The following is a 72,089-nucleotide window of genomic DNA, read 5'->3' as shown; positions in this document are numbered from 1 at the left end:
TCACCGAAATGTGAGTAAAACTTGTTTTTTTAGCCACTTTTTGAGGTTTGCAAAGGATTCTGGGTAACAGAACCTGGTCAGATCCCCACAAGTCACCCCATCTTCGATTCCCCTAGGTCTCTAGTTTTTACAAATGCACAGGTTTGGTAGGTTTCCCTATGTGCCGGCTGAGCTAGAGGCCAAAATCTACAGGTAGGCACTTGGCAAAAAACAGCTCTGTATTTTGTCAAAAAATGGGATGTGTCCACGTTGTGTTTTGGGGCATTTCCTGTCGCGGGCGCTAGGCCTACCCACACAAGTGAGGTATCATTTTTATTGGGAGACTTGGGGGAACGCTGGGCGGAAGGAAATTTGTGGCTCCTCTCAGATTCCAGAACTTTCTGTCACCGAAATGTGAGGATTTTTTTTTTTTGCCACTTTTTGAGGTTTGCAAAGGATTCTGGGTAACAGAACCTGGTCAGAGCCCCACAAGTCACCCCATCTTGGATTCCCCTAGGTCTCTAGTTTTCAAAAATGCACAGGTTTAGTAGGGTTCCCTCTGTGCCGGCTGAGCTAGAGGCCAAAATCTACAGGTAGGCACTTTGCAAAAAACAGCTCTGTATTTTGTCAAAAAATGGGATGTGTCCACATTGTGTTTTGGGGCATTTCCTGTCGCGGGCGCTAGGCCTACCCACACAAGTGAGGTATCATTTTTATCGGGAGACTTGGGGAACGCTGGGTGGAAGGAAATTTGTGGCTCCTCTCAGATTCCAGAACTTTCTGTCACCGAAATGTGAGGAAAACTTGTTTTTTTAGCCACTTTTTGAGGTTTGCAAAGGATTCTGGGTAACAGAACCTGGTCAGATCCCCACAAGTCACCCCATCTTGGATTCCCCTAGGTCTCTAGTTTTCAGAAATGCACAGGTTTGGTAGGTTTCCCTATGTGCCGGCTGAGCTAGAGGCCAAAATCTAAAGGTAGGCATTTTGCAAAAAACAGCTCTGTATTTTGTCAAAAAATGTGATGTGTCCACGTTGTGTTTTGGGGCATTTCCTGTCGCGGGCGCTAGGCCTACCCACACAAGTGAGGTATCATTTTTATCGGGAGACTTGGGGAAATGCTGGGTGGAAGGAAATTTGTGTCTCCTCTCAGATTCCAGAACTTTCTGTCACCGATATGTGAGTAAAACTTGTTTTTTTAGCCACTTTTTGAGGTTTGCAAAGGATTCTGGGTAACAGAACCTGGTCTGATCCCCACTAGTCACCCCATCTTGGATTCCCCTAGGTCTCTAGTTTTCAAAAATGCACAGGTTTGGTAGGTTTCCCTATGTGCCGGCTGAGCTAGAGGCCAAAATCTACAGGTAGGCACTTTGCAAAAAACAGCTCTGTATTTTGTCAAAAAATGGGATGTGTCCACGTTGTGTTTTGGGGCATTTCCTGTCGCGGGCGCTAGGCCTACCCACACAAGTGAGGTATCATTTTTATCGGGAGACTTGGGGGAACGCTGGGTGGAAGGAAATTTGTGGCTCCTATAAGATTCCAGAACTTTCTGTCACCGAAATGTGAGGAAAACTTTTTTTTTTAGCCACTTTTTGAGGTTTGCTAAGGATTCTGGGTAACATAACCTGGTCAGAGCCCCACAAGTCACCCCATCTTGGATTCCCCTACATCTCTAGTTGTCAAAAATGCACATGTTTGGTAGGTTTCACTATGTGCCGGCTGAGCTAGAGGCCAAAATCTACAGGTAGGCACTTTGGAAAAAACAGCTGTGTTTTCTATAAAAAAATGGGATGTGTCCACGTTGTGTTTTGGGGCATTTCCTGTCGCGGGCACTAGGCCTACCCACACAAGTGAGGTATCATTTTTATCGGGAGACTTGGGGGAACATAGAATAGCAAAACAAGTGTTATTGCCCCTTATCTTTCTCTACATTTTTTCCTTCCAAATATAAGAGAGTGTGTAAAAAAGACGTCTATTTGAGAAATGCCCTGCAATTCACATGCTAGTATGGGCACCTCGGAATTCAGAGATGTGCAAATAACCACTGCTCCTCAAAACCTTATCTTGATCCCATTTTGGAAGTGCAAAGGTTTTCTTGATACCTCTTTTTCACTCTTCATATTTCAGCAAATGAATTGCTGTATACCCAGTATAGAATGAAAACCAACTGCAGGGTGCAGCTCATTTATTGGCTCTGGGTACCTAGGGTTCTTGATGAACCTACAAGCCCTTTATATCCCCGCAACCAGAAGAGTCCAGCAGACAAAACGGTATATTGCTATCAGAAATCTGACATTGCAGGAAAAAGTTACAGAGTAAAACATAAAGAAAAATGGCTGTTGTTTTCAGCTCAATTTCAATATCTTTTTATTTCAGCTGTTATTTTCTGTAGGAAAACCTTGTAGGATCTACACAAATGACCCCTTGCTGAATTCAGAATGTTGTCTAGTTTTCAGAAATGTTTAGCTTTCCGGGATCCAGCATTGGTTTCACACCCATTCCTGTCACTAACTGGAAGGAGGCTGAAAGCACCAAAAATAGTAAAAATGAGGTATGTCCCAGTAAAATTCCAAATTTGTGTTGAAAAATGTGGTTTTCTGATTCAAGTCTGCCCGTTCCTGAAAGGTGGGAAGATAGTGATTTCAGCACCAGAAACCCTTTGTTGATGGCATTTTCAGGGAAAAAACCACAAGCCTGCTTTGGCAGGCCTTTTTTCCCATATTTTTGGAAAAAACTAAATTTTCACTGTATTTTGGCTATTTTCTTGGTCTCCTCCAGGGGAAACTACAAACTCAGGGTACCATTAGAATCCCTAGGATGTTGGAAAAAAAGGACGCGAATTTGCCGTGGATAGCTTATGTGGACAAAAAGGTATGAAGGCCTAAGCGCGAACTACCCCAAATAGCCAAAAAAGGGCTCAGCACTGGGGGGGGAAAAGGCCCAGCAGCTAAGAGGTTAAGGCCCGTATTTATACTCCGTTTGCGCCGAATTAGCGTCGTTTTTTTCGACGCAAATTCGGCGCAAAACTAACGCCATATTTATACTTTGGCGTTAGACGCGTCTAGCGCCAAAGTATGGGCAAAGAGCGTCATTTTTTAGCGTGAACGCCTTCCTTGCGTTAATGAGATGCAAGGAAGGCGTTCCCGTCTAAAAAAATGACGGCGACGCAAATGCGTCGTATTTATACTCCCGGGCAAAAATCACGCCCGGGAGGTGGCGGGTCAAAAAACCCCGCATTTGCGCCACTTTTTAACGCCTGGGTCAGGGTAGGCGTTAAGGGGCCTGTGGGCTCAAAATGAGCCCACAGGTGCCCTCCCCTGCCCCCAGGGACCCCCCCTGCCACCCCTGCCCACCCCAGGAGGACACCCAAGGATGGAGGGACCCACCCCAGGGACATTCAGGTAAGTTCACGTAAGTATAATTTTTTATATTTTTCAATTTTTTTTGGGTGGCATAGGGGGGCCTTATTTGTGCCCCCCTACATGCCACTATGCCCAATGACCATGCCCAGGGGACATAAGTCCCCTGGGCATGGCCATTGGGCAAGGGGGCATGACTCCTGTCTTTACTAAGACAGGAGTCATTTAAATGGCGTCTGGGCGTCGAAAAAATGGCGCAAATCGGGTTAAGACGATTTTTTAGCGTCAACCCGACTTGCGCCATTTTAAGACGCCCTAGCGCCATTTTCCCCCTACGCCGGCGCTGCCTGGTCTACGTGGTTTTTTTCCACGCACACCAGGCAGCGCCGGTCTGCTTGCGCCGGCTAACGCCATTCCATAAATACGGCGCCCGCATGGCGCTTCGGAATGGCGTTAGACGGCGCTAAATTTTTTGACGCTAAACTGCGTTAGCGCAGTTTACCGTCAAAAAGTATAAATATGGGCCTAAGATTCATACAGAAAGGCGATCTCACTCATTTTTATTGACAAACACTTTTCTTTTCAATTTGTCCTAAAAAATCTCATTCTACTTATAACATTCATCAAAGCCTAAAAACCTCTCTCCCGCTGTCCCTCTCTCTCAAGTTCTCTCTGTCAATCTTTTTCTCTTAATTTCTCTTTCTGTCTCTCTCCCTCTCTCCCATCCCATGATTGGATGGAAGAGAGAGCAAGAGATAGTCATTGCAATGGTCTCTCCATTCAATGACTTCACAGAACACTGACTCACCTGTGGCATGATGGTTGAGGTCACAGTCCCTCACACTGAAAGTTGAGGGTCATAGTCCAGGTGTGTCTTTGGTCATTATCCCACTTTAATTTGTTTTCAACGTTGAAAAGTTTAAGATTCCTAATGAAAGATGATCTCATTTTTTTAAATTGAGAAATATATTTTTGTTTTCAGTTTGTCAAGAAATATCCCATTCTAACTATATTATTTACCAAAGCCTAAACATTCTCTCTCTCTCTCTCTTTCTCTCTCTCTCTCTCTCTCTGTCTCTCTCTCACTCTCTTTCTCTCTCTCAATTTCTTTTTCAATCTCTTTCACCAACTTACACACCCACTAACACCCTTACTCACCCACTCACATACCACTCAGAAACTCAAGCATCCACTCACAGACCCACTCAGACCCTCATGCATACACTCACAGCCCCACTCAGACCTTGTCACACCCACTCACAGACCCACTCAAACTCTCACACACCCACTCACAGACCCACTGAAACCCTCATGCACTCACTCACAGACCCATACAGAAACTAATGCACCCACTAAGACACTGATGCACCTACTCTCACAACCAGAAAGACACTCTTACAGCCCCTCTCACCCCCCAAAAGGCACCCTCTCACACCCAGAGAAACAGACCACGACCACATCCCACAGTGCACAGCCAAAGGGCTGTGTGCAGTGTGGAGTTTGTTGGTTAGGGGGTTGGCTGTAGTGTCTGGCTGCAGGCCAGCCCTGGTGGTGGCTGGATTAAGGTATAGTCATGAAAATTACTTTATGTTAAAAAAAACCTTTGAAATTCAGTTGAAATAACCAAAGGTTACAGGCATGTTATATTTGGGAAATAGATTAAAAACCCCATAGAAATTCAACTAAAAAAACAAAGGTTACAGGTATTTTATAGTTAGGTTAACATTATAAATGTACCAAACCACAGAAATTCACCGGATATAGAGTTATCTCAAGTAACTTTAACTCATGCCCTAAGGTAACTATAACTCCCACCCTTCCATGCACTGCTTATTTCCACACAAATTATAGCACTCATGACATCTCTGATAACTTCATTGACAATGTCACTTTAACATCTTCAGTAGAATTACTGATGAGATTACTGTGCATGGGGGGCCACGAGTTATAGTCGCCTTTGTATTTTTAAGTAAATATATAAATATGGGGGGCATGGCCAAGCAAGATGGCTGGCGGGACACGCTCTCGATGAGCTCCCGCTCACCGGCCTAATCCTGCATAATATCCTGGGGTACCTGTGATTGTAAGTTTCCCTCGGCTCCTGGATTGAGGGCTTGGGTCTGCGGCTCTCGGACCGAGTGGATCAGCCAGAAATAACCGGGCCGCGCGACAACGAGGTGTGTGTGCACGAAGGCCCCGTTGGGTGTACTGCACTTGGAGTGGCATAGGAGGGGGGGTGATCGCCTCCCGCACCAGTGAAGAACTCCCGGGTCGGCTGTCCTGGTGGGAGGAAGTGCCGGGGCCAGGCCTTGGAGCAGGACTGTGCGTTTGGGTGCCTGTGGAGGGCCCTGCCTGGGCCTACGTGTTCATCCTGGTGCACAGTGAGGAGCCGGGACCTGGCGACAAACTCTGGATTGGATGAGTGGGGGCAGTGAAGGAGCAGCTTGTAGCTCCTGGACACTTGATGGTGCTACCTGTATGGTTGAGCTGTGGACTCTAGAGTGGTGACTTCGCTGGCCAGTGTAGCACTCGTAGCACAGTTGTGGGCCTGCCTGGAACAGTTGGGTGGAATTTTCTACTTCTGAGGAAGAACAAACATACTGACCCTGTGGCAGCTTGTTGACAGCGACATGTGGCTGGCGTGGTGCACAGCCTAGTGACTGCTACTGCTGCTTCGAGTTACTTGTAGTGCGGATTCTGCGTGGTCCCTTGCCGGCTGTGGTATGGGACTGCACCGACAGTCGACAACATCGCAGGGGAATACCATTGAACAATATACCACGCCAGTGCCGCTGCCACAATGCCAGACACAGCCGGGGGGGCCCGAGGTTGTTCTGGGTGTGCCCGGGACCACTGGTGAGCTTTTTTGCGGGTGGAACTTCTTGCAGCTATGCAGGTGCTCCAGGGTGGCCCATGAGGGGAAAATAGAAACGGTGGCAGTGAAGGTCAATCTCCTGCAGGCAGATCTCAGGAAGTTCTCTGAGAAGATCAAGGTGGCAGAGGGTTCCATAGTAGAACTGCAGACCGAGGTGGGCTCTTTGCACAAACAGATGTTGCAGGTCAATTCCACGGTTGGAATTGCCAGATTGAAGGATGCAGAGTGCAGGTCACATCGGAATAATATCCGTTTGCTGGGGTTCCTGGAACGTGCGGAGGGAGCTAAGGTGGAAGGCTTAGTGGAAAGTTGGATAAAGGATGTGCTGCAACCAGTTGGACTGTCCAGGGTGTTTGTGGTGGAACGAGCTCACAAAGCCCTGGTGGCGCCACCTCGTCCCGATGCGCCCCTGAGAGCTATCATTGCCCGACTTCTGAAATATAAGGATAGGGACTGTATCCTGAGGGCAGCTCGCGAGTCTGAGAGAGCGTTTTTTGAGAACTGTAAAATCTCCATTTATCCTGACTATACGAACAAGGTTCAGACATCCAGGAAGGGGTTTATGGAGGTGAAAGCCAAACTCCATGCCATGAATGCCTGAAGGTGATATCTGGGGGGAAATCCCACTTTTTTGATCGACCGGAGGAGCTTTGGAGGTGGCTGGAGATGTGGGACAAAGCTGCTCCTAGTAGGATTGAGAGGACTGGCCTGACTGTTCATTGCCATTCAGGCCCGGATTGGAGATCTCACAGAGAGAGACAGCTGGAGGGCACTGCAGACCAGATAGTGGACATTGTTGCTCCCACCTGAGTCGAGCTTCAACAAGATGGGACAATGGCTGTGGTAACTCCTGGTTCGACAGATGGATCGATGGTATAAACTTGAACTGTTATCTGACTTTGAAATGCCAATGTCATGCTCTCTTAATTGAGGGTCTGGATCTTCGTGGACGGAACCTGAAATGTTGCTGGGGGGTCTGCTACACTGGAGGGGTACTGTTAAATGTTAAATTTGCACATAAGTTGTATGATGGGGGTGAGCAAGCTGTTTTTTACATTCTATGCATAGGTACTCAACTACATAACTGTTGTGGTCGGGGTGGGGGTGGTCACTCCACAGTCGTGGTAGGACTTTCTAGCTGGGGAGTTGGGGATTAATCTGTTGTCCTGGCAGCAATCATATGTATGGATCTACAGTATGGTTTGATGTATTTGAATTACTGTTCATCCGGGGTGGAAACTGGGGAGTTGGGTTGTGTGGATGGTTGCAGGTTACAATAGCATTGCATGTGTGTGTGCAGGAGATGGAATAGACTTTCACTCTATTTAACTCCCTGGTAGGGAGGAAAGGGATGAGAGGCAGGTGGGACTGGAGGGGAAAACCTATTTGGTATGGGATGGCAGATTAATATACTGATGTGGAACTTCAGGGGGCTGAAGAATTACACCACACGGTATAGGGTGCATTCCTTTTTGAAACGTCATAAGGTCCATATAGCCTGTCTTGAGGAAATGCATATGACTGAGGAGGAAACTCAAAAGTTGGCGAAGAAGTGGCTGCCAGATGTTCTCCTCATCTTTCTCCTCTTATGCGGGAGGGGTGACGATATGGATCGCCCCTGGGGTTTCCTTTACCCAGGTATACAGTGAGGTGGATGTCGAGTGGAGGTATGTGCTTGCGCAAGGCATGTTAGACGGGGAGACCCTCACCATTCTGAATATTAATGCACCTAATGTGGATGATTCCTCCTTTTATGATAGTATCCCTGAGATTATAGGGGATGGGATGGATGCGCCTCTTATTAGGGCGGATGATTATAACTGTATCCTGGATGGCAAAAAGTATTGCCTCCTGCCCAGATCGGGGTCCAAACCACTTATAACAAGATCCCTTGCGGAGGTAATGCACAATTTAGGGCTATGGGATGCATGTAGGGTACTATACTCGGAGGGCAGGGAGTATACATGTCATCTGATTCATAACACACATAGTAGGCTTCATCAGTTTCTCCTGGGTGGCCTGAACTCATCACAGATTTTGGATATTGGTCATCTGGGCAGGTTTTCATCTGATCATGCACCTGTGTTGATGGGTGGGGGCCCAATAATACTGAGCTAACACGTAGTTTGAGGATGCCTGTGGGCTTTCTGGGAGCTGCTGGATGTTGTGATAAGGTGGCGGTGACTATCAAGGTCAATTTGGACCTAAATTGGTCAACTACGGATTCTAGAGGTACGGAATGGGAGGCGCTGAAGGCGGTTGTGAGGAGGGTGTGCATTGTTACTGCTTGTGGGGTGCGTAAACAAATGGAGCAAGAACTTACTGAATGGGAGGACAAGTTGGCGGCTTTGCAGGGTCAGACACCACTTACGCGGGAGGCTGAGAGGGAATAGCTTTGGCAGTACAAAATGGTGAACAACTGCTGGGATACATTAAGCAAGGTTACACTTTGAGCATATAGACAGCACTTGCATAGGGAGGGGGATAAGTCAGGCAAATTATTGGCATGGATTCTAAAAAGAGAAGTGGAGAATCCCCCCATATTGTATATTTGGAATGTCAAAGATGAGAGGATTACCAAGCGCAAGGATATACTCAAGGTATTGGTGGAGCATCTGCAGAGAGTATCGCGGGCGGGTGTGGTAGTCCCAGATGAGGAGTTGGCAGGGTTTCTACAGCTCATGCAGATGCTGCGTTTGGAGCCGGAATGTAGGGAGGCTCTTGAAACAGCCATAACAATAGAGGAAGTGAGCGAGGCGATGGAGGCTATGTCAAAATCTAAGTCGCCGGAGGGTGACGGTTTTCTGATTGAGCTATATCAAGTGTTTCCCCTACTTTTGCAGTAGAAACTGTTGGCGGTGTTTGAAGAGGTGTGACAGCGTGGCGTCCTGCCGAAAACCATGCACCAGGGCATTGTTTGTTTGATGCTTAAACCTGGGGGTGATCCGGGTGATCCCTCCTCCTATCGCCCGCTTACTATGTTGAATAGTGATGTGAAGGTCCTTTGCAAAATATTGGCCACTAGGCTTCGAGGAGTAATTCGGAGTTTGGTGCATGAAGACCAATGTGGTTTCATTCTGGGTCGCAGCACAGCCCATAATTTACGTCGCTTGGCGCATGTGCTGCATGAGACTGTGGGTGGGAAGGATGAGGTGGCACTAGTGTCATTGGACGTGGAGAAAGCCTTCAACACAGTGAAATGGGGCTACCTCCTAGCAGTGCTGCAGGATGTGGGGTTCGGCCCACAATTTTTTGCTTGGGTGCAACTGTTATAAACTGCACCCATCATGTGTGTTAGAGTAGGGGAAGAGCTATCAGAAGCATGGGAGACTGGCAGGGGAACTAGGCAGGGCTGTCCGCTTTCTCTGCTTCTATTTGCTTTAGCTGTGGAGCCACAGGTGATCTGGATCCGAGGGGAGCTGGAGCCCTAGGGTATCCTTGTGGAGCAGGATACACATACTCTCTTTTTATATGCGGATGATGCACTGGTGTATCTTTGTGAACCCAGTGTTTCGGTACTGTTGCAGCTGTTGGAAGCTTTTGGAGCTGTGTCCGTTCTTCAAAGTGAACAGGAAGAAGTCACTCCTGTACCCATTGGGTTCTCTCTGTGGTGCCCCACTGGAGGAGTTACCGAGGGTGGGGCTCCGATGGGAGATTGAAAGCTTTAGATAGCTGGGGATTTGGTTGACTCAAACCGTGGCAGCCCATGAAAAACACGATGTGGAATGAGTGGTGTCAGGTCTTCAGCTGTCGGTGCTATTCTGGAATAAACTACCTCTATCGATTATGGGGAGAGCGGCTGTAGCCAAGGTGGTATTTTTGCCAAGGTGTCTTTATCTGGTTCAGAACTCACTGTTACAGCTGCCTGCTCGATGTTTTAATTGACTGGATAACTTGCTAATCTCGTTGGGATGGGCTGGGCGGCATAGCAGGGTGGCATTGTCAATGTTGCAGGGGGAGTTGGAGGAGGGAGGACTGGCAATCCCTAATATTAGAAATTACTACTATGCAGCGCACCTACAGCATGCTGCAAAGTGGATGACGGACTTGGACAACTGGGAGAAGAGATTGTTTGTAGGATTGTTGGGCATGAAGACGCTGGCGCATTTACTAATGTTGGGTGGCCGGTCTGAGTCTGATGTACCATATCTAGTTAGAACTACTGCTTAGATATGGGAGCAGGTGGTCAAGAAGGTTCTCAAACATGCCCAGTTAGGGATATGAATGCCTTAATGTTAATGGAAGCCTGGAGATTGGGAGGATGTGCAGTGGTGGGAGATTTATATCCCAACTGAGAATTTATTTCATTCTTAGATGCTCTGGATACATTCGGTCTGGGCCCATGGCAGTTCTTGCAATATGCCCAAATGGAGAGTGTGGCCAAGGAGATCTGGTGTGAATTTCCATTGGCACCTAAACCATTGTTGAATGGACTTTTGAATTGGGGTGATGACGCCAATGTGATTACTCAGTTTTACAAGGCCCTTCGGGAAGACCAATCTGGTCCTACGAGCGTAGCATGCAGGGTATGGAAGCGTGACTTTGGAGAGCTTTTGAAGGATGTGGATTGGGCAGTGGCATTATCACTAGCACGTTCTGTGTCATGTAACCACAGGTTCAAACTATTACACTTTAACTTTGTGCACAGAACATACATCAAACCTGATCGGACCAATAAGATCGACCCAGCAAGGGGGGCGAGTTGTCCTAAATGTGGCCCGTTGGATGCTTCTTTTCTTCATTTGGCATGGTCCTGTCAGATGGTGTATCAATTCTGGCAGGAGGTGGTGTGTAAAGTGGAGGAGGTAACAGGACTAGGGCTCGAGGTGTCTCCCCAGGGTAGGAATATCCCATACAAACTCACACAACTGGCCTTAGTGTTGGCCAAATGTAGGGTGGCCATTGGTTGGATGAGCTCCCTGTGCCCAGCCATCTCCTGCTGGATTCAAGACTTGATGGAATGGGGTGGTGCCAAAGAACAACATCTGCACATGACACGAAGAGGGCAAGGGGCACTCACGGATGTGATTGCATGGGGGACATTACTGGAACGCTTCTCCTGTGTAGAGCAGTCAAGTCTAGAAGGGAACACGGATGAGGATGACTGATGGAATGATATATGTCATGCTTAAAGGAACGACGACCAACTGTGTTTAGATCGTGTTTACGTAATTCTTAAGATATGTACGATTTGGTCTCGGGTGGATCCTTCCTGGAGGTGCAGGAGAAATGTAATGCTCATTGTAGTGGGTATCATAGATTCTTATACCTGAATGCATGTCTGCCTTATCTTACAGGAACCTGACAAATAGGAACAAAAAAAAAAAGAGTATGTCATCCTTGTATTGATGCACACTGCACTGTACTGCTTTTGATGGTTCTGTTTATTAAAATCAATAAAAACAGAGTTATAAAAAAAGGTAAATCTATATCTATATCTATTTATCTATATCTATATATATATATATATATATATATATATATATATATATATATTTATTACTGGCAGTTATAGTTAGAATGTTTCAATGGAAAAAGCATTTTTTGACTTGCCTATATCTTTGGCACCGTTTGATGAATCTTCACAAAATTTTCCAAAACAAAGTGGGCCGGTGATTTTTGTTGTGCACAGGAAGTTTTGGGGTGATTTGTCAAGCGGGGCTGAGAAAAAGGGTCTAAAAAAGTTGCATTTCCCATGTCAGTTCCTACAGGACTTGTCAACACGTCTACAGCCCGAGCCAATACGCATAATGTTGCTTTTTGTTATTTGGTGTATTTCCTTTCTGTAGTTCTGTAGTTTAGGAGATATAAGGGCAAATAAATTTGTACATCTCTAGCCGCTATTGATTGAGAAATTTGTGTATTTTCACAAATACACGTGCGAAAAGAAACGTTGCAATTAGCTGACCTCAACCTGACTAGAACTTTGCAACCGCCATTTTATTTCATGGAACACTGTTCCCGGAGGGTGAAAATTGAAATTGTAGTTGCAGAAGGAGTCAGGGTGAAGGTACCCTGACCCCAGGGGTGTGATCTAGGTGTGTTTTTATGTTATAGGTTTAATTATTATAGGTATGATTATAGGTTTAATACAATTTTGCTTCATGACACACAATATTCTTGAAAATTCATGAATTTTTGTGAATGTCTGCAATTTATTTGCAACATGTTTGTGATTAGGGGAACATTTTAAATAAAAACCACAGACTCATTCATACACTAATTCATTCACTCATACATGCACTCAGAGGCTCATGCGCCCACTCACACACCGACTCAGACACTAATGCACTCAGTCAGACCCACTCATAGACTTACACACCCACTTTCGCACCCACTCAGACACTCACGTACCCACTCACACATCCACTGACAGAGACAGGCCCTGTGGCCAACCTGCGCTGCGGCATGGGTGGTTATAGGGGCCTTGCGACCAACCCGCACCGCACACGGCCAAAGGCCAATGCGCTGGGGGCTTTGGAATAACGTATAGTAATTGAAAAAAAAAAGTTTATAAAAACATAGAAATTCACTGAAAAAAAGAAAGGTTACAGGGACTTGAATTAAAGAACTTTTCACACCCTGTCATCTCTTTGGTGTTTCGAAGCAATAAATGTGTGTGGGGCACCTAACACGGATCAAGCACCCACACACTTGAATTAAAGAACTTATCACACTCTGTGAGTGCCGGTCATCTCTTTGGTGTTTCGAAGCAATAAATGTGTGTGGGGTACCGAACACGGATCATGCACCCACAGTGAGTTTGGAGGCAGCTGGTGCCAGGATATTGTAAAGAAGAAAATATATATATAAACAAATCTTCCCTTATGTTATAAAAGAAATTTGCTTAAAAGAAACAAAGGTTAAAGTAATGGTATAGTTAGGTATGGTAAAAAGATCTTCCCTTAAATTGAAAAAAACTGAAATTGACTGAAAAAAAAGAGACTAAAGTGGCATTAAAGTTAAGTATGGTTTAATTATAATAGAAAGGTTAAAAGATTTCCCCTGAAATGACCCACCATACTTCCAGAAAAAAGGAGGGAGGGTTTGGAGTTTTAGATAGATATGGGTGTATGAATAAAGAAAAGCTAATAAAGAGAACTGTTTTCAAGATTAATTGCAATTGCACCTTAAAAAGAATCATGCAAAATTCAATTGTACAAAATAAGGCATTCCATGGATTTGTTTCTACGAAATGGTAAATGCTATTCACCTTGCAAATTTCCTCTAAACAGTAAAGGTGAAATGACTTCTTAGTAATGGTATCATAATAATTTGTATTTCTATAAAATTACATAGAATCGTTGCAATAACATTTCACATATTATCTCTGTCACTTGCAAAAGTAGCAGTGGGTTTTTTGTGGTTGAGAAGTGTGTGACAGAAGACAGTTTGAGTATGAAGAGCTCTACAAGAAAGGAAACTTTGATGGTCAATAAAAATTCAGCAAATCACAATTTTAACCATCCTTTTTGTACACCATAAAATATGTTTTAAGACGTTGAGCAGAAATGTTCAAGTTTGATCCTGAAAGATTTGTTAATATCTGATGAAATACTATATATATCCCTTGTGATTTTTCTATTAACATCTGTCCTAATGTATCTAGTTAGGGTGAGAAAGACTTCTTCTCATGTATCAAAATTCACAAGGGCGTTGGCTCTTTGAATTATTTAAAATAACAACTAAAGTGACATAGGAGATAATAAAATATATGACAATCTAATCTTGCATTAAACATATGTTAGAATAATTTCTCAGATTTTCAAGCATTTGGGATTGTAGTTGAAACCCTGGAGAGAACCTTGATGCATCTTTTGCCACAAGATCAGTTTCAATAACCCTCCATTTTAATTATGGAGTCATTCAGAAATAACATATCCAAGGGAGAAGTTTGACTTTAGAAGTGTAAAGGATATATTCTCTTCTTGTTGAGTGCTTCACCCTCCAGTCGTGACTACCAGACAGCGCAGCTGTTTGGTTTTCTAAAGACATCTCTGGGACATTCGGAAAAATCCCCTGGGAATGCATTCCGCCTATTGCTCACCAGTGGCTTTGTGGTTTGTAACTCACATGTGCTTGCTTTCTATATCCTGGCTTTATTTGTTTTAGACTGTCCATCTTGAGTTTGTCCTTTCCATGGAGCATAGCCTGTTTACTAGGCCCCCTTCTATTCTTCCACCAGTGCTCCGTTCTGTAAATAGGCTTTTAAATATTGCTGTTATCTTGTCACATTTGTTGTGCATTTAGAGACATAGGTTAAATGTCAGGCTCTGCCTTAGGAGGGCACTTGGTGTTCACTGTTCTTTCTCTGACTTCAAATTGAGAGGATTTATGTGACAATCATGCTGGGTACTGGGGCTGTGCTGGAGGTGGGCCATTATATGTTATTTTTTTCTAGCACAGAACAAAATTGTAATGTTTGTAAATGAAATGTGCAGCTATTTCAGAATGAATCAGCAAAGCATAAACTAAGCACGTTTTTTGATAATTCTAAAGTGCAGTAGCAAAAATATTTTAATACAAATAAAAAAATATTTAATACATTAGCTGATGACATTTCCACATATTATTGTTTGTGCCCTGCATAGTTTGATCAGTAAAACTGTATGTCTTTGCACATGTAATGGTAACTTCAATTGAACATATGCTGTTTCTAATGGAAGTGTGCTACTACACCATGCATAGTCCACTTTACACCACTCTACTCTTCACCACTCCACCACACTCTACTTTGCACCACTCCACTTCTATGCTACTCTGCTCTGCATCACTGCAATCTACTCCGTACCACCGAACTCTACGCCTTTGGACTCTACACTGCTCTACTATATGCCAATGCAGTCTATGCTACTCTACTCTACTATGAACCACTGCACTCTAGTCTAGGCCAATTCACTCTACTCTGCACCACTCTACTCTGCACGACTAAATTATATACCATGCTAATCTGTAACACTGTATTTTATGCCACTACACTCTATGCCATTGCACTCTACTTTGTACCACTGCACTCTATGCCAATGCATTCTACGCCAAATCCCTCTATACCACTCTAATCTACTTGGCACCACTGCACTTTTTGCCACTGCACTCTGCACCACTCTACTCTGTGCCACTGCACTCTATGCCACTGTATGCCACTGCATTCTACCATGCACCACTCCAATCTACCCTGCACCACTTCATTCTATGCCACTTCATTCTACCCTGAGGCTAACTATTCTACTCCACTGCACTGTACACTACTGGACTGTATGACTGCTCCACTCCACACTATGCCACTCTACAACACTGCAATCTATGGTGCACCACTCCACTCTATGCCACTCTACTCTACTCTGCACCACTCTGCACTCTATGCCACTTTACTGTAACCGCTGCACTCCACATCACTGCACTGAATGCCAATGCATTCTACACCACTTTAATCTAATTCAGTGCACTGTTTGCCACTGCACACTGCGCCAAGCTACCCTGCACCACTGCACTCTGCACCACTATATTTTACTTGGAAACAATCTATCCTACACCAGTGCACTCTTTATCAATCTACTCTACTGTACATCATTGCACTCTGTCACTGCACTCTCCATCACTGTATTCTACTCCACACCACTGTACTCAACGCCACTGCTTTCTATGCTACTCAACTCTACTCTGCACCACTCTACTCTACACCACTATACACCAATGCACTGCACGCTGCCACAATTTATGCCACTCTACACTGCATCACTCCACTCAAAGCCATTGCACTCCACACCATTCCCCTCTAGACCAATCCATTGTAAGCCACTGTAATCTACTCTGCACCACTGCATCATATGACACTGCACTCCAAGTCACTCTACTCTGCTGCTTCACTTTAAGCCACTCTACACCACTGCACTTTGCAACACTCTGCTATACTTCACTGCCCTCTTTACACTATTCTACTCTACACCATTGCACTCTGTTACTGCACTCTACGCCACTCTGTTATACTTTGCAGTACTTTACGCCACTGCTCTATTTGCCATCCTACTGTATATGACTCTTCTCTGCACCACTGTACTCTGCAACACTCTATTCTACACCACTGCACTCTATAGCACTCTACTCTGCAAAACTGTACTCTCCGTCACTAGAGCACTAGAGTCTACACCACTCAATGCCACTCTACTCTGCACCATTGCACTCTAGGCCATAGCACTCTATTCTAAGCAACTCTCTTGCACTCTATTCCAATGCACTCTATGCTTTTGCACTCTATGCCACTCTACTCTGCATCACTCCATTCTGGGCCACTGCACTCTACACCACTCTAATCTACTCTGCACTCTAAGCCTCTCCACTCTACTCTACCACACTCTATTCTTTGCCACTGCACTTTACCCTGCACCAATCCACTCTGTGCTGCTTCACTCTACTCTGAAACAAATTCAACGTCACTGCAGTTTATGCCACTGCTCTCTATGCACTGTGCACCACTCCACTCTGGGCCACTCCACTCTATGCTACTACAATCTATGTTGTCCCATTCTACTCTATACAACTCTACTCTACACCACTCCACTGTATGCCACTCCTGTCCACAAAATGATACTCCTCCCAATCTACATCATTCCACACTACGGCACTGCAATCTATGCCCCGCCACTCCACTCTACACCACTCTGCTCTATTCTGAACCACTCCACTCTACGCCACTGCACTGGATGGCACTCTACATCATTGCACTCATGTCACTGACTCTAGGCCTCTCTGTTCTGCTCTGCACCATTCAACTCTATGCCATGTCTCTTTATGTCACTACTCTATGCCACTGCACTCTACGCGAATGCACTCCATGCCACTCTGCTCTGCACCACTGCACTCTATGCAACTGCATTTTACTCTGAAGCACTCTACTCTTTGCCACTTAACTGCACTCCACAACAATGCACTGTTTGGCACTACACTGTACACCATTGCACTTTACATCATTGCAATCTACACCACTGCAGTCTACGCCACCTACACTACTGCACTCTACCCTGCACCGCTCCACACCAATTCACTGTACTCTGAAACAATCTATTCTATGCCACTGCACACTATACCACACTACTCCACTCTGCGCCACTCCACTTTACGCCACTCCACTCTGCGTCACCCCACTCTGCACTACTCTACTCCACACTACGATACTGCAATCTATGCTGCACCACTCCAGTCTATGCCACTCTACTCTGCACCATTTTACTCTACACCACTGCACTCTATGTCACTCCATTCTATGTCTCTGCCAGCAAAGGTGTTAGGAAAATTTATGAAGGTCACCTTGTCTAAGTACGTAGAAGAGAACCAAGTGTAAGATCCAGCACAATTTGGTTTAGGCCCAATCACAGTACGGAATCTGCCTGGGTGGTGGCTACCGACCAAGGGAGGAGTATACTGGATAGTGGAGGTAAGGCAGCCATGATCTTACTAAATCTGTTGGCAGCTTTGTGGTTAATACTGTTGATCATGAAATTCTTATAGCATGGCTGGCAGAAATTGGTATTGGAGGTCCTGCCTTAAAGCTGTTTTGCTCTTTTCTGTCACAGAGAGAACAATTTGTGGCTGTGGGAGAACTGAGGTCAACATCATTTACCCTGCCTTGTGGAATCCTGCAGGGTTAATCTTTCAGCCCTACTGTTTTTAATATTTATGTGGCTCCTTTAACAAGACAAATTAATTCCTTTGGCTTTTCCCCCATAACTTATGCTGATGATACACAGCTTATTGCTTCCATTGCTAACGACACGATTGAGACAACTTTAAGGTTCTATAGAAGTTTGGGGACTATTGTACAATGGATGAGTTTAAACATATTGATGATTTATTCAACAAAAACAGAGGTCCTTTTGTATGGGAAGAATTCACCCTCATGGAATCAGGCTTGGTGGCCTTAATCCGTGGGCCCCCTTCAAACTCCAGTATCTACCGTGAAAAATCTGGATAGCATGTTTGATGCCGGTTCGTCCTTTAATCCACAAATAAACAAACTAGCATCTTTCTGCTTCTATTTACTGCGTAGGATCAGGGAGATCCTGCTTTATATTCCGTTTGAGCTCCAGAAAGTGGTTACAGCTCTTATTTTGGCTAGACTGGACTATTGTATGCCCTTTATTTGGGGGCTCATCAGTACTCTTTGCATACGTTGCAATGCCTTGAGAATGCAGCAGCAAGACTTTTGAAAAAGATACTCCAATTCCAGTCTGTTTTCTAATCCTTAAAAGAGCTACATTGGCTGCCTGTGAGGAAAAGATTCAGGTTCAAGTCCCTTTGTCTCGTTCATAAAACACTATATGGCGCTGCTCCTGAATATTTTAAGGAAAATCTCACTTGGTATTCCTCCAGCATATTTGTTAAGATCTTCCAATGACAGGTTGATCAAGGTGTGCAAATTTAGGAGATCTAGCTGGGAGAGTGGGGCTCGGGTGAGGGGAGAACGGGTGGAAGGTTTATGTATATGATAGCGCATTTATGTAACAACCTGCCTGATCAGTTGAGGGTCCAATCTAATTTTATGGGTTTCAGAAAACTGCTTAAAACTTTACTATTTTCCCACACAGCTAGCAAGGTTTAATTTTGATTGGCCAATCAGGTTTCTTCCACCGGAATCACATAAGTCAATGGTTGTTTTCAGCGCCAAGACGCCTTCGGGCATTTGAGTGCCCCTCTCCACTATGCCCCTTCACTCCATGCATGCCCCTGTATTCTATGCTCCCCACTCTATGCCCTTCCACTGCACTCTATGACACTTTACTGTAGGCCACTCTACTTTACACTATGCCACTCTACCCTACTCCACTGCACTCCTCTCTGACACTTTACTCCACTATATGCCACTCTACAACAATCCACTCCATTCTATGATACTCTATGTAACTCCCTCTACGCCACTTCACTACTCCACGCCACTCCACACCACTCTATGCCACTTCACTGTATGACACTCTATGCCCCTCCACTCTGACAGTCTACTCTATTCCTTACAATTCCACTCTAAAGTACACCATTCTACAATGCTCTACTACACTCTTTGCAATTTCACTCAACTACACTACACCACTCTATGCCACTCCACTCTATGACAATCTACTCTGTTCCATTCCACTCTACTCCATGACACTCTACTCCACTCTACGCAACTCCCTCCACACCTCTCCAAGTTACTTTACTTCACTTTATGCCTTGCCATTCTGCTCTATGCCACTGCATTCCATGCAACTCCACTCTTTGCCACTCAACTCTGTGACTCTCTGCTCTACTCTATGCCCTTCCATGATACAGCACTCTACTCCCTCCACAACACCGCATGACACTCCACAACACTCTACCCCTCTCCATGACACTACACTTCACTCCACACCACTCCATGATAATCCACTCTTATCTGTGCCACTCCACACCACAACACTATGCCATGCCACTCCATCCTACTCCATGGCACACTTCTTTTTGCCAATAACTTTTAGCCATGCTGAACAGTATCCAGGATGGTGTATAATATGGCTAAAACACATTGGCAAAGCCAATAGCTTTTGATTTGGTGAGAACTATGCTTGCACCTATTTGCGACCACCTTATCTTTCATGGTGGTTGTGAACAGCAAAAAGTTGGACGTCCACTCAGAATAGCCTTCCGATGTCTTTGTGTCATCCGTTAGTAGATCGACTGCTGGCAAGGAATTTCTGATGGCAGGACCAACTGACACGGTGTCATCGGAAAGTCGGCGACCCCCACCTGCAAATGAGCTCCAGAATATTTAAACAAAGAGTACATTGCTTTCAAGATGGCGGATATCTCCTTAATCTTCACCTCCATTGAGCGTGCGTCTGTGATGCAGGGATGATGTTAAATTGCATCCCTTATTTGTATTCTCATCCCATTTATGGCATGTAACCAATGACTGATTACTCAACACACACTTTCTTTGAGCCATTAATATAAAAACGATCAAGAGAAAAACAACCAATAGTCAGTGAACATTACCATTACTCATGTGTTTTTATTAAAACTTTAAAAAGTCATACTTGTGGGAGGATGCCACAGGTACAGACGGCAGTAGAAGGAGTTGAGAAAAACATGAAAGCGCTTATTTGCTGCCCATAAGCCACACGTGCATACTGCGTCAGCCCCCACCCGCAGACTCCCCCTTTGCAGACTTTAAGGATTACTTTCTCTTCCAAGAGAGCTGCAGAAAACAAAGACAAACTTAGAAAACAAAGACTTCTTCAAGGGATTAAATTGCTTAAGCAGTTTTGGAACAATATTTTGATTTTGTATTGTTTTTGTGCCTGAAATTATCAATACGTGGAATTAAATTCTGAAAAAGAAATATGTTTATATGTGTAATGTGAACGATACAGAATGAGTACCACTCCTCAAAAATGGGTGCCAGTAGCCCTTACCAGCTCAACTTAGGCACTGGGGCAAGCCTTATTTTTATTACTGTTTGCAGTTTTATTTGGCGTGAACGCGACCCCAATGTATTGGAGCGCTTTACATGAGCAACAACTTCATTACACAAGGTCACATTTATTTGTTTCTTTTCTTTTTATTAAACTCTCTCCTTCCTAGTTCACGGGCGACCTTGACCACTCCATTGCTTGTCAGGATTAAAGGTAGTGGGACAGAACTTTTGTCGGGTCTGGGCAGAGAAGGTTGTCTAAGACAGTCCACACTTCCCTCCTACTTACTGTGCATTAGCATGTTCACCCCTTCACCTACCCCACTGGCTGTAATAAAGTGAGCAGGACAAAGTGGGGTCTACGCTCTGTGACATTGTAAACCGATGCATTTTTCCAGTGGTGGGAACTGCACTGAAAAATTACCACTGAAGTACTCACACCAATTAAATTAGAAGTCTCCCATTTCACACAAACAGGCCTTCTTCATACCCAACACACTGACTTCAGTTGGTGGTCACTTTCACCCACATAGAGTGCTGCATGATCACTTGTTTAGATGGCCTGTAGAGTGTTCTGGTTCCATCTGCAGACCCACATCCAACACATGCCTTGAGAGAGCAAAGCTCTCTCAAGCAAAGTACTTTCCAGACGCTAATGGCCTCATTACGAGGCTGGCGGTCCTAGGACTGCCAGCCCCATGGTGGCAGTCAGACTGCAGCGGCTGTGGCGGTCCGACCGCAACAATACAAAATTGGCGGGTAAATCCACCAAAAGACAGTCATTCCCACCAGGATCAAAGATCCTGACGGGGTGACAGCGGTCGGGCTTGTAACCAGCCATGGCAGCGCTGAACTCAGTGCAGCCTGGCTGATTACAACCTCTCATTCCACCAGTCATTTCATGGCAAGGTGGAGGAGGCTGGTGGAAAGCCAGTGCCGGAGGCCTCAGGGATCCCTTGCACTGCCCATCTCATGGGCAGTGCAGGGGCCCCCTGCCCAGCACTGTCAAAATGCGCACTGTCTGCTTTGCAGACAGTGCGCATTCTGAGGGTGCTGTAGTGTTAGGATATTGGCCTCGGCTCCCTTGGGGGAGCCGAGGCCAATATCATAACACTATTCCCACCTGGCAGCCTGACGGGAACGTGGATTGCAATGTCCCCGCAGGCCAGCCCAGCGGAAACATTGTAATACGCTCAGGGGGAATGTCACCTACATGGCGGTGGCGTCCTCCATGTGAGTTTGGCGGTCCCATGGTGGGTCCCCCAAACTCATAATGAGGCCCTAAGTAAAGGCCATTCCCTACAGAGATAATTTCCCTTCCCAGTCGAAAAAAGATTTGTTCAGACACACATACCTTATGGGTAAAAATAGGGGAGGTATCCACTCTTGAGAAAACAACATTTTCTAGACACTCAGATGCAATATAAGTCTTTGTTGGTCAGGTGCTATCTTTATTCCAGTGAGCTAAAGTTCCTACGTTTTCTTCAGAAACAATGCAACCGTCTATGGTAAGTATTTCTTCTCAGCCAAACAACAAGCAAAACTGACTGTCGATCTTCACAAAACAGCAACCTTAACATGACAAATATTCCACTTGCACCCAAACAAAAGCTTAGGGCCTGATTTAGAGTTTAGCGGAGGGGTTACTCTGTCACAGATGTGACAGATATCCCGTCCGCTGTATTACAATTTCCATAGGCTATAATGGAATTGTAATACGGCAGAGGGGATATCCATCACTTTTGTGACAGAGTAACCCCCTCTGCCAAACTCTAAATCAGGCCCTTAGTCAGCTGACAAACCATCAAATGCCCTTATGCTGTCACCGAGCATCGTTTTCTATACTGTGGTGCAGTGAAGGACTTTCCTCTTCTACCCAGATCTGTAGAAATCTCTTAAATATTGAAGAACTGACTTTGAAATATCTCACAATGTAGTAACAGCACTGCCTGACTTCTGCTAATAACATAGAGCCTGGCAATCAAAGTGACTGGCCCAACCAGGTCGAGTCTGTTAGTAAATGGTGAAAAAGGGTTATATCATAAAACTCAGCTTTGTCTTCTCTGAGACACCACTCTTGGGGCCAGATGTAGGTAAGTACGGGATTGCGACTCGCAAATATGCAGGATGGTGTCCCTGACGCCATCAGCGAATCGCAAGGTGGTCGCAAAGACCCACCTCATTAATATTAATGAGGTGGGTCGCAATTTGCGACTCCCTTGCGATTCCCTGCACTCACAGGGATGGTGGCCTGCTGGAGACAGCAAACCACCATGTCTGTGACTGCTTTTTTAATAAAGCAGGTTTTTTTTGTATTGCAGCCCGTTTTCCTTAAAGGAAAACGAGTTGCAATACACTCGGGAAAATGAAACCATTTGGTTTCATTTTTTCAGAGCAGGCAGTGGTCCATGGGACCACTGCCTGCTCTGAAAAAATATTTTGAGAGCCATTCACAAAGGGGAAGGGGTCCCCTGGGGACCCCTTCCCTTTTGCGAATGAGTTAGCACCCACTTCACATGGGTGCTAACTGCGAATTGCTTTGCGACCGCGTTCGCGGTCACAAAGCATTTCTGCATTGTGGTGCGAATCGCAAATAGGAAGGGGAAACACCCCTTCCTATTTGCGAGTCACATTCCCACTTTGCGAGCCGGTAATGACTCGCAAAATGGGAATGTGCATCGCGATGCGCGTTGTGCATGGCGCAAACTGCAAATTTGGCAGTTTGCGCCATGCAAAACGTTTCCTACATCTGGCCCTTAATGCCTGAGGCCTCTATTTCACTCTCTGAAGCTAGTCAAGTATTCTGCTGTGCAGACAATGCAAGGCTCACCCACTAAGCAAACTGCATAGATAGGAGGTTTGCAACAAAACCTCTGTTTGGGAAGGGCAGGCGGGCCAGGGTTGACCAAGGGAAAGAAGAGCTGCTTCTGAGATCCCATGCAGAACGGTGATCTGCAGTGGATCCATGGATCAGTCCATGCTGTGTGACTCGTAGATCCCATTCTCAGCATGGCACGTGCTCCAGATCGTCTTAGTTCATTTCCAGGTAGTTAACGTAGTTCTTCACCCACTCTTTCTCAGGGTCACTGCAAATCTGTCGATTCTTCCTGGTGATAAAACTGTTGAGAACGAGACAGAAAGAGAAATGAGGTAGAGAATGCGTTTTGGTTGAGAAGGGCTATCAAGGATGCACTAACAGTTGTGAGCCTGGCAAACATATGTCTCACAGGAGTTTATCATCACATTTTGCAATTCAGCATTATGCACGCCCTTAGTGGGGGTAAAGCTCTCAGATGCTGGGGGCAAATACAGCACTGGGACAGGCATAAGGTTGATGCAGAGACACTGTCTCCCACCAAGGTATATAGACACACTGCATTAGTGTCCTAGTGAGGATGACCTTACTGATTCCTGAATAATGCAGCCATATGGAATTAGACCGTAGTGTAGGGAATGATTTGTTAAAGTGAAGCAGCTTTCTGCCTTGGCCCTTGCAGACACACTGCGTTACACTCTGGTGGTAGGGATGGGATATTTAGTTAGGGCTCATTCCTTCTGTGGTGTGCAGTTATAAGGCCGTAGTCTCTTGTGTTCAAGAAACTTGGAGGTACATTGTCTCTTGTTTGTCCGAAGGATGAGGTCACCAATGATACTTATGCCAAATCTGGATGGGTGTCAGTAGTTGCAGGTGAATGATTGGATGTCTCCAAACAGGGGAGTGTTTGATGAAGGAGGTGAGTGAGCTTCGGACGGTTCCAGATTTTTTGACTGCCTTTAGATAGAGGGAGAACCACAGTGCAGTTCTGCTGTGGTTTGGTCATGCCAAATAGAGGTATGCCAATATGGAGAAGAGCTCCTTTGGAAGAACCTGAGCATCACAGAATGTTTCCTAGAGCATGGATCTGACCAATGGAGAACCATGGTTAGTTAGGAATACAAGATAAGTAATATCAGGCAACTCTATCATGGGACTATCTGGGTCCTATCTGGGAGACATCTCCACAAGGCAGCAAGATGCAGGAAATGAAGAGGAGCTAAAAGGTGCCAAACCCAAAGGTGTCAAGCTGCAATAAATGGTCAAAAAGACAATGGGACAACACTTGATAGAGCTACCCATTCTGCTGGGTGGAAGATAGGCTACCTGGTGTGAACCTTTCCATTGTCCTGGGGCTACACCCTCCTCCAGGTATATCACTCAGCTAAACCGTTGCCACAGGTTTTGTAGCCATTGTCTCTAGGCATGCCAGATCATTGGTGGATGTTGGACCTGACATCCTTAGTGTGGTTTCCCCCAACATTTTGCCTTCAATAAGCCTGATTTTGCAGACTTCGTTTTTGCTGGTGTTAGGACTCTGCACACTTTGCCATTGCTAGCTGTTGCTAAAGTGCTTGTGCTCTCTTCCTTAAACATGGTAGAATTTGCTTACACTCAATGGACACATTTAATTTGCTTGTATGTTCTTAGTAAAGTGATACTATATGTACACAGGGCCTATGAAGTCAATGCTACTGGTGGGTCAGCACTTATTCTGCCACCCACTTAAGTAGCCTTTTAAAAAGTGGCTCAAGCCTGCCATTTTAGCCTGTGTGTGGAGTTCTAAACTGCCATTTCAACCTGGCAAAAAATAAACATTTTGCCAAGCCTAAAGTTTCCTTTTGAATACATATTGGCCCTCATTTCGACCGCAGCGATCTTTTTAAAGACCGCTGAGGTACCGCCGTGCTGAAGACTGACAGTGCAGGCGGTTTTCCGCGCAGCGTATTGTGACTGCTGGCAGCCCTCCATCCTTTTTTAGATGGAGAGCCGCCAGCAGCCATACTGGCGGTCGGCGGGGAAGTGGAGGCTGCTCCACCTCCACCGCCACGTCATCAGAACACCGCCCACCAAATTACGTCCCATGATTCGGCGTGGCGGTGTTCTGGTGACGGGGTGCAGGCGGCAGAACAGCCCCCATGGATCCCGTTCCCTCCCAGAGGATCACCAGACCAGGTAAGGTGATCGTCTGTTAGGGGACAGGGGTGGGGAGGTGTTGTGTGTTGTGTGCGTGCATGGGGGTGTGAGTGTGAGTGTGTAGAGGGGGTGTGTGAGTGCGAGTATGCATGCAGGGGTGTTGTGTGTTTGGAAATGTGTGCGTGTCTGTCTGTTTGTATGTCTGTGAGTATGTGTGCATGTATGTCTGTATGTATGTGTGCGTGTATGACTGTGTGTCTGTTGGAATGTTTGTTAGTATGTGGGTGGGTATGTGTTGTGGTAGTGTCTGTGTGCATGTAGGGGGGTGTGTCGAAGTTGGGGGGGTGGGGAGGGGGGTCCTGCCACCTTTGGGAGTGGTAGGGGTTCAGGGTATGGGGGAAGAGGGTGAGGGAGACCCCTATCAGTGCCAGGGAAGGAATTCCCTGGCACTGATAGGGCCTACCACCATGGATTTCGTGACGGTACAAAACCCCACAAAATTCATGGCGGTATGCAGGGTCGTGATACCGCCAGCGGTGTTGTGACAGTCGCTGGTCTGGAGACCAAAGTCTCCAGGCCAGCGCTCATTACCACCCTGGCGGTCAGAGTGGAGAAATGGCGGTTTAGCATGGCGGTCACCGCCATGCTTGTATTGTCACTTTTTCTTTCCGCTGGCCTGTTGGCGGTATTACCGCCATTTCTCCACCGACCGCCAGGGTTGGAATGAGGGCCATAGTCATTTCTAAACAGCCCATAGGTCAGAGTTTAGTATATTTTAAAAAGTTGGTCATGCATCTTTGACTTGTACATGTCCTGGTAGTAAAAAAACTCCTAAATTTGTGTTTCACTACTGCAAAGCCTGTCTTTCCCATAGGATAACATTGGGTTGCCCTATTTCAGGTAATAAGTGATATCTTTCAATTGGGAGCAAGTCGGAAATACAAGTTTGGTCTCTAAAGAATTGTAATTTAAAACTCTCTTTAATGGTAACGTTGGATTTTAATTCACAATTCTGAACTTTTAGAAAGTTGGCATTTTCTTGCCCCAGCCATTTGGGGCTTGTCGGGTGTATCCTGGGTCACATTACCAGGAGGAGCTGGCAGTTGGCCTTTGTGTATTGCTCCCAGACAGTAAGACAAAGGGGGAATTGGTGTTGGTAGGATGAGCGATCTCTGACTTGATAGGAGGAAGAACTGTCACCTATCACACTTGTACATCACAAACACACTGCCTCATCATAATCATAAAGGGTTTCACACTGGTATTTTGTGATCCCAGATAAGCTGAGACCCGGGCAGGGAGACAGAAAATCCCAGACACCTCTGGGGGAGGGGGAGGAGTCTAGAAGCTTCTCTGACTTCAAAGTGGGCACCAAATATAAGTAGTGGAGCCTCAGACCTAACTCCTCAGTACACTTCTGGATCTGTGGAACCCTCGGAAGAAGGAGTGCTGTGCAACCATGCTGCAAGAACTGCCCTGCTGCCTGAGTGAAAATGACTGGACCTTTACCTTGAATCCAGGACAGCCAGTGTGACTCCAAGGGCTAGCTGGCTGGCCTCCTGATAAGAGCCTCAGGGACAGAAAAGGCTCCAGCCACGTTGAACACTGCAGCTGGACTTTGCCTGCTGTGAGTCCTAACCCCTCAAGTGGTGCCCCTCCAGTCCTGTATCCTTGGAAGTGAGCCTAAAGAACGAGTTACTTACCTTCGGTAACGACTTTTCTGGTGGATACATTAGCTACCTGTGGATTCCTCACCTAATGAATACTCCCATGGCGCCAGCATTTGACGGAAATCTTCTTACTAGTCTCTGCACGTCGACGAGGACGTCACTCTAGCCCACGCGACGCCGTCTGACGTCATACAGGCAATAAGAAGTCCTCGCCGACGTGCCGATGACAGTACCAACATTTTTTACGTGCATGAGAATAATAATAATAACCCAATGCAATGAAAGAGCAAAGCAACATCTCTTAATATTGTAAATCACACAACATTGCAATAAAATAGCTGTAGATTTAATATAACCTTTTTTTTTTTTTTTTTTTTAAACAAATAAATATATTTATACATACGAATCATGTATATACCCAATATATATATAGATTTATATATAAATATACACATATATACAAATATCATACATGCAAAATGTATTGCAACTTTGAAGACCAAAAGGAGCACACTCAAGGATTGCTTGGAGAGACCAAAAAGGCAACGGGGAGGCGGGTGGGACCGTGAGGAATCCACAGGTAGCTAATGTATCCACCAGAAAAGTCGTTACCGAAGGTAAGTAACTCGTTCTTCTGATGGATACAATTACCTGTGGATTCCTCACCTAATGAATAGAGTCCCAAAGCAGTACCACGCCCGGCGGTGGGTGCCTAAATGGTCAAACCAAGAAATCCTGCAGCACTGACCGTGCAAAATGACCGTCCCTTCTGACCTCAGAGTCCAAACAGTAATGTTTCACAAAAGTGTGAAGGGACGACCAAGTTGCGGCCTTGCAGATGTCAACCACAGGAACACCCCTGGCCAAGGCCGAAGAGGCCGACTTAGCTCTGGTGGAGTGAGCTCTAATGCCCTCAGGCGGATCCTTCTTTGCCAAAGAGTAACAGATTTTAATGCAAAGAACAACCCACCTGGAGAGTGTTCTCTTGTGGACTGCCTTTCCTCTCCTCTTGCCCACGTATCCGACAAACAGCTGATCCTCCAGCCTGATATCCTTCATTCTGTCGATATAGAAGCTCAACGCCCTTTTTGGGTCCAGGCGATGTAGTCTTTCTTCCTCCTTTGAAGGATGAGGCGGAGGATAAAACGTGGACAAAGTGATTGTCTGAGCCAAATGGAAGGGTGAAACAACCTTCGGAAGGAAAGCAGCCTTGGTCCTCAACACCACCTTATCCCCATAAAACGTTATATAAGGGGGTTTAACCGATAAGGCCTGCAACTCACTCACTCTCCTTGCAGATGTTATAGCTACCAGGAATACTGTTTTAATAACCAAATACCTTAAGGGGCAAGAATGCATAGGCTCAAAAGGGGACCCCATAAGGAAAGTCAGGACCAAGGACAAATCCCATTGAGGCATAACGAATGGTTTTGGAGGATATTGATTCAGAAGACCTTTCAAGAATCTGAGAACAATAGGGGATTTAAATAACGATGGTTGGTCTGGAAGACAAATGAAGGCTGACAAGGCCGACAAATAACCCTTAATGGTAGCTACTGCACAACCTTTCTGCGCTAGAGACAGTGCAAAAGACAAAACATGTGACAGATGAGCATGTAAGGGATCAATCTGTCTCTCTCCACACCACATAACAAATTTAGACCACCTATTAGCGTAGATAGATTTAGTGGAGTGTCGCCTGGCCGCTAAGATAACATCCACTACATCAGGCGGGAGAGAGAAGGAACTCAGGTTGCCCCGTTCAATCTCCAAGCATGTAGGTGCAGACTCTGGAGGTTGGGGTGTAAAACCTGCCCCTGCGACTGCGAGAGGAGGTCTGCCCTGAGAGGGAGACGGAGCGGAGGGCACAGTGAGAGTTGGAGAAGGTCGGAGTACCATACCCTCCTTGGCCAATCCGGAGCTATTAAGATGACTTGGGCCCGGTCTTGGCGAATTTTCCTCAACACTCGAGGAATCAAGGGTATGGGGGGAAACGCGTAAAGCAACTGGTCGCACCAGGTTATCTGAAACGCGTCCCCCAACGCTCCCTGCATCGGATACTGGAGGCTGCAGAATAACGGGCAATGCGCGTTCTCCCGAGTGGCAAACAGATCTATCCGAGGAAACCCCCACATCTGGAAGATTAAACAGACTTGATCTGGATGGAGACGCCACTCGTGGTCTGCCGAGAATTGGCGACTGAGACTGTCCGCACGTACATTCAAGACCCCGGCCAGATGATTTGCCACCAAGCAAATCTGATGGTCCTTTGCCCAGGACCATAGCCGAAGAGCTTCTCTGCAGAGAAGGTACGACCCTACTCCTCCCTGTTTGTTTATGTACCACATCGTGGTAGTATTGTCCGTCAGGACCTGTACCGACTGACCACGAAGGGATGGGAGGAAGGCCTTGAGAGCCAAACGTACAGCCCGTAACTCCAACAGATTGATATGAAACACCTGTTCCTCTGGAGACCAAAGCCCTTTGATCTCCAGATCCCCCAGATGAGCTCCCCATCCTAGGGTGGAGGCATCCGTTATTACCGTGGCCACTGGTGGCGACTGCGCGAACGGCTTCCCCTGTGAAAGATTGTTGCCCGCAATCCACCACTTCAATTCCACAGCAGCATCTCTGGAGATCTTGACAGTACCTTCTAAATCTCCCTTGTGTTGAGACCACTGCCTTCGGAGGCACCACTGAAGAGCCCTCATGTGCCAGCGAGCATGCGTGACCAACAGAATGCAGGAGGCGAACAGACCGAGCAGACGAAGGACCTTGAGGACTGGAACTACCGCTCCATTTCGAAACATTGGAACCAATTCCTGAATATCTTGAATCCGCTGAGGCGGAGGAAAGGCTCGACTCAATGTTGTATCCAGTACTGCCCCTATGAACAGGAGGCGCTGAGAGGGCTCCAGGTGAGATTTGGGCACGTTCACCGAAAAGCCCAGGTCGAACAACAACTGGGTTGTTGACTGCAGATGATGCGACACAAGCTCCGGGGACTTGGCTTTGATCAACCAGTCGTCCAAGTAAGGGAATACTGCTATCCCCTTCCTTCTGAGCTCCGCCGCAACCACTGACATCACCTTTGTGAAGACTCGAGGTGCTGAAGTAAGACCAAACGGGAGGACCGCAAACTGATAGTGCTGCGACCCTACCACAAACCGGAGATACTTCCTGTGCGACTTGAGTATCGGGATATGAAAGTAAGCATCCTGCAAGTCGACAGACACCATCCAATCTTCCTTGTTCAACGCCAAAAGCACCTGTGCTAGGGTCAGCATCTTGAACTTTTCCTGTTTGAGGAACCAATTCAAGATCCTCAGATCCAGGATTGGTCTCAACTGACCATCCTTTTTGGGAATCAGGAAGTATCTTGAGTAACAACCTCGACCCTTTTCCTGCTCTGGGACCAACTCTACCGCGCCCTTTGAAAGGAGGACTTGAACCTCCTGTTCTAGCAACAGGAGGTGTTCTTCTGAACAATAAGATGGGCGGGGCGGGATGAGGGGCGGGAACTCCCGAAAGGGAAGGGCGTAGCCTTTTCCCACAATGCCGAGAACCCAAGTGTCCGTTGTGATAGACTTCCACTTGTGGAGAAAACGCTGTAATCTTCCCCCTACAGGAGAGGAGTGAGTGGGAAACGGTGGAAGCCTAAGGCTGCTTCCCCTGCTGCACCCCTCCAGAGGACGAGGAAGAGGCAGAGTGCTGTTGAGAGGCTCCTCTGGTACGGACCCCACCCCTCCCCCTCCCTCTAAATGACCTATAGGGGAGGGAAGAGGCGGGTTGCTGGAACCTCCCCCGAAAGGAAGAGGAATAAGAGCCACGCCCAAATCCCCGAAACCTCCTGAAAATTCTAGAAGAGGCAGAGGAAGAAGGAGCTTGCAGTCCTAACGATTTGGCTGTGGCTCTGCTCTCCTTAAATCGTTCCAAGGCTGAATCTGCCTTGGCTCCAAACAGTCTGTCCCCATCAAACGGGAGGTCCAGCAGGGTCGACTGCACATCCGCAGAGAACCCTGAGTTTCGGAGCCAGGCCTGTCTTCTTGCCACCACAGCCGTGCCCATCGCCCTGGCCACCGAGTCGGTCGTGTCCAGCCCAGACTGGATAATCTGGGTCGCGGCAGCCTGGGCGTCCGAGACCACATCCAAAAGACCCTGGGGAAGCTCCGTGAATGAAGACGAAATATCATCCATCAGCGCATGGATGTACCTCCCCAGAATGCACGTGGCGTTGGTGGCCTTCAACGCCAAACTGCATGACGAAAATATTTTCTTGGACTGCGCATCCAGTTTCTTGGAGTCTCTGTCTCCAGGCACCGTCGGGAAGGAACCAGGCGCTGACTTTGAGGAACAGGAGGCTTGCACCACCAAGCTCTCCGGCGTAGGGTGTCTAGAGAGAAAGCCAGGGTCAGATGGTGCAGCTCGATACCTCCTGGCCACAGCCCTATGAACGGCCGAGGAAGACACCGGCTTCTTCCACACCTCCAACACCGGATCCAGCAAAGCCTCATTAAATGGCAAGAGAGGCTCAGCTGCAGCAGAGGCCGGATGCAATACCTCTGTCAGCAAATTCTGCTTTGCCTCTGCCACCGGCAAAGGCAGGTCCAAAAAGCTCGCTGCCTTCCTCACCACAGCATGAAAGGAAGCAGCCTCCTCCGTATATTCCCCTGGAGATGAAAGGTCCCACTCAGGGGAAGTGTCCAGCCCACTGGCTGTATCCAGACCATGCAGTCCGTCAGAGTCCTCAATCTCTCCCTCCTCTAGGACTCGCTGGTACTCTTGCTCTTCTAAAAGACGGAGAGCACGCCTCCTCGAATGAAGTCTCTCCTCGATACGCGGAGTCGACATGGCCTCCGCCGACGTCGAAGAACGGCGCCGATCTCCAGAAGCATCTGACGCCGCGTCCGGCGCCACAGGCAGCTTCGGCGCCGAGGCAGGAGCCGGAGGACGAGGTCTTGGAGCCGATGGACCAACCGGAGTCACAGGGCAAAATCCTGACTTCGACGGAGGGGCAACCTCCGGGGCCGAAACCTCCGAAGCCACCGGAGCGGCCACCGACGCCGGCACCGGCGCCGAGCCCACATTCCCAAAAGGGAGAAAGGGCATAAAGGGTGCCGGCCGAAGAGGCGCAGGATCACCCAACGAAAAGGCCAAGGGCCCCGAAGGAACAGCCGGAGCAGCTCCTGGAGCCATCTGCTGAAAGATGGTATACATCGCATTAAGAAACGCGGTACTATCGGCTCCAGGAGTGGGAAAAGCCGGATACTGGGGTGCCTGGATCGAGGGCGACCCCGACGCCGGCCTCGACGTCTGCGACGCCGGAGAAAACACAAGAGGCTGCACCACCTCAATCACTGACGCCTGACCAGGTGAAGTCGGTGACGCCGGAGAGGGCAACGCCGTCGATGGATGCGGCGTGACCGTGGGGCTGACCTCCCAAGTCCTCCGACGCCGAGCCGAAGGTGACCTCGAACGAGACTCCTTGCTGGAGTGACGTCGTGAGTCTCTACGGCGCCGGGAGTCTCGATGACGCCGGTGAGACCTTGGCGAAGAAGACTTCTTATGATGTTTCTCCTTCTTCTTTGACTTTGCCATGAATAACTTGGCCTCGCGCTCTTTGAGGGCCTTCGGATTCATGTGTTGACATGAATCGCAAGTCGAGACGTCGTGGTCGGAGCTCAAACACCATAGACAGTCGGAGTGAGGATCTGTAACTGACATCTTGCCCCCACACTCTCGACAGGGCTTGAAACCCGACTTCCTCTGAGACATTGTTACCGCAGAGAAGACTACGCAGCAGACAATACACTGTAACCACGAAGGTAACAGTAACTCCCTCGAAGATAACCGTTTCGAATGCACGGAAAAAAGGGAACTGTCATCGGCACGTCGGCGAGGACTTCTTATTGCCTGTATGACGTCAGACGGCGTCGCGTGGGCTAGAGTGACGTCCTCGTCGACGTGCAGAGACTAGTAAGAAGATTTCCGTCAAATGCTGGCGCCATGGGAGTATTCATTAGGTGAGGAATCCACAGGTAATTGTATCCATCAGAAGGAGCTCTGCCAGCCCTGCAGAGGTCTTTGCCAAATCCAGCGTGAATCATAAAGCCCTTCAAGGTCTTGCCACATAGCTGTGAGCTTCAGTGGGATTGATGTTGAGCGAAGCAAAGCCCCACAAGGGCTTGCAACCTACCCTCATTAGAACCAACGCAGCGCGCTGCAACTCAATGCAAGATCTCGCATTGCTGCCCTCGCAGCTCCTCGGAACTGACGCCACCTCATGCGAAGCCTCGCAAAGCAATGATACGCAAACAACACACCAAAGACATAAGGTTCAGTACTCAGTGGGCCTAACATGGTCTCTCTAACTGGCCAGTGCTCCATCGTGTCAGCCTAAACTTTTAACTTTGTTCCAGTCCAGCATGACCAAATTGGCTCTGTGTTCTTAAGCACTATTTTTAAAATTGCATATGCACATGGATTGTTGTTGTTTTGGTGTTAAATAATGTATTGAAGTATACCCTATGTTTCTAAATTGGGGTGGGATTTTTCTTGTTTTGTATTTTCACTTTATTACCGTTTGTGTGCTGCATAAATATTAAATATTCTGGCCCTAAGTTAAGCCTGTTTTTGTGCCAAGCTACCAGAGGGTTATAAGGGTTAAGCATAGGTTAATCTGGGGTGTACTTGAGTTCCACCCTGACAAATATTTTTTGCTGCAAGCACTTCTGGTGGGGACTGTAACTCCTAGAGTGCGTAGTCTGCTGAAGAGGGGCTGGAAACTGCCATCCCCAACTGCCGCGACCAGCACTAAAAAGTGCTTGAGGGACACCCACAGTGTGGGATGCCGTTGTTTGCTGCAAGGACTTCTGGTGGGGACTCTTTAAGTCCCAGAGTGCACAGCCTGCTGAGGAGGGGCCGGAAACCAACATCCCTGCTGCCGCAACCTGAGCTATAAAGTGCTTGAGGGACACCCACGGTGTGGGACGCCATTGTTTGCTGCAAGGACTTCTGCTGGGGAGTCTTAGTCAGAGAGTACACACCCTTCTGAGGACGGGCTGGAAACTGCCATTCCCCTGCTGCCACCAGCGGTAAAAAGCACTAGAGGGACACCCATGGCGTGGGACGCCATTGTTTGCTGCAAGGACCTCTGGTGGGGAAACTAAGTTCCAGAGTGCCCAGCCTGCTGAGGAGCAGCCAGAAACCACAATCCCCTGCTGCCGTGACCAGCGCAATAAAGTGCTTGAGGGACACCCATGGTGTGGGACGACATTATTTGCTGCAAGGACTTCTGGTTGGGACTGTAAGTCCCAGAGTGCACAGCCTCCTGAGAAGGGGCTGGAAACCCCCAACCCCCTCTGCCACGACCAGTGCTATAAAGTGCTTGAGGGACAGCCGCAGCATGGGTCGCATGCAAGTGTGTGCCTGGGCCAAGACCGGGATTGTCCTGGCCAGTCATTGGGCCGAAGAGGACGAGCCACCCCTCTTGGCTAGAGGTCTTGGATCTTTAATGGGCCAACTCTTACATCAGCAGGAGGTGAAGTATATATGAAGCTCAATTGACTATGGAGAAAAGGAAAATTGTCTTACCAACGAAAAAGACAGCGCCCAACCTCCCATTCAGCCATCATTTACAAACTATTAATCCTCGATCATGGGGTCATTGACACAGAATTAGAACAAGTGGAGGAAAGAATAGGGGCAATAAAGAAACTGACTCAAAAACACCTTTGGAGCCATTAGTAATAATTGGTAACACTTATAAGAAAGCTCCTCAAACCTCAGTCCCACTACTTACTAGGAGCACAAATGTAAATGACCTGCCAACGCAAGTGGTGGAATTACCTCACCTTAGCACAGAGATAGCTGGCATTAGTGAAGATCTCTCAAACTGGGAGACCTTCCTCCCATCCAAAGAGTGAAGGAAAGCAAAGAAAAAGACCGGGAACAACTGTCGAACAGAAAAGGAGCAGAAATATCCAGTCTGAAGCCACTAAGGGTAGTCAGAAAAAAGCTATATTAACATCAAGTTGTACGAATCTGGGGAAAAACTTATTGGATGGCTTAGTCCTTAAAATTAACTCTATGCTAAAAGATTTGTGTAAGAATCTGGAGAGGAAGATACTAACACTAATTAAAGACAAGATGGATGATGCACAATGATTTTACCCAGGTGTCCCAAGTAATGGTGAGTAACTACGACTATCACCTCTCCCTCTGGCTTCAAATACCAGGATAAATAAGCCTAAAGTGCATATGACTTTTGTAGGGGACCTCTAGTGTTGTGTCCCCGACCAACCATCAACATTTAGAATCAAATCCAAGAAACACTCCTAGGTTCCAGAGCCCGGGTCCCCTCCTTTCTCTTTTAGGCATGCAGAAGCCACATTGCAGTTACCACCGGAAAGCACGCCATATGTGTTGGGTTTAGAAATTGTACCGCCTTTACCACTGAATAACAGGGAAGATACTGAAGCTTTGATGAGAAAATCTTCTCATTGGTTACGTGCAAAAGCTATACATCAAGGATATTTAAACAGTAAAACCTGTATGCTCGAAGGATGAGATGGGTTGGCCTACTGAGAAAAACTACCAAAGACAACATCATAGTGATTAATTTGAAAGATCCTGGATTCGTTCAATTTTTATTAGTGTGCATGAACTATTTAGCAGGAAGCCATGGGGGAATTCAAGCTCTGCCACTTGGCTTTTTTCTAAAAACCAGCAATGTTAATTCAGCATAATTGTAATTCACCTCAAAACCCCCTAGATATCTTGTCATATGTTCAATATCAGCCAAATGTATCCATGGCAAATAGCTTTCAGCCATCAAGCAATGTGGTTATGATTGACTGACTCCCGATGGTTGTGGTGCCAGGAATGCAAGAAGGCGATGCAGCAGCAATACCAACCTCAAACCTAAGAATTGAAGGGGATTCAAACCCAAACTTGGGAATTGAAGGGGATTCAATGCATTCAGAAGTGGGGTCTATTTTCTCTACTCTTCCTATTTCTACGGCTCCTAAATTTAAGGACCATTTGAAAGGCCTCTCCTTGGCCACCTGGATCATTGTCGGTGCCCGCACAAAGCTTGGAAACCCTGATTGGATAAGCTTTATTTCTTCTATTGATGTCATTTGTATGCAGAAAACCTGGATGACTAAACCCTTCCATATAGATGGTTATCTTGCCTTGTTAAGAACCAGCACTCCCCTCATCAGTAGGGAGGACCAGGGGTGGCCTTGACATTTTTGTTTTTGCTCAACTACCATCGGCCAATATTACAGTTAGATGATCTTCACCTTATTATTTTGATTTCTCTGATATCTCTTACCGGGGATTATGAAATTTGTTGATTATTTCTTATAATAATGCCCCCAATCAACATGCATGCAAAATCATTTACGATGTAGCTAACTTTTTGGAGAATTTCCATCTGCATTTGGCTAAGGAGGTGGTTCTGTTATGGCTAGGGGATTTTAATATTTCACTATGCCCTCGGGGCGATTCAAAATTGTGTAGTCTCCCTATAGATTACGGTACAAATAGGTCACATTTCAAGCACACAACACTAAGGGACGCCTTGAAAACCCTTTTACTGAAGTATGATCTAATATTTTTGTCCGAGGTTATGCTAAATGATAGTCAAACAATCCCCACCTTTACTGAAAGAACTCCTAGGAGCACCACTGATTTTATACACATTTCTACAGATGCCTCCCACCTTATTCAGGATTTTAAAATGATCCCTAATTGTAGTAGCAATTACAATCCTGCGAGCATCATTTTGAAATACAATGTAAAGGTAATTCCTAAGCATAAAAGTACTATTTGACAGGACCGAGAGTTAGATGGGATGAAATCGACCCCACGAAGTTTACCCAAAAAATAATCAAAAACAACACGAAGTCTATTTTTGCTTGTATATCAAGAATTCCAATCACACACCGATAATACTAGAGTTCGAGCGATTATGTGGGTCTATTGCCGCTGGCTTAGCTCTAAACAGGCCGAATGTTGAGGCACCAATGGTTTAGTGCAGCCTGTACTGCTGCTCATAAATGCTTGAAGTCCACACTTAAAGCAATCCCATGCTTAATCGAAGATGTACAAAGGGCTAGATGTCAATACAAGATTAAATGAGTGGAAAATTAGAAATAAATCCTTCAAGGCTTCTGTGATTCGTAGTGGTTCGCAAATAGACCTACCTCAGGACTATTAATGAGGTAGGTCACAGTTTGCTACCCATTAGGAATCGCAGCCATCACAGGGATGGCGGCCTGCTAGGCTCAGCAGACCACCATTTCTGTGTGTCTGTGATTGCTTTTGAATAAAGCAATCTTTTTTTTTTTTTTTGAAACGCAGCCCGTTTTCATTAAAGGAAAATGGGATGCATTTAAAAAGAAAAAAATGAAACGTTCAAGTTTCATTTTTAATGAATAGCAAGTGGTCCATATGACCCCTACCTGCTCTTAAAAAATTATTACCCACTCATTCTCAAAGGGACTGGGGTCCCTTAGGGAGCCCTTCCCATTTGCGAACGGTTTACCACCAACTTTCCGAAGACAGATCTCTTTAAGGACACTACCGGTAAACTGTGAAAGTTTTGCGAACACATTTTGGTTGCAAAACATTTATACATACCTTTCCAATTTGCTATTAGGAAGGGATGCCCTCAACACGCCCATCCTAATACCGAATCGCAAAACCCAAATTATGATTTGGTAACAAGTTACTGAATCACAATTTGATCTTTGTACATCCCAATAAGCATTTTTCTACTTGCAAACGGGCCTATTTTGCTAATCAGCACATTTGCGACTAGAAAAATGCTTTGTACACATGGCCCAAAATCCCCACCTCATCACAAGCAAATAAGTGATAGCAAAAAAGGGGGCTGGCCACATGGCCCTCATTGACCTATCAAGCGCCTTTGACCTAGTCAATCAAGTGAAGCTATGAGGAACAATGCAGAACCTGGGCTTGGATCTAAAACTTCTCAATTTAATAAAATATAACACTTTGATCTGAAAGTCACTGTACGGTACAGCACCCAGGGGGAAAGAATGCCCCAAATATATTCTACACAATGTGTAAGGCAGGGATGTATACTTGCCCTTTTTCTTTTTTTATCTATATTAATGGAATAATGGAACATCTAATGAGGAATGGCAAGGATTTGCCAAGAAAGGGAGAGAAATTGCTACCAATACTCTTATATGCAGTTGACCCAGTATTGATTTCTCGCACGGCAAATGGGTTACAGGGATTACAGGGATTACTGGACAACTTTTTAGATTTTATGCAGGGTCTGGAAAAGTGAACTATGCTAAGTCCTATATTATGACCTGCAGACCCCTGAACACTAAACCTATGCATTTCACAATGCGGTAAACCTCGCCCAAAAATACTGCCAACATTGTGTGCCATGAGGAGCTGGGCCTACAATTTATAGATGAGCAGTATCTCCTCTCTCTTTTGGATTAAACTTCGGCAGAATCCAGAGGCAGGCCTAGTAAGTGTAAGTATGTCTGACTGTTTAGCCTTAGACAATGTAAATAAAATCCCCTGGCTTGCATACTTAGTCATCTTTTAAAAAACTGGGCCTTAGTGAAATGTTCTCTAACCCACAAAATCTCGACACCAACACCAACAAGATTGTGAAACGCTGCTATGGCAGGTCGCTTCCTCCTCTTGCAGGCAGGTCACTTCCTCCTCACCGCCGCTAGACCCGGCTGCCTTCCGATTGTGCCAATTTCATTTTTTTGACTTCTCACTTTGTTACTGCCAATTTCATTTTTATATTTTCCCCGGCTCTACCTCGCTGCTGCGTCCCCGCGGGCCCACACCCCTCTCTCCATCTCCTTCTTCCCTCTCCGTCCCCACCTCTCTTTCCCACCTCTCTTTCCCACCTCAGAGCACCGCTCCTCCACCCCCCTGCTCTTCCATTGGTTTAAACCCCCCTCCTCCCAGCTGCCATGCCCTCCCACCTCCCCTCTTATGCCGGCTGCAGCGCGGATGCGCGGCTGGCGCGCCAAAGGCAAGCCCGTCTGCACCCATCCGACCCAAGACAGCGCCCACCGTCAGACCCCCTGGCCAACACGCCCCCGTACCACCAATCTCCACTACACTGCCTACGACCTCCACGCCCTCAATCCAGGGCGCTCCTCCACCTGCTTCCAGTCCACCCAGACGTGCACCAAAGGACCCTTCTCCTGCAAAGCCTGCAACTTCACCTGCAACGTAACCTCCAAGCTTCATCTCAAAACCTCAGACTGCCGCCTAAGATGCATCCTGCTTAACACCCGCTCCGTCCACAAGCATGCAATCGAACTCTGGGACCTACTGACCACATCCTCCCCCGACGTTGCATTCCTAACCGAAACCTGGATGAATTCGGCCTCGGAACCAGACATAGCCATAGCCATTCTAGAAAACTACAGGATCACCAGAAGAGACCGAAGCAACAAACCAGGAGGAGGAATCGCCATAGTCTACAAAAACACCATAAGAGTCTCCACCAGCTCCAACAACACCATCAAATCAGCGGAGCACCTCCATTTCAAAATCCATATCAAAGCAAACACTACCCTCAGAGGAACACTGGTCTATAGACCCCCATGCCCCAGACCGCAATTCTGCGATGCCATCGCCAACGCTATCAGCTCCCAAGCCCTCACCTCAACGGATTACATCCTCCTCGGCGACCTGAACTTAGAAAACAACAACGACATCAACACCACCAACCTAATCACCAACCTCGCCAACCTCGGCCTCAAGCAACTCATCATGTCTCCCACCAACACCGCAGGACACACACTCGACCCCATCTTCTCAGCCAGCAACCACATCTCCTTCAGCCACACCACTGAGCTCCTATGGACCGACCATCGCTGCATCTATTGCTCCTTTCAGAAGCCGGTCACTCAACACCTCATCACTAAACCCCCCCGCCGCTACTGGAACAGAATCTCAACAGAACAGCTGATCTCCACCCTCAGCCAGGCACCCCCCCCCACCCAGGACCCCAGCACAGCCGCCACCTACCTGCACAAATGGCTAGAAGACTGCGCTAACACCCTCGCACCACTCAAAAAACCCTCAGACTTCCACCATAGACCCAAGGCCAGCTGGTTCACCCCCGACCTGTAGGCCTCCAAACGGGAATGTCGAAAAATGGAGAAGACCTGGCGCCTTGCACCCACCAAATCCAACTACACCGCCCTCAAGACTGCCATCCGCAAACATCACCAGTTGATCCGCACGACCAAATGAACCAACTACAAAAGCCGAATAGACACCAACGCCCACAACAACAAAGAGCTCTTCGGCATCATCAAAGAACTCTCCAACCCCAGGACCTGCTCCCACGAACCCTCGCCATCACAGGAACTCTGCAACTCCCTCTTCACTCACTTCCATCGAAAGATTGAAGACATCCACAACATCTTCGAACCACAGACCCATCAGCCAACCACAGACAACCAAGAACCAAATGCATCAAGCAACACCAACCCTCTATGCTCCAGGACCCACGTCAACAATGAAGACACCATCAACACCATGGCCTCCATTCACTCCGGCTCCCCCTCAGGCCCCTGCCCGCACCAGATCTTCAACAAAGCCAGCAACATCATCGCACCCCACCTCTGCGCAATCATCAACAGCTCCTTCGAGACAGCCACCTTCCCGGAGAGATGGAAACACGCCGACGTCAACGCCCTGCTGAAGAAACCCAAAGCAGATCCAGATAACCCCATTAACTACCGACCTATCTCCCTCCTCCCCTTCCGAGCGAAGGTCATCGAAAAAATCATGAACAGCCAACTTTCCCGCTACCTGGAAGACAGCAAAGCGCTCGATGCCTCCCAATCCAGATTTCGCAAGAACCACAGCACAGAGACCGCACTCTTTGCAGCCACAGATGACATCAGGACCATGCTCAACAAAGGCGAAACCGCAGCTCTCATCCTCTTGGACCTTTCCGCAGCTTTCAACACCGTCTGTCACCGCACCCTTCGTACACGCCTCCACAACACCAGAATCCAGGGCAAGGCCCTCAACTGGATCTCCTCTTTCCTCTCCGGCAGAACCCAGAGAGTACGCCTCCCGTCCTACCTGTCCGAATCCTCATAAACCGTCTGTGGCGTCCCTCAAGGATCCTCCCTCAACACTTTTCAACGTTTACATGGCTCCCCTCGCCAACATCGCACGATCCCACAACATCAACATAATTTCCTAGGCAGACAACACCCAGCTGAGCATCTCCCTCACGAAAGACCCCATAACAGCAAGAAACAACCTCCACAAGGGACTTCACGCCATCGCCAACTGGATGGAATCAAGCCGCCTCAAGCTAAACACAGACAAAACAGAGGTTCTCATCCTCGACAGCAACCTTTCTGCCTGAAACGACTCCTGGTGGCCTACATCCCTCAGAGCCGCCCCTACCCCCATCCCCACCACCCAAGTACAGAACCCAGGCATCATCCTTGACTCAGCACTCCACATGACTCAACAAGTCAAAGCAGTCTCCTATTCCTGCTACAACACCCTCTGCATGCTCCCTAAGATTTTCAAGTGGATTCCCGTTGAACCCTGAAAAACAGTCACCCACGCCCTAGTCAGCAGCCGACTGTACTTCGGCAACGCACTCTATGCAGGAACCACAGGCAAACTACAAAAAAAAAATGCAACGCATCCAAAACGCCTCCGCCCGACTCATCCTTGACGTCCCACGCTGCAACTACATTGCAGCCCATCTCAGAGAACTACACTGGCTACCAGTATCGAAGAGAATCACCTTCAAATTACTCACCCATGCACACAAAGCCCTCCACAACACAGGTCCGGCCTATCTCAACGACAGACTCACCTTCCACACCCCGACCTGCCAGCTCCGCTCCGCTCCGCCAGCCTCGCCTTCGCCTCCATCCCTCGCATCCACCGCTCCACCACCGGAGGAAGATCTTTCTCATACCTCGCCGCCAAGACCTGGAACTCCCTACCGCTCCAACTCCACCAGACCCAAGACCTCCTAGCCTTCAGAAAACGCCTCAAGACATGGCTTTTCGCCCACTAGCTCCCCCCAACCCCAGCGCCTTGAGACCCTAACGGGTGAGTAGCGCGCTTTATAAATTATTTGATTGATTGATTTGTTTGAGTAATATATTAGAGGGAGGGCAGAAAATGGGGACGGTTGAGCTTTATATTCAAATTTCAACTGTTAAAACTATAGAACCATATTTATCATGGATTGAAAACCCAGTTTACCGTTCTTATCTCACGTTCTTTAAATTGAATTTAATTCACTTTAATAGTACCTTCCTAATACAATGTGTTTAAGCACAGGAATTACCTCCCTGTCACTGCAATTACGTTGCGAAACCGAGCATGTATTACTTTCTGTTTTTTTTACTCACTATACTGTGGCCCAAGATCTGCATTTCTATTACGCAATGTAAATATTAGGCAATTCTTGAAAGTGCTTGAGTATTTACAAAAACTACCTTCAATAGAAATTTGCCACACTCAGTTAAATTTTATTAGGGTTGCACTACTTACCAGGAAGCGATATGAATTAATTACTCTCCTATGAATGGTCTAATGATCCCATGTATTTATTGCTTAGTTTTTATACAAGCAGATTTTAGAATGTTTTAGATATTATTTTTAGATTATGAGGAATTGTTGCAGTCTATTTAATCTTTTTTATGTTCTTAAAAACAAAAAAACATTTTTGCTATTGCTTGTCTGTATGTGCGCCTATTTATATCTGTGTATGGCAAATACAGAATAAAGATGTGTGACTGACTGACTGAAATGTGGTTGCTGTGTGAGTAGGGTTTCACCCCCTCCAAAAGTACCGTAATTTCCTATGGTAGACTGTTGACTGAAAAAGAATAGAGCTTCAACCAGCTTCCAAGTCCCCATTTTGCTTCATAACATATTGTTTACCACTTCGAACAAAGGTTGGAGACACTGTAGCAAAAGCGACAGACCATGGATTCCATCTGCATCAGGTCAACCCCCCCCCCCAACAACCCAACCCCACCTTTGACCAAGCGCAATGGGAGTTGGCTGTAGGTCTGTGTGGCTGCCCTTCTCCCAGGCAATTTCAGTCCCGGGGACCCCATCCCTCAGGGTCCGGCTTCTAAATTGTTTTCTTGGGGGGGAGAGGGGCCACGCGCCCACCCCCCCAGCGGATTTTGGCCCCACGGCCCAGGGAAATGATCACAGACACACATACACTTGAACCCTCAACCTTCAGTGTATGGGTCTGAGAATTGAACCACTAGGCCAAAAGAGACACCTTAACATGTGGTGTCCAGACTTAGCTATGACAGCGAACCCAAAGATTCTGAGTGGAAATAGGCTTCAATGCTACATCACTAGGAATGTTTAACAGTCAAGACACTGGAAAACAAACACACATACTGCCATGAGATACAATGATTTCAATCTTCAGCCTACTGAGTGACAGTCAAAGAGCTTTACTAATTAGGCCAGAAGTGACCATGGTCTTCTGTCCATCAAAAAGTTACATTCTTACCAAACATCTTGCTAGTCATCTTTGAAGTCATTGTATGGAGGGACCATTGCAATAACAATCTCTCTCTCTTTTCCATCCCATTATGGGATGGAAGAGAGAGAGTGAGAGAGCGAGAGGACTGGGGGGAAGCCTCAAGGCGCCGGAGTCCTAGCTGCCCTCCCACGTCCTGCGAGACCTGGCATTGCGCCTACAAGCAGGGAGCTGCTTTAAATGGTAGCTTCCTGCTTGTGGGAGCAATGCGTGCAGGGAAACAGATGAAAACCTTTGTTTGACAGCTCACACTTGCAGAAAGTGCAGTGTTTGCTCTGACTTGGCGGGAGCTGTCAAAGCTTCCACCATGTGAGACCAAACAACTGTGTCACGGAGGTGGGCACCCCTGTACATAGCAGGAGCCAGCCCAGGGGTGTGGAGATCCCAAGGGCCATTGTTGACTCTATGATGGGGGCACCTGGCCCTTCTTCAATGATAAATTTGGCCCAGAGAGGTGGTCCCCATGGCCGGGGTTCTGCAACGATCCCCTTCATTCTTTTATTGTAGCCCCAGGAAGGCCCCCTGCATTTTGCTTTGTAATCACCCCGGGGAGGTGGCGGACCGTATGTTTTTTTTTAAATGTCAGAAAAATCAGCAGATCTGGATCCGTGGATTTTTCTGATGTTTAAAAGAAAATCATGTTTTTTAGCCCTGCAGGGTCCCTCTGGGACCCCACCACAAGAACTAAGGGGTCAGGGTGTCCCTACCCTGGCCCCTTTTCTTATTTTAAAAGTTTTTTTTCATGCACTCAGCTGAAGTGCTGGCAGCCAATCAGCACTAGGACAGTTGGATCCAGTTGGACAGTTGGATCCACAGAGGATCTGCATCCAAAGATACCTATGTTTTGTTCAACTCCAACATCTCCAAAACTACTGAAGGGATTTACACCAAATCACAAACAAGCACCATTTTGGACCAAGAGCTAGCTTTCTGCCAAATTTGGTGTAATTCCGTTCAGCGGTTCGGCTGTAGTTGTGTTAAAAATTTGAAAAATGCCATTGACATAGAATGGAGAAATAGTGTTTTGGGATCCCCCCTTTTTCTCTGCCCCCGCTTGATGGATCACTCCAAAACTGACCAAAGTATAAGGTTTGAAAGTTTTGTGAGGGTTCGTCAAATTGGCAAAACAAAAAATGCTCTGTCTATGGTAAAAATGGTCCTAACTATAACTACCTACTGGTGACCGCTAGTAGGTAATGTATGTATGTATGAATGTATATATATATTTTTGTAGTTGTTGTTATATAGATAGATAGTATTTATTTAGCTGGTGTTTGTATTAGTGCAGACCTACTGAAAAGGAAGCAGTATGGGGAATGGGGATAGATGCAATGATACTGTCAAGTGATTGGGAGGAAGCTGGGATCTGAGAGAGAAAGTGGACTGTTTCTTTTTCGTAATGTAGTGTTCTTAAAGAGACCTGTCTTCAGCTCTTTCCTGAATTGGAGCAGGGTTGGGGCAAACCTGATGGATACAGGGATATTGTTCCAGATCCTGGGCATATAAATAGAGAAGGCATGTTGCCTTGTGTTTTCTGTTTTGTTTATCCCTTAGCACCAATCTAATAGTGCCCTGGCTGCAATGTGCAGAGAGGAAGTCAGACAGGCTTGGGTGCCAGTTGTGATGGCTTTGTAGATGATGGAGCTGAGTTTGGAGACGGTGAGAGCAGGAAAGGGGAGCTAGTGGAGTTCCATTGGGGAGGGAGTGATGGGTTCATATTTCTTCAGGCCCCTGATGAGGCATAGACACCGGGGCCGAGGGTTTGTGAAATTGCACCTTTTCCTTCCTACATATTATGCACCCTTTCATTCCTGATGACATAACAGGGTTGACCACTTGTCCTGCCTTTAATTGTTCAAAAGACTCTTATTTGCTTCTGATGGGGCAGAGGAAGACCAAGGGGTGGAAACTAGAGAAAGTAAACAGGGCTTACTATCTTGCTGGTGCCTTCATATCTCCAGATCCTAGGGGTAGTGCAGGCAGTGTTAGTAGTACTAAAGAGCAAGCAAGGAATAGCAGCCTCTTCCCCTAGCTAACCTTTGCAACCATTAAATGATGTCCATGATTAACAGCTGTGCCCAGGAGACACGCACCCTGACACTTACACAATAGCAGGTTGGGAGCAGCGGCTGCTAGTGTAGAAGTACTCTCTCACATGGCTCTGAGGAATCTGGTTCTTGGCGTAGGAGAAGCAACATGGCGTTGTGTCAGATCCAACTATAAGAAAAAAGGAGACAGCATCACTACCTGGAGATAGTAGTGCAGAGCCCATCCCAAGAGCATGTAGGATGGGTCTACGGGGAATTCTCTCTAACCAAGTGATCTGGACTTAAAACGTCAGACATCTCCGTGCAGTAGAACACTTCCTGTGAGTTAAATTAGCTTTGTCCCTTTTTATGTCTGGCACAGCCAAACACATTATTGCACGCACAATAAACAGGTAGAGGCTTTTCGTCAGCGAGGCAGCCTTTGATTCCTTTGGGTCAGCTCACTTCAGCTTCTGCTTTAAGACAGTGCTTTTCACATCTTGGATCCGGCCAGAGAAGTATTTCAGACTCACCATCTCGCTGTTGGGTATTCCTCATCCCGCAATGCTTTCATTGCAATGCATCAAGAATAGCAGCAACTAAAAGGGGTTAATCGCTAATGGACAGGCCTTTTTGGCAGTAAGGATTCACCTGCTATAAGCAACACATTCTGCAATACAATCAAATGCTTACATGAAACATCATTCGAAATAACTATGTAAATGCACGATAATATTTGTCTATTGTGTGTTTTAGAGGTTTTACAGTAAAACACTTTTTTTCTGCAGAAACAAACGACATAAAATTACAAATCAAATGATTCTATCACAAGCAAGGCATTTCAAAATTTTATAGTGGGATATTTTATGTAAGAGTCTTGCTTTGGTTTGTGTTGCCTTAAGTGGGTAAAGCTGTCATGCATTATGTTTTTCTTGACTCATGTGTGTCGCTGGTTTCTATTATATGTCACTCATGAAGCAGCTTGACCACCTCTGCTTCCTAAGAAGGAATGTCCACATCTGATGTGCATCCTCAAGCTTCTTCTCAAGCACGAGCAGTGGCATTGTATGCCTTTCTGAGAGGGTGCTGACCCTTCTGTTCTTCATCAGCCAGCCACTGGTGGCAGAGCCGTAGCAACCATTGGTACAGCAGGTGCAAAGGCACCTGGGCCTAAAGCCCTAGAAGGGCATTGAATCCTGATAATTGTTGTATTTTACTGCCCCAACAGCAGTCAGAGGGTCTAGGTTCCAAGCTTGCACCAGGACCCATGGCATTCTTGCTACTTTATTGGCTGGTGGTATGCTGAAATGAAGGGAAAATTAAAAGGGTTGTCCACACTGAAATAAAATGTGTGGCACAGTGCCTTGAGACCCTATGGGTGATAAGCTGCGCTCCACAAATCTCTGATTGATCGATTGTACCCAGCAACTAGTAGCTGATTTTAATATAATAAAAACTAAAATTCATGGTATGAGACACATTCCTCTGCTCCTACACACAACTCTACATACAGACTAATTTATTTTGAAAGAATGTCCTGCCATGGAGTGGGACAGTAGAGGCGGCTGCTGTGGCGGTGTTGGATTGTGCCGGTCTCTGCCAGCCTCTGCTTCTGGGGCATTTCTTGTGGAGCTGTTCAGCTGCAGACCCGCTGCACACCACCAACTCTCTGGAGGCTCTGCTCACAAGAGGAGAATGGAGGTTGGTGCAGTGCTAACGGTAGAGTGAGAGGTTGAGCCTCTGATGTCCATCGCCTGTCCAGTTCAGATGCCTCATGCGCATCTATGGTTTGCTGCCCACTCCTGAGACTGACGCCCGCTTAACTCCCAGGCCTTCATGCAGGAGGCAGGGTGAGGCAGGGTGATGCTGCCAGGGCGACTGCTGAATGCCTTCTCCAAGGCTCCCTGTGTTCTGTAGAGTTCTTAATACCATAGGGACAGACCATAACAAATAGGTGCGCGTCCTTTGTTTTTTCCCCTGGTGACTAGGTATATCTTTAAGGTGTTAATGCATGCAAACATCAATTGCGCATGCCTGTGTTTGCATGCATTAGCAGATTAAACCCGCTCAAGGGAAAGCTGTTGGCTTTATTAGTGCTTGCTAACTCTGCTAGGGCAAGTCTAGAGCACTCCCCCTGAGCTAATGGGACGCTTTCTATCTAACCTGACAGCTACACGCCTAGAGCCTTCCACGAAATGCACAGCACTGTCCTTTATCCACATAGCTGCAAACCTTGAGCTCTACCTCCAAGCTAAAAGTGAGCTCCTCTTGGTAGCACCCAAAGGTAAACCTAAAATGCTCCCTCTGAGTTAAAGTTATGGCTCCCAGCTGAAACACTACAACTCCAAGCCCTGAACTGTACCTGCGAGCTAAAGGTGCACATACCCACACAAACTAGCAACTCCACACTTGGAAGTCTGGCTTAAAACTAAAGAAGCTCACCCTTTTTAACCCCATCACCCCAACCCAGAACTCTCCCACCGAGCTCCCCTACGTAACCTCAGCACAGGTAAGGGTGGAAACCACCCACCACCAATAATCCGAAAATACCCAACTTGCAACACTTTACCTGAGATAAGATGCAGCTCTCTTTTATAATTCCACAACTTCATACCGTGATTCTTCCTCTAAACTGAAGACACAGCCACCTCTACACCACGTGCACTTAAAGCGCTGGCCGCAAGGTGGAGCTGTCCTCCATCTCCCACAATTCCATACCTCACACTACTTAATATTTACATATGAGCCATTGCTCTAGCCTCTGGGATATCTCTGTGGGAATGTTTTGCTTTTGTGCACCCCTTTATGACAACACCTGGGGACATAGGCTCCCTATTTGTCTTGTGTCATAAGGGAAATTTTGAAACTGGTGTTTGTTGTAATAACTAAAACATCCTTTCTGTCTGCCCCCACTGGCAAAGTTTCATGCCAAGGTTATCTGCAAGCTCTCTCAGTGCATTAAATGAAGTAAGGGTCATAAGTTAAACCTTTAGCCTTAAACCCCCTGAAGGCCAGTAAATTGTGTTCTGTTAACTTGAGTAATAGCAACACCCGTTATTTAAAGTTCTGAGAAAGAATGGAAAAGTGGTATTAGGACAACATAAAAACAGGGGTGGGCAGAACTCACAGAGTTTCATGCCGTCGAATTCCGCAGACTTACATGAAAAGTCAGCAAGATTCTACGGAGCGATCCACGTTGAAAGATCAGTGCAAATGGCACCATGCAGGGTGGAAGAGGGCTCTGCTTCTCAAGTTGATTTTGCTGCCACTCTAGTGAATTTTCTTCTGGAGTGGCAGCTTTTTGTCTGTGGATGGTCGCAAACTCCTGCGATTTCTCGCATTGGGAAAGCTCACTGGATGCCCTCTTAGCGACCCCAAATCACGCTAACGCCAAACCTCATTAGCGCTTGCCAGCTTACAGTTCATGAGCCACACAGAAGAAAAAAATCCACCATTTGGTGGTTGGCGGAATTTTTCCGGAAGTCCCGTTACATGCGTAACACAGAGTGGCCAAAACTCCACCAACTCTGCCAGGTGAGTGGAATTTATCGTCCATCCCTACATAAAAAACAACTTATCTTCATTAAAATCATGACTTCCTTATAGGAAATGACTTTCATGACCAAAGTAGCACAGTTGATTATACAAGGGGGTTTTTGTGGCCTCCTTGGCTTTCACAAGCTCCTGTCCCACAGTGCCACTGTTCCACAACAGCCCCTACCTACACCTTTGAAGCTGTTGCAGAAGAGCTATGTGCCACACACCTCTGCAGTCTTCTCCCTGCCCCATATAACTCCTCATTTTGCCCTTCTCCCACAATTCTACCAGCCCATGTGGTAGAAGAGCCCAACATAACGCAGCTCTCTGTGAGCCCCCTGTTCTTCAGAGACTATTTCCTCAAGGCTCTGACCTATTCTACGGGACCCCATGCTTCAGGGGCATAACACAAGCACGGGCAGCGCCTGCAGTGCCTAGGGACCCCCAACCATGACAGGGCCTCCATTCAGCCCAAAGACTGTGAATATTTGTGAGATAGTAGACTTGTGGCCCCTTATCCCATTCTATAGAGGGTGCCCCATCATTTTGCATTAGGCCACTGTCATGCTCCACATCCCTATAGACACCTGCTTACAGGATTCCTGCAACGTTTATTTGTCTATTATGTGATTTAGATATTTATTAAAACAATACATCACTGTTTTGTGCAGAAAACGACATAAAAATACAAATGATTCTATCAAAAATAAGACACTTCAAACTTTTAAAGTGTGATATTTTATGTATGAGTTTTGGTTTAGCTCGTGTTGCCTTAAGTGGGGGAAGCTGTCCTGCAGTATGGTTTTCTTGATCCATATATGGCATGCTTCTCCTTTCGGTGCTTTCCATTATGTGTCACTCATGAAGCAGCTTGCCTACCTCTGCTACCTGTGCAGGAATGTCCGCATCTGATGTGCAACTTCAAGCTTCTTCTCAAGCACGAGCAGTGGACCCCCAACCGTTCACAGGGCCTCCATTCAGCCCAAAGCCTGTGGATATTTGTGAGATAGTAGAGACTTGTGGCCCCTTATCACATCCTACAGGTGGCGCCCCATCATTTTGCTTTACGCCACTGCCACGCTCCACATCCCTATAGACACCTGCTTACAGGATTCCTGCTATGCTTAGATGGGTGCCCCCCTACCATGTTTTACAGGAGTTCCATGCTCCACCCCTGGTCTGGGGATTCCAGCTACCTTTAGTTTAGTATTGTGTTGTATTACAGCATTTATATAGTGCTTACTAACCCTCTGTGGGGAACTGAAGCACTTGCTTACATGAGCAGCACACTACACTGCAGGGTGTGCGGTTAGAAGGATGCTGTTTTTGTTTTGATCCTGTGTGTGAAGTGTGTCCAGTCGTGCGTGATGACCACCTAGGTGTGGTTATCCTGTTATGGGATGCATCATGTAGCAGTGTGATGGATGATGAAGTGTATGTTTCCCTGACCTGTTCTACAGACTCCTGTGCTCCACAGCTCTATGGACCTCTGGCTTACGGGAATCCTGTTCTGCAGGAGCCCCATGCTCCACAGCTCTGTGGACCCCTGGTTTACAAGATTCCCACTCCCCTTAGCTTGGTGTCCCCCTAAACTGTTCTACAGGAGCCCCATGCTCCACAGCTCAGTGGACCCTGCCCTACGGCCAGACCATTGCACCAACCTATAGCTTTGTGCCCGCCTGCCCTGCAACATGTTGTAGAGCTTGAAGGCTTCTTGTCCAACTGCAGTTCCACCCACAACTCTGTGCCCCTTAGCCTGCACGAGTCACATATCCCAAAGCTCTCTGCCCCTTCATGTCCCTTGGGACCTCTCCTTCACACAGGTCTAAACCTCTCAGTTCTCTGACAAGACTATCCTGTGGGTTACACAGACTTTTCCAAGCCAGGTCGTAAATGGCAGATCTATTTCTCAGATCACATGAGATCAGAGCGATCAGTCTCGTCCAAAATATCATTGGTGCTCAGCGCCTCGTTTGCAGAGTTAACTTTCGAGGTACAAAGATACTCCCTAGGCAGCAGCTTTATCCATCGAAGCAGAGATGTACCTAAGCTGATGCAACAGTTACCACTGTGTATTGTTGATTGTGCACTAAATAAGTGCCAAATAACAATAAAGATATAATGGGGCATGTCTGTGGTGCAGCTTTGATACTGCTGAAGGTCAAAGGTTTTTGTTCAGATGTCTTACACATGCCAGGTAAAACTTCTGGTGCAGGTAGGTACATCCTGAGACAGCCGAACTAGCCACTCAAGTTGGCTGCCTCTTTAGGCAGCACAGCTAATTCTGAAAAGGTTACCATCCAGGTACAGAAAAGATGTTCGTCAAGGTGCAGAAAAGGTATCCGTCAAAGTACAGAAAAAGTCTACATGTAGGTACCGAAAAGATCTCTGCCAATGTACAGAAAAGCTGTCCATCAAGGTACAGAAAAGTGTCCATCAAGGTACAAGAAAGGTGTTCATCAAGGTACAGAAAAGGTCTCCACCAAGTTACAGGAAAGGTGTCCATCAAAGTACAGAAAAAATGGCCATCAGGGTACAGAAAAGGTGTCCATCAAGGTACAAGAGAGGTGTCCGTCAAGGTACACAAAAGGTCCTGTCAAGGCAGAGAGATATTGTACATCGATCTCCCAGCAGCACAGCTATCCTTTGTAAGAGGGGAATTTAGACAGATACTTTAGACACCAAAATTACTCTACATTATTTTTTAATTTGATCCAACTTTAGAAAAGTGATAAACCATAGGAAGGTCCCTATCTACCCATGGAGGATATGCAACTTTGGACTTACTTGGGGCAGCCAGGACCTCGGAGTAGATGGCAACCAGGAGTAGAGCGGTAAGAGTAGTCAGGGCGGCCTTCATGGTGGCTCTGGTTGAAGGCGGTGGTCTCTGGTAGCACCGGGACAAGGGCTCTCTGGGTCACCTTACGTTCAGCGAGGAAGTGTCTAACTCCTACCTTGTCTCTATTTATCAGAGTCCCTAGTGTAGGTGGCAGAAGTTGATAAGAGGTAATACATGCTTCCGGAGCACCTTGCTTTTGTCGCTAGGGGCTAGGCTCAGAGCGGCAGACCAAGCACAGGAAGTGGCTAATGTGTGAAACACGCGCTCTGTACCTATCTGTCTTAGCTCCATTTGTGGTTTTAAAGGGGCTTGGTGGAAATAACATATGCAGACAGGATGTCAGCAGCCCCATGGCTTCTTTGAGTGCTTGGTGGGAGGGCAGTCTATGCACATGAAGGGCATAGGATGCACCATGGATATATGAACCTAGTCACTTCATTTATCTAAAGACCTATGAGGAGAACCGCTCCTGGTTTACTCTCCTCTGGATCAATACAAATAGATCACCTTTTCCCAAACACTGTAGGTAGCGTCAAACCACTAGTCAAAAATAGATCATTTAATGTATTTAGGAATATCGCTGCCAACCTACGTAAAGGATGCAAAACAGTAAAACGTGTAATATTGCCCTTTAGTGCTATTGAGGGATTCCGGAGGTATAACAATCTTCAAAGACTAAAGACATAGAGGTTTGTAAAAGTCAACATATCTCCGAAATGCAACGGTAGCAGCACATTGGGCTGTACCAGTGGTGTGCTTTTTCACGTCACATCTTTTATTTTCATTTAAAAAAAGGGTGTTTATTGAAAGCAGTCAATTAAATACGATCGTATTCTTTCTGGTTGGCTCCACAAAAGAGAACAGATGAGATATGCGCAATGAGGCGGGGTTTCAGTGGGGACTTTAGTGTGGGTGTTTTGTCTGCATGTGTGGGAGGTTTGTTACGTTAGCTTTGAAACGCACAGAACACTGGAGGGTCCAGTGGTTATTTATCCTGCTATGCTGTCTGGTAGGCTCCACCTTATAGAGGTCACAAAGACCATTTCTGCAAGTTATTCTCCAGTGCACTTTGAAAAACTTGTAAACGGGACAAAATCTGACGTGAGGTGATATCATGTGCGAATGGCATTCACCGGGGATGTTGTTCGCACCCAACTCCAACAGAGCACAGGCTGAGGCTACACGGATCTGAAGAACACTGCTATGGGTTGAGAAATCATCTGCAGCCCCGTGGATAAAAGCTATGTAATAAATAAAATAAAATAAATAAACAACTCTGAAAAAACCCTTCAAATTAATTTAAGAAACCCTAGTTAAGGTTTATGGGAGTACTGATTAGACTCTCTTTAGGTATTGGGCTATACGAACAAGTCACTGCACTTGTGTTGCCCAACTACTCCTGCTGCCAACCTTAAATTAACTATTACAAAAGGGTTTTCAGTGAAATGTATATTCCGCGCATCCCCTTTGTTCCCCAGGCCAACCACCCGCTCCCAGGGGAAAAAATGCTTTTATTATGTTGGAGATGACCTCCCCCACAGCCCCGGGAACTACCACCTCCCAGGGCTTTAATGAGTTATGAGTAGGGGGCAGTGGGGACCAACAATTCTGGGGCAAAAGGGCTTTTAATATGTGGGGTTGCCCAATGTCCTCCCCCACAGCCCCGGACCACCACCTCCTGGGGGCTATAATGAAATATGAGTGGGGGTGCACGCCCCCTGCAGCCCCGGAGATCACCACCTCCCCAGCGCACATACTGAATTATGTAACCCCTATTAGCCCTGGGGACCACCTCCCTGGGGCTAGGCCTACGTGGTGGTGGGCCACGCTGCCCCCCCTTGAGGATCCACTGATGGCTCTGGGGACCTCCACCCACCAAGGCTGGCTCCTAATATGTCCCGGTGCCCACCCCTGGGACATATGTTTGATGTGGCTTGGCTGCAGCTTTGAAGCTCTTTTGCTCTCTCTCTCTTTCAGTCTTTCTCCCACTCACACACACACAGACACTTACGCACCCACTCACAGACCCACTCAGATACTCAGCACCCACTCACAGCCCCAGTTAGACTTTCACACACCCATTCACTGACCCACTGACACCCTCCTGGACCCACTCACAGACCCCCACACACACTGATGTACCCACTAAAACACTGATATATGCACTCTGACACCCAGACAGACACTTTCCCAGCCACTCTCACCACCAGATACACCATCTCACATCTATTCTCACACCCAGAGAGGCCGCGGCCAACTCGCGCCACGCATGGCCAAAGGCTTGTGTACAGCATGGGGTTGAGTGGTTAGGGGGAGTTGGCTGCAGGGTCTGGCTGCAGGCCAGATTTTCTGGCAACCTCCCCTGCCCACGGGTGAAGGCCGTACACGGTGCACGTTTGGATGCTTATAGGGGGTTGGCTTCAGGGCCTGGCGGGAGCCATGCAAGGCGGTGGTTGAAGTAACATATAGCAATAAAAATGACTATATATTAAAAAACCATAGAAATTCACTGAAAAAAACAAAGGTTGCAGGGACGTTATAGTCAGGAAATAGATTTTTTTTTAAACATAGAAATTCACTGAAAAAAGCAAAGGTTAGAGGGCCGTTATAGTTAGGCTCACTTTTCAAGCGTACAAAACCATAGAAATTCAGCATTCATAGTTAGAGTTACCTCAAGTAACTATAACTCGTGCCCTAAGGTAACTATAACTCGTTCCCTCGCCATGCACTACTAATTACCCCACAAATTACGGCTCCCATGACATCTATGATACTTTGCTTGATAATATCAATGTAATATTTGCAGTAAAGAAAATGTACAAAAAAACTGTGCATGGCACGGGCGCGAATGCGTGGTTTGAGATTAATCTGTGCTGAATTTGTCATTAAAAGACACATCAGAAATCCATAGTCTTCTTTAGTAGTTAATTACAGTCTTCGAGGGAAATCTCTCCTAAGGACAAGTAGAACATCATCTGCAAATAGTTCTCTTTTAGGAATCTTCCACTCAACCTGATCCTCTTTATTTTGCTACTGACTCTTATTCTATCTGTGATTGTATCCTCAGCCATTACAAATAATAATGGGGAGAGTGGGCACCTTTTCCTTGGCTTTTTGCCACAATTATGGCTATAAATAGTGTGAGGGATCAGTATTACAACAGGGCTCTGAGGGGCAAGATGAGATCTAAGCCTTGTAATTTTGCTGCCCAAAATTTGAGGTCGTACTCTCAGTGAATGGGACTCATTACTTAGATTGCAAAAAAAACAAAGTTTGTAAAAGCTTGGTAGACAGCCATCTAAGCTCATGGCAATTCCTGTCAAGGCTCAGAGACCACTCCTGGGCCAGCAGTTATCTCTAAATTTGGCGAATGGTAGTCCGCCAGGGTAGCAGATGTAATACTCTCTGCTACCCTGATGGATGGAGTGCTGTCCACCAAACTATAGATAGCTTTCAGTTATTCTTCTAATCCCCTCTATGAGGCTTGTGCTGATGTTTCATCCGTCCATGCCACCTATGCAGTCAATTGTTGATAATAACTAACTTAACAACTGATACAGGATACAAGGTTTCTCACCCCTTTAGTTCTTGTCTTAAAGTTAGCAGACCTTCATGTTGTTTGCCCTGATGTTTGGCACTCTACAGAATAATCTTGTAACTAAAGGATGTTTTTTCCAAACTAATAGCGTAGCCCAGGATAACCCATCTTCACACAAATAAGATTGTATACAGGAAGTCTTAGCCTTGTCCACAGAGAATGCCCGAGGGTGGGAGAGGAAATGTATTTTACAATGTGCAAGGAAACACACAGAGGATCTCCTCTGAATTTATCTGGAGGTGCCCATTATCATCCAAATAGAGCAATGGACTGCTTTTCCTCCTTAGGTTTCCCGGGTACTACTTCTAGGTGTTTCTGCATTTGTGGTATTGGAAGAGGATGACTGCATCAGAACTGCTTACTTCCATGTTCCCACAAGTACCTAAAACTGCCTTATATGATTGACCTTGTCTAATAAAAAGGCTTGTTTTGTTGAGTTGTTTCCATATCCTCCTGATTTGTGTTTATTGTCTGTAATATTATCTGCAAGGGAGTTACATAGTGGGCCATGAACTACTTTTAATAGGTGGCCTGGCAAACTGGATTCAGATGGTAAACCCACTTTCTTCCTGTTACGTAGATGCTCTATGTTTGAAGACAATATGGGCAATATGGGTACCTCTTGGGAGGAAGAGGGACAACCGGAAGAGAGAGAAAGAATACAGATTATAGCAGGCGGCCCTTAGAATCTTCTAAATAGCTAAACAAACTGAGCTGTTCTCAAGAGCAGCGATCACAGGCAGTGTAGAGCAAGGAGGAGAGGTAAGTAATAATGTAGTAAAGAAAAAACACTGCCAGCAATGTAAGAAAATAGGAATGGCCACACTCCCATGCTGAGGTAGCCGTAACTAGTCGCCAAGCTATCTAGAGTCAGCTGGAGAACTGATCAAGGTGAAGACTGGCAGTAGCTGGAAACTTTGAATTGGAATATTGTGGTTACGGTGATACATAGAAGAATAAGAAGAGGTAGGTCTGGAATACCCAACAAGCCGATTGAGGCATGGAAGCTTAAACACAAATACAACCCCAGGGAAAACACAACCATTCAGGTACCAGAACTTGTACAAACTTGAACATAAGGCAAATACATTAGGTTCTATTGCCAGGCACTAAGCCTATGAAATTGATACATATTACCCTGTCTCTGCCCTTCCTTCCCTGGACTAGCACAAGCTCTCTATGAGCGAACCCATTGTCAAACACCAGCATGCTAACCTCTCTTTTTCCACAAGTATTCTGATGGAAATATGTGCCTTCTTCTAAGATGTCTTTGATGGTGACTTCCTGACAAAGGGCTGTAGCAGCTAACTCTCTGTGTTCTTTTTTCTACCCAAAAGTTTACTTATTGTACCACCGTTCAAATATTTCACTATTGGCTACCAGTGTTGATCTTTCTCTTTTCTGTCTAGGTCAGGTGGAGACTGCTTTCTTCCCTTGCGTCATCTCTATTGCTCATTCTTACTCATCTGTTGCACTCAGGACTAGTCATGATGAACTCATTTACTCTGTGGTGTCGATCTCAAGGTTTCGCCTTCCTTCATTGAAGTAAAATTTGTCATCCATCTAAGAAGCTAATCAAAATGTGAACATTCATCTATAGCTATTTTTAGATGCTTAATCTTTGCATTTGTATCACAGTTTTCTGTGACTGGTGTTTTATAAGTAAGGTTTTCATACCCTTGTTTACAGAAGAGCCTTATTGCGAGTACCGCGGTCCTAAAACCACAGCACCCGCAGTCCAATCACCGCAACCTTGGCAGTCCGAACAACAGATTACCATGCTGGTGGTCGGACCACCACAAGGCAGCCGCCACTGCCGGGATTGTGGATCCCGATGCATTGGCGGTGGTGAAAGCTGTGTTCAAGCATAGCGGTGTCTATGTCGACACCTCTGTGCTGATCACGACTTGCCTTTCCGCTGGCCTTTTCATAGCTGGGACCCTGCCATGAAAAGGCCAACTGAAGGGCAAAGACAGGGTCAAAGGATGGGCCACTGCACTGCCCATGCTCATGTCATGGGCAGTGCAGATTCCCTCCTGTCAGCACAGTCAGAATGCGCCCTCTCTGCCGCTGGCACTGACCTTGGCTCTCTTTTGCAGCTGAAGCCAATGCCGCCGCACCGACTGTCCCTCCAGCCCCATGGGAACATCATAATATGGCAGTCTGGATGCTGCAGGCTTGGCAGCGTCCTCCCTGGACCAGAAACAATCATCCTGGGACCGGTTTTGGGGTATCACCCTTCATCAGCCAGGCTAGCTTGAATCTGGTGGCATACCAAGCACGGGACCCACGCCTGGACATACCCTTTCCATTTGGGGAAACAAATGCAAAAACAACAGATGATGGACTCGGGTCCCGGGCTCACTATGCCACTGGATTCAAGCTAGCCTGGCTGATAGAGGGTGATACCCTGAAATCGTTCCAAGGATGCTCGTTTCCCATCCAGGAAGGACCTGGCCTGGCAGTTCGGGCTGGACTATTCCCATAGGGAACAGGGCCAAGACTGATTTGCATATGGCTGGGTCCAAACTGGGGTGGCATGGTGAGCAAAATAATTGATGGATTAAACCCAGATCTGTGACTGGGGGGAATGTTTGTTGGTTTCCGCATTCTGTCCATCATTTGTGTTTGTTTGTCAATATTTATACCTTAAGCACTTTTTGGGATCACCCAACAATTTATTTCCCTTACTTCTTCAACCTTATATCTGAACCCCTTTTGTCAAGGCTGCCTAGCTCCTAGATGTATTCCTTTCTTTAGATTCTCCTTTCTCTAGTGGCTCATCAAGTACTCAAATCGATCTTAAACTACTTGCCCTGGCAATAACCTTCCTTTCCCATTTTCTCACCAGAAACTCTATGAAATTGGGAGTAGTTTCCTGGCTCATGAGAAAAGCCTCTCTACACCAGTGGCTGTATGAGGTGGTTATGGGTTTGAGCTCATACTATATATATCACACTCATATTCATAGTTAATAGATACCTATTCAGACAGATACAGCTATTTCTTATTTAAGGAACATATCTTTAGTATGCTTAGGGAAATAGAACAGTGAATACAATACCCTGGTAAAAACCTGAAATATCCAAACTTTGGGCCTCTTTACGAGTCTGGAGGTCACTAGACTGCCAGACTCACGGATGGCAGTCCGAGCGCCACATTACAACTCTAGCAGTCAGGCTGCCAGGGAACTGCTAACTCTGTGAGGATCAGTGATCACCGGTGGTCAGGAGGTAGGTGGCGGTCCTAATCCACCAGGGCAGCACAGCAAGCAGTGCTGCCCTGGAGATTACAACCTCATTCCCAGCCAGCCTTTTCATGACGGTAGCACCGCCATGAAGAGGCTGGCTGAGAACAGGTGCAGGGGGCCCCAGGGGTCACCCTGCACTGCCCATGAACTTGGCATGGGCAGTGCAGGGGCTCCCCTGGCCAGCACCATCGCAATGTTCACTGTCTGCTTTGCAGGCTACGGCATTGCCGCTGGCTCGATTATGAGCCAGAAACAAAGCCATGTAGCCTGTTTTCTGATAGGCCGGCGGGTGGGAACTCAAGTTTCTGCCCGCTGACCTAGTAGTAAACTTTTAATAAGTCAGACGGCGAGGTTGCCACGTAGGTGGTGGCCACCCTGTTGGGAGTGTGGCGGACGGAGTTTTCCATCCGCCAAACTCAAAATCGGGCCCTCTGTGTTGATTTATGACCTCACAGATATTGCAATGTTGTGTTTAACAATATGTTAACATTTTAAAGTTACCGTCAACGAAAATGTACATAGAAACAAGAGACATTTGCCTACTGTAGTATAAGAGTTGCTTTACTTGTTGGCTAGGTGGATTTGGTTTCCAGCACTGAGTTAGTGGAGAAAGATCAGTAAATTAATCTCTCCTTTCTTCCTCCATCAGGGAAATTCAAGGTTTGCACAGAAAATTACACTTTTTACAGAGGTTTGTGAGAGCTTTCAGGCATTCACTGGGGCCCTGCCACTCAAGGTAAATGATAGGGTCCAATGGATAGACTTTAGGGCCAGATGTAGGTAACAGTTTGCACGTCGCAAACAGCGATTTTCACTGTTTGCGACGTGCAAACTGCACTATGCAATGCACAAAACCCATTTTGCGATTCGGTAACCTGGTTACCGAATCGCAAAACGGGTTTGCGAGTTGCAATTAGGAAGGGGAGTCCCCTTCCTAATTGCGAGTCTCAGTGCAATGCCAGATTGCGGTCGCAAACCAATCGCAGTTTGCACCCATTTGAAATGGCTGGTAACCAATTCGCAAAAGGGAAGGGGTCCCTGTGGGACCCCTTTGTGAATGGAACTGCAAACATTTTTTCAGAGCAGGCTGTGGTCCAATGGACCACTGCCTGCTCTGAAAAAATGAAACAAAAACGTTTCATTTTTTGTTTTTGTAATGCATCTTGTTTTCCTTTAAGGAAAACGGGCTGCATTACAAAAAAAACCAAAAAACTGCTTTATCAAAAAGCAGTTACAGACATGGTGGTCTGCTGTCTGCAGCAGGCCAACATCCCTGTGAATGCCTCCATTCACAAGGGGGTCACAAATTGCGACCCACCTCATGAATATTAATGAGGTGGGCCTTTGCGACCCCCTTGCGAGTCGCAGATGGTGTCAGGGACACCATCCTACATTCCAATTTGCGACTCGCAAATTGTGAGTCATTCTGACTCGCAATTTGGAAGTCGCAAATTGGAATCTTTCTAGATCTGGCCCTTAGTGTCTATGAAATGAAAAGTGACTGATAGTGTTTGGCTTCAATCAGTCAATCAAAGTCTTTATTCCGTGGACTTTTTTCTGATACCTCTAACATCTTGGAGTCCTGATAGATGATAATCTATTGGTTTGTGATGATAAAGTAGCTGTAAGTTCTACCAGGAAAACTTCAATGTAGTTTATCTTGGAAACCACCGGTAGAAAAATTATTTCAGTGGTAGACAACTGCAAGAATGGGGCTTTTTCTGGGATGGGTCTCAGGAGCAAAAAAGTCAAGAGCTCTCAATTTCAGGGTTTGGTGTGGTCACTGGACATAGCTTGGAAAGAGACCTGATGGTGTACGAACACTTTGTTACCCCACCGGAATGATATCAGTCCCAGGCCACTGTCAAGCAAGAACAGAGGTATCTTCTGGTGATAGATACGGGGCTCCCCTGTGGACTGGGGAATTCATTTTCTCTATGCATGGGAATACACACAGCAGGCATGGTCACATCTCTGGGGCTATTAAGCTTCATGTTTGTAAAATGAGTTCTCTGTTTGTCTTGGTCTTCTTCATCCATGTTAGAAATGGGGTCTCTGGTTGGCAGTCAGTTTGCACTCTGTCTAAGCAGGAACCCTAAGTCTAGTCAGGGCAAGGGAGTTACAATCCTCAGATAACCCCTGCTCACCCCCTTGGTAGCTTGGTACAATCAGTCAAGTTTATCTCAAAGGCAATGTGTACAGTATTTGTACCAACACACACCTTAATACAGTGAAGATATTACAAAAGGGACACAACACCAATCAAACAAGACCAAAACGAAAAAAATCCAACACACACAGTCAAGTTATGAATTTTTAAAGTAAAAAGAGTCTTAATTCACAGAAATCAATGGATGTGTTGTTTTCACACAGTACCTGGTTTGCGTAAAAAATAAAGTTGCACGGGTGAAGATGCATCGGAAAAGTAAGCAATGTTTTGATTCCTGTTTCACAAGTGAGGCCGTGCTTCGTTTCTTCTCCAGTCAGGTAGGCAATGTGTCGTTTTTCTCTCCCGCAGAAGAGTGATGCGTCGATTTTTGGACGGGCAAACTCAGGTCCGTGCAGGTTCACTGTGGTTTTGATACCCATTGACGATGCATGCGAAATGCTGGCTCACGGTGGTGAAGAGACGTGCTACATGAGTGATGCGTTGATTTTGGCAGCCGCAAGCGGGTGTTGTGTCTATTTTCCAGTTATGATGCAGATGGTGCATTGATTTTGCAGCCGCGAAACAGGTGCTGCATTGATTTTTCTCCTGCACGGCTCCTGTGCGTGAATTTCAGTCTTGGTTTCACCAGCTTCTCTTTCCAAGGGCCAAGGGACTGGATTGAGCACCACTTGCCAGGGTAGGAGTCTCAGCAAGGGAGTCCAGGTGCTGGTAGACCTTGATGACCTTGAGACTTCAGAACAGGGGGCAAGCTCAGTCCAAGCCCTTAGAGACACTTCACAAGCAGGAAAACACCACAAAGTCCAGTCTTTGTCCTCTTTCAGGTAGAAGTAGCAACTGCAGGCCAACCCAGCAAAGCACACTCACAGGCAAAGGAGCAGTACTCCTCCTTCAGCTCTTCTCCTTGTCAGAGGTTCCCCTTGATCCTCAAGTAATCTAAAAGTCGGGGGTTTTGGGTACACTACTTATACCCCTTTCTGCCTTTGAAGTGGGCAAATTTCAAAGAAAGTCTCTGTTGTTCACAAGCTCCTGCCTTACCCAGGCCTGGCCCTAGACACACACACCAGGGGGTTGGCGACTGCACTGTGTGAGGACGGCCACTGCCCTTTCAGATGGAAGTATCAGCTCCTTCCTCCCCAATCTAGCCCAGGAGACTCATCAGGATATGCAAGACACTCCTCAGCTCCCTTTGTGTCACTGTCAAGGGGGAATTCACAAACAGCCCAACTGTCAGTCTGACCCAGACATGGATTCCACTGCGAGGCAGAGGCACAGAATGGTTAAGCAAAAAAATGCCCACTTTCTAAAAGTGGCATTTTCAAACAGACAATCTAAAAAACAACTTTACCAAAAGATGTATTTTTAAATTGTGAGTTCAGAGACCCCAAACACCCGATCTCCATCTGCTCCCAATGGAAAACTGTACTTAAAAGATATTTAAAGACAGTCCCCATGGGAGAGATAGGCAGTATTTCACTATCAGGACATGTAAAACACATCAGCTCATGTCCTACCTTTAACATATACTGACCCTGCCCAGGGGGCTACCTAGGACCTACCTTAGGGGGGCCTTACATGTACAAAAAGGGAAGGTTTGTACCTGGCAAGTAGGTACACCTGCCAGGTCGAATTGGCAGTTTACAACTGCACACACAGACACTGCAGTGGCAGGTCTGAGCCATGTTTATATGGCTACTCATGTGGGTGGCACAATCAGTGCTGCAGGTCCACTAGTAGCATTTGATTACCAGGCCCTGGGCACCTCTAGTGCACTTTACTAGGGAATTACTAGTAAATTAAATATGCCAGTGATGGAAAAGCCAATTATACATACAGTTTACACAGAGAGCACTTGCACTTTTGCACAGATCAGCAGTGGTAAAGTAACGAGAGTACCAAAATCAGCAAAAAACAAAGTCCAGCACACCAGCACACAGTCAAAAGCACAGGAAGCAGAGGCAAAAAGACTGGGGAAATCATGCCAAGGCTGGCAAGTATAACAATCCACATCTGCCTATCTTTCACTCTGGCCCTTCAAATGCTTACCGGAGGGTTGCCAGACTCTACTCTGGCTCTTTATGCTGGTGATGCTTACATCACTACTGGCAGCTCTTGAGCAGAGGCAGTACACCAGTTAGAATAGCATCTCAGCTCATCTCCACCTTGATGGAGTCAGGCCACATGCAATTCTACATCCTGAGCAGTAACAACAGATGTCCCTCAGAGTTCAGTTTACATATATCTTTCTGTAAAGGATACATGGGTCCTGTTTTTATATATCCAGATTTGTGAGAAGCTATACATGGGTCCAGCTCTAATCAGAAACATTTCTTGCGTTTAATTTTCTGTCAGCAACCAGCCAGGAATAAAGATGGTTTCTCTATCTTTTCCCTGAGGCTGTCATGTCAGATGCAGCTTTAGAAGAGCAGAGCATCTTTTCCAGCAGTCAGCCTCTGTCTTGGATGGAATACAGGGATTATGTCCCATTGGCCCAAGGAACAATAGAGCCATTCCTGGGATGCAAAAAAGAAGATTTTTGGCAGGGACCCTAGTCATAATGCAGGAACACACACAAAAGGAGGAAGGGTTGGCCCGGTATTGGCGGTAACATGGTCTTGTTCACTAAGCCTTTTTAACAGGGAACCTATATGTGAAGAGGCCACATTTCACCATGCTTGCACACATGGGACAGTGGAAAAGGCCAAATTAGATTTACCAAAGAAGGGCTTTTAGGCCTCAACCCAATAAATACATCATAAGGTTTTAGCAACACTATTCAATTCTCACTGCCACCAACTAAGCAGGCACCACAGCTCACCGTGAGGTTACTCTTGAGTTAGTTGAAAGGAGAGGTACTCTGTTTCTCTTGCTGGGAGAATGTTCCTTTGCTTTGCACACTAGAGCCAAGAGTTGAAAACCACTCCATGGGAAAAAGCAAAAGGTCGAAGGAGGATGTAACTTTGAGAGATCTCAACCTTACAGTGTTAATATTTTCCCAAAACATGATAACACATTCCCCGGAGCAGCTTTCGTGGAGGGGTTATAGATACATAGCTAACCAAATTAACAAATTCAAATGTTTTTAAGATTTGCGATCGTAACAATAATACTCCTCCAACTGTTTGTTTATGTGGTTTAGCATGTGCTCTTAATAGAGAATCCAAAGGTCCTATTAGCAAGGAGTTTCAGCAGACCATACTGATACACTTTGGGGGTCATTAGGAGTTTCGTGGACGGAAACATCCATTCGTCAAACTCCCGATGAGGAGACTGCCATAATGCTGGCGGTATCCCCACTGGCCCCATTACAAATTTCCCACTAGGCTGCCGGCAGAAACCAAGGATTTCGCTGGTCAGCCGAGTGGGAAAAGTGCGGCAGCATTGTTCCTAGCTCATCATTGAGCCAGTGGCAATGCTGCTGCACGCACGGTGCACCAGCACCCTTGAAATGCTCACTGTTTGCACAGCAGACAGTGCACATTCCAAGGGTGTTGGGCACAGGCATGGGCAGTGCAGGGCCCCCCTGTTGCCCCCTGCACTTGTTCTCCACCACAGCCGCTGTGGTCCGGCCGCCACCTTGAGTCTGGTGGTCTTGTGACTGCCAGGCTCACAAAGTGCCCCTTTGTCCCTATCCACAGGAATACCAGGGCAAGGGCTGCACTTGACCTAATGTCTGGGAAACTCACTGAAAAGTTAAGGTAATGCGCCTGAGTCCACCACTCCTTTGACTTAACAAGTGCTCATTCCTTGTCTCTGCAGCCTGGCTGGTGTGCAAGCCTCAGTCAGCCCAGCAAGCTGTGCGTACCTGGGTTCTATTTCCTTCCTCTGTAAGGAAGCCATAAACCTAGACCACATAACGTGCAGAACAAATCACGTGAGGAAGCGGTGGTCGCCGAAGACGTGCAACAACTGCAGATATTAATATAACCTGATCAGTTCTGTGGGGGCCATCTTATCATGTAAAGTTTTGTATCCCTCCCATGTTCATGCTGTTTCACACCAACTATCACTAAGGTCGTGCGTGCTGGAGTCCAAGGCTGGGGCACAGTTCTTCTATAGAAGTTTGTGCATGTCCTTGTCATCCTTTTAACACACCAGGTTGGGGTAAGAAGGGAGGCATTTTTCATAACACCACTGAGGCAATGAAGAAGGCGTCATAGTTCATGTAGCTTCAATGGGCATTAATAAGCGGTCACCAGGATGTCTTCATGGGTACTTGCGTAATAACCTGAGGTCATGAAGATGGTTTTCTGTCTACCAAATCCAACAGTGCCACTCTGCTCTCTGTCTTTGTGGGGAATTTCCACTCCCTTGCAGCTGCAGCAATTATTTTTCAGAAGTGACCAACTGCCCCTTCATTTACTTAAGGAGCCTCTCCCACGAATGGAGGTTCTCCCATGTGCTACAAGTGGAATGTTATACCTGGAATTACAGCTTCTGTGCAGGGAGATTGTTTGAAGTGAACATAAAAGGGGTCATTACTAGGACCCTTTTGAAACAAAATGGATTAGCGTATTGGCTACCTTCTTACGTGCTAGGGTTAATGTTGTGACTGGGTTGTGTGTAGAGAGAGCCTATTTCTTCACCCAACTAGCTCCCTGCCATTCGTTTCAAACAAATGTTCTCCCATGACGTCACCAGGAGTACTTGTCTAAGTATCCTGCAATAGAACCTCTTGCTCATCTTGTGTCTGCTGCACAGGTGGTTCAAACCTCGCATTACCATTCACAAATGAGGAGGCCCCACTGCACTACCAGCCCTTGTGTGGTTGATGTAATCCCAGAAACAGGGTCAGACTGGCCTGTAGGGGAATCTGGCAGTGCCCCTATGGCTAGTCTCACAGATCGGTGTATGGACTGGTCTGTTTGATGGACAGTTTTTGGCATTTTGAGTGTCTCTTTTATAGTCTGGTTGCTGGATTTTACTGTTGATTTCCATGAAATTACAACAAACATTGCTTGCAGTAAGCACAAATGCTGTCTTCCATACCTTGCAAAACACCGATACAGTGTGCCTGTATAATTTCAACACTGCCCTGATTTGCAGACGTGGGACACTTTTTTAGCTGTCTGGTTTGTTAATGGGGGCCACTTTTTTTTTTGGTGCCTCAGATTATTTTCTGTCTCGGGCCACCACTGCCAAGAAAGTCCCAAAATTAAGAGATGGGACAGGGGGGAAAACACTTTCTTCTTCAGGAAGGCCACAGTGGGCATGACCAACCAAGCACTGCTGCAGAATATAGTGGATGTTTCCGGATCCCACAGCTCAAGTGGTCTGAAAACAGCAGCACTTTGAGAAGATAAGCAAGAAAAGTCCATCTCCAGCTTCAGCACTTGGAAGTGGGAAGGTGCAGTTGAGCTGAGTGCCCATCGATCAGCAAACCTGTCCCTCGAAACCACATCATTTGCGGAGCAGTGGCTAGAAAATAGGGGCCTGATTCAAAAACTTTGTGTTGGTAATAATCATGTATTGATGAAAATGGCTGATGTTATGCCTGCTAGGTACTCTCAAAAGTGTAGCAGTCATAAACCCACTGGCTACTGTATACGTTTTATGCAGAGCAGAAGCGGGTCCCAGGCCAAAGATGGGGTTTGGGTGTTTCACGACATGCTTAATTTTTTGAGTCTGTGGTCAGACACAAACCTGTCAGTTTGTAAACATTCACAAACTGCTCTCTGACATTTCCAGGAAATTGTAGTGGATTTACATCAGTCAACAGCTGAAATAGATTCCTTTCCAGGGTAGAAAGGTAAATGAACATCCCCAGATGTTGTGGGTGTTTGCAGGAAGGGATTTCTCTACTGAGAAAAATGTTTCTCTGTGACAAAAAGAAACAAAAATGTACAAATGTATAGAGATGCTACCTTTCCCCCAATGCACAATGGAAGAGTACCTGCTATTTCACATTACTATGGGAATGCCTGAAAGCTGCAGCTGGTGCAGTATGCCACATATACTACTGGAATGTTTTGTGAACTGTCAAAGGTTTCTCTTTCCTGTTCTCTCTGAGAGTGACTGTTCCAATGAGAGGAGGGGACCCGAGAGCTACTGCATTGAAAGGTGTGCCTTTAGGGGGTGTTTGCACAGAGATCCCAAACCTGTTGTTTATAAGTAAACCAGCAGCTGTGGTTGGGGCCAGACATGCCACCTGTAAGTAGAGAGAAAACCTTCTGATTGGCTGCCAGGAGCTGAGCATCTATGCGGGCATTAGGACATTTCCTACAAAAAGAGCCTCACCTTCATGGACGTAGGTAGTTCAGTGATAGTACCAATGGCTTTCAGTCTCCTCCATCCTCAGGTGATGGCTTTATTTGAGGTGTAAGACGCGGGAGGGTACCTGAGCTGGCGGGAGGAGCGACGGTGAGAGCACATATTTCAGTGTGGTTATTTGTTATGTTATTAAAGCACTCATGTCTGTGGTTAGTGTCAGCTGCAGCTTGTGTTTACATCTTCTATAACATGCCTCATGCCTGCTTTGAAATATCATTACTCACTGTCCAACTGCAGAGCACTTTCACCTTAGGAGTGATCTCAAGTTGCCATATGTCAGCAGTGAGTTTTTGCCTTCACTTTATGGTACTTGTTGTATTCCTGGCATATAATGAAGTAAAATCTCTATATAAAACTAGTCAGTGAGCAAGAGTAATTCTATGGTTCACAGCCAAACCCATGAAGAAGGACATAATACTGGTATAACAATATATGTTTTCATCATCATTTGGAAATTGCAGATCCTCCTAGCCTGTTGAAGGACACTCCTGATTTTATCAAAGGAGATGAATATTATGCAGTCTCTCTTTGTGCTGTTTATTAATCATAACACATTTAAAGCAAACTATATATCTCATAATCCTGCTCCCCTGAGAAGGAACTAACAAAACAACAAAGGACATCATATAATAGAAATATGTGTAGTCCCTAACTAACTTCCTCTTTTCTTGATGACTACTGTTTTAGAATGTGAAAAAAAACAAAGAATATTACTGGTAACACAAATTCAAGAAGTATCCACAGAAGTTGTTTCCTCTCCTGGTTTTCATTCATAATACAAACGTCCCCCATCAGAAAGAAATTACTCTTACCCAAAACTCCTAAATCTGCTGCCACATGCTGCTGGTTGGTTAGTTAGACTAGCACTAGAATTAACCAAAAGACCTCATTACCATCTGGTTAATAGGACAGGTTACATCCGAAGATGCAGGATAATATTCATCTAATGCTATCCTCCTTGTCTTTAATAACATCACTATTCTTTATACAGTAAACCTCAAAGAATTGCCATTTTATGTCAAGGCAGGAGGCTAGCATTATGCACGTTTAAAGTCATGCAACACACTTTTCGAATCCATGGTCAATATTTCTGAAATAAAAAGTTCTAAACGTTTCTTCAGAAGACCAATCTGCAGCTTTCAGAATAGGATCAAGATTTCCTCCCATCATAGAAACTTTACTTGTCATTGCTCCTCTCGCCGAATGTGCTGAAAATTTCTTAATATCTACACCAGCCTCCTTCATTGCATCCTCTCCCTCACCAACGACCCAGCCACCGCCAGAACCAACCTGCACGAAGGGATGAAAGACGTAGCCGAGTGGATAATGAACAGCCGCCTGAAACTGAACTCAGACAAGACGGAAGTCCTCATCCTTGGATCATCACCCTCTGCCTGGGACGACTCCTGGTGGCCCCCTGCCCTGGGCAGCGCACCCAAACCAACGGACCACGCACGCAACCTGGGCTTCATCCTGGACTCCTCCCTCTCGATGACCAGACAAGTCAACGCCGTTTCATCATCATGCTTCAACATCCTACGCATGCTCCGAAAGATCTTCCGATGGATCCCCACCGAAACCAGGAAGACGGTCACCCAGGCACTCGTCACCAGCCGAGTGGACTACGGTAACACCCTCTACACCGGAACCACGGCCAAACTACAGAAAAGACTCCAACGCATCCAGAACGCCTCCGCACGCCTCATCCTCGACATCCCCCGACACGGCCACATCTCCGGACACCTGAGAGACTTGCACTGGCTCCCCGTCAGCAAGAGAATCACGTTCCGCCTCCTCACCCACGCACACAAGGCCCTCCACGACCTGGGCCCCAGGTACCTCAACAACCGCCTGACCTTCTACACTCCCACCTGCCAACTACGATCGACCAGCCACGCCCTCGCCGCCGTGCCACGCATTAGGAAAGCCACCATGGGAGGAAGATCCTTCTCCTACCTGGCAGCCAAGACTTGGAACTCCCTCCCCATCCACCTCCGTCTGACCCAAGACCACCTCTCCTTCAGGAAGCAACTCAAGACCTGGCTGTTCGAGCAGTAGCGGTCCCCCCTCCCCCAGCGCCTTGAGACCCTCCGGGTGAGTAGCGCGCTATACACATTTCTTGATTGATTGATTGATTGACCCATCTAGCAATAGTAGCACTTGAAACACCTTTAGACGGTTTTACATATAATCAAAAGTTGCTGAATACCTGCTTCCCTTCTTTCCAACATCCTAGTTTCATATTCCTTCATACAACGTACTACACACATTTTTGGACATTTATCAAAATATGAATAAAAGATCGTTCCAGACAATGTCTTAGTACGTTTACACACCTCAAACAAAACTCCAGTTGATTGATAAAATCAATGATTCACTTCCAAAGCCCTTACATCTGAAACCCTTCTGAATGAAATTAAACAAAGTAGAGTAGTCAACTTCCAAGAAAGCTCTCTGTCACTCAAATACTTATTCACTGACCACCTTAGAAATAAAGCAAGGACTAGATCAACATCCCAAAAAATGTGATACTTCGTAAACGGTGGGCGTTTCAATCGAATTCCTATCATGACCCTGCAAATCAAAGGACTCTTATTGAATTGAAACTCCCTGACAAAGGGAGTGACCCAATGCAATTGCAGATCTGTAACAATTAATAGAACTGTAAGACAAGCCTCTGTCAAGGCAATCTGCTAAGTAATTCACCACATGAACTTCATCCGCCTCCACAGGATTCGAATCCCTTTGTAAGCACCAACTAGACCAAATCTTCCAAATACTTCTATACCTTCTTTTTGTTCCTGGTGCCCATGACTCATTGAATAATCCTGCAGCTGAATCCGAAAGGCTTCTGAATCCTCCTGAATCCCTGATATCCTCCGGACTAGAGGGTTCAATGAACCTGACTCCACCAAAGGATGCTCCTCTCCTTCTGCCCCTCACAAAAGTCCTCTGCAACACCTTATTAGAATTGGAAACTCTACAGCTATCTCCATCACAGATGAAAACCAAGGCTGTGTTTTCCAAAATGGAGTCACTAGAACTAACCAACACTGTTGCGGTCTCACCTGCAACAAAACTCTCTGGATCATCGAAAAAGGAGGAAATGCATAACAAATTTATTTTGACCAATCCTGCATAAACGCATCCACTGCCATAGCACCTGGATCATGTCTCCAACTGACATACCTTTGCAACTGAAAAGTCAACCTCGAGGCGAAAATATCTACTTCCAAAGGACCCATAGCCAGATTTTTTTCCTTGAATAGATGCTCGTTTAATTTCCAATTGCTGAAATCCCTCATCTGACGTGAATTCCAATCTGCTACTACATTTTGCACACCTGGCCAAAACTCCGCTTTTAAACTGATTTTGTGCTCTAAACAAAAATCCCACAACTCCTTCGCCAATTCTGCTAAATTTCTCGAACGAGCACCTCCCAATTTGTTTATATAAGTGACCACAGTAACATTGTCCATCTTCAAGAGAAGAGATTTCCCTTTTAAAACATCCCTGAAACTTTGTAAAGAAAAAATTCCTGCTTGCAATTCCAAACAATTTGTATGTCTTTCTTTCTCCAACAAAGACCACATTCCACCTGTCTCCAAACCCAGACAATGAGCACTCCAACCAAGCTTGCTTGCATCTGTTTCTAATACAAAATCTGGTTTTATGCCAAAAATCGCTCGAACATTCCATGCCTCCAAATTTTTCTTCCACCAAATCAACTCCTCTCTTGCCTCCTGTGAAATCAAAATTCGATCTACATACCATAGACCTTTTCTTAGTCCAAACATCTTTAAACGCTGTAAAACTCTGTAATGCAACGGACCTGGAAAAATCGCCTGAATGGACGAAGACAAAAGTCCAATCACACGAGCTAGATCCCTCAAAGTCATGTCTTGCTTCCTTAGCAAAGACTGTACTTCTTGCTTTATTTTCTTCACTTTCCTTGTTGGTAACACTAAGTGACATAAACTCGTGTCCACTTCGAATCCCAAAAACTCCAACCTCCTCACAGGAATCCACACCGACTTCTCCAGATATAATATAAAACCCAGACTTTCCAATAAATCCTTCACCAGACACAACTGTTCCTTTAAGATTCCTTCTTCCTGGTTCAAGACCAAAATATCGTCTAAGTAAATAATCATTCTCACACCTCTTTCCCTGAGAAAACCAACCACTGGTTGCAAAACCTTTGTAAAACACCATGGCGCCGAAGCCAGCATAAAAGATAAACTCTGTAACTGATACAACTGGTTTTTCCACCTGAACTGCAAAAACCTCTGACTGCAATGAGCAATCGGAATCGTAAAATACGCATCCTTGAGATCCAATTTCACCATCCAATCCTGTTCCTGCAAAAGATCTCGTAAAAGATGAATTCCCTCCATCTTGAAATGATTGTAAGTCACAAACCAATTCAGGTTCCTCAGGTTTATTACCTGTCTCCAACCCTTGTCTTCCTTCTCTACCCAAAACAAAGTGCTTGCAAAACTCTTCTCCTGATCCTCCAACTTCACAATCACATTCTTTTCCCACAATTGTCTTAATTCCATA

General features: G+C 46.4%; 1 protein-coding gene across 2 annotated transcripts; it reads right to left on the bottom strand.

Annotated features, from left to right (window-relative positions):
• Positions 1 to 20,210: 20,210 nt before the first annotated feature.
• Positions 20,211 to 52,392, bottom strand: LOC138286474 (C-C motif chemokine 5-like). 2 transcript variants are annotated; one of them, XM_069226769.1, is made up of 3 exons: positions 52,190 to 52,392; positions 45,944 to 46,055; positions 20,211 to 23,751 (listed from the first exon to the last, which is right to left on the bottom strand). In XM_069226769.1, the coding sequence occupies exons 1-3, from the start codon at positions 52,260 to 52,262 to the stop codon at positions 23,664 to 23,666; spliced, it is 273 nt and encodes a 90-aa protein (XP_069082870.1). In that variant the 5' UTR covers positions 52,263 to 52,392; the 3' UTR covers positions 20,211 to 23,663. The 2 variants fall into 2 exon arrangements, with proteins under 2 accessions (XP_069082870.1, XP_069082871.1); XM_069226770.1 differs by lacking the exon at positions 20,211 to 23,751 and having other exon boundaries at positions 45,940 to 46,055.
• Between the last annotated feature and the right edge of the window lie 19,697 nt (positions 52,393 to 72,089).

The sequence above is a fragment of the Pleurodeles waltl genome, chromosome 3_2, assembly GCF_031143425.1.
Source record: "Pleurodeles waltl isolate 20211129_DDA chromosome 3_2, aPleWal1.hap1.20221129, whole genome shotgun sequence".
Classification (NCBI taxonomy): Eukaryota; Metazoa; Chordata; class Amphibia; order Caudata; family Salamandridae; genus Pleurodeles; species Pleurodeles waltl.
The sequence above is the reverse complement of the archived record's forward strand: the minus strand, read 5'-3'. Positions and strand labels throughout refer to the sequence as shown.

Coding starts and splice junctions, on each gene's coding strand:
- LOC138286474 (XM_069226769.1), bottom strand. CDS start 52,262: ATGAAGGCCGCCCTGACTACTCTTACCGCTCTACTCCTGGTTGCCATC. Junction 46,056..52,189: donor CGAGGTCCTGGCTGCCCCAA/GTAAGTCCAAAG, acceptor TTTTTCTTATAG/TTGGATCTGACACAACGCCA. Junction 23,752..45,943: donor TGCTCCCAACCTGCTATTGT/GTAAGTGTCAGG, acceptor CGTTCTCAACAG/TTTTATCACCAGGAAGAATC.